The following is a 72,089-nucleotide window of genomic DNA, read 5'->3' as shown; positions in this document are numbered from 1 at the left end:
ACCGTGAGGGAATGCCGTATTTACATCCATTTGCTCGAGATTTAGATCATGAGCAGCAACAAGGATTAAGACAAGCCTAATTGAGTTCATTTTTACAACAGGAGAAAATATTTCATTGAAGTCAATACCTTTCTTTTGAGAAAAACCTTTTACCACAAGCCTAGACTTGTACCTTTTCTTCCCACCTTCTTCTTCCTTTAGCTTGTACACCCATTTGTTTTGAAGTGCCCGCTTACCTTTAGGCAACTCAACCAACTCCCATGTCTGGTTGCGATGTAGTGAGTCCATCTCCACTTGCATGCTCTTCATCCATTCTTCTTTGGATTCATGTTGCATAGCTTCTTCCTATGATTCCGGCTCTCCAGAATCTGAGATCAAGAGATGGTTGAAGGAAGGAACAAACCTTTCTGGAGGTCTACTTGCTCTTGTAGATCTTCGGGGAATAGGTTGAGCCTCCTCATTTGGTTGACGTTGTTGCCCATTATTACCGTTTGCAGTCCTTGAGTCTTCACCGTCCTCAAGCTCCATGTACTCATCACCTGTTTCTTTTGTTTGTTTTCTTTCCAAGTAATCTTTGTACATATTTTGTTCGTTAAAAATTACATCCCTACTCCTTAAGATTTTACCATTTTCAGGATTCCATAGGCAATACCCAAAGTCTCCTTCTCCATAGCCAATGAAGAAACACTTTTTGGACTTTGCATCTAACTTTGATCTTAGGCTTCTATCTATGTGCATGAAAGCCTCACACCCAAACACTTTGAGAAATGCATAATTCCCCGGTTTACCTGTCCATGCCTCTTCTGGAACTCCCGCATCCAACGCCGTTGAGGGTGACGGATTGATTAAGTACACAAACGTACTTACAGCTTCCACGCAAAGCTCAAGCGGTAGGCCTGCATGTAGCCGCATGCTTCGTGCTCGTTCCATGATTGTCCTGTTCATCCTTTCCGAAATCCCATTTTGTTGAGGTGTCCTTGGGGTTGTCCTTTGCCACCGAATGCCATTGCTAGCACAAAAGCTTTCAAAAGCTTGGCTGCAATATTCGCCTCCATTGTCGGATCTGAGGCATTTAACCTTGGTACCTGTTTCATTCTCCACAAAGGCTTTCCACCTTTGAAATATGGAAAATACATCGGATTTATTCTTCATGACATAAACCCATGTTTTTCTAGTCGCATCGTCTATGAATGTTACATAGTACAATGAGCCACTAAGTGATGGTGTACTTGCAGGACCCCAAACATCAGAATGAACCAACTCAAGTTTTTTATTTTTTCTTTCATTTCCTGATTTTTGAAATTTTACCCTCTTTTGTTTACCATAAACACAATCTTCACAGAACTCTAAGTCCACTTCTTTCAAACCTGGTAGAAGCTTCTTTGTTTGAAGGATTTGCATTCCTTTGGCACTCATATGCCCAAGTCGGTAGTGCCACACCGCACTATCAACTTCTGTAGTTGCTGCACAAGCTGAAGGTTGCGTGCTAACAGTACACAAGTAAAGTGTACCGACTTTTTCACCCTTGGCAACCACCAAAGATCCCTTTGAGATCTTCCACCGTTTGTTTCCGAATGCAATGTTGTGACCTTCATCGTCCAATTGTCCTGTAGAGATCAAATTTTTGCGAAGAGAAGGAACATGCCTAACATCTTTAAGCTTCCATTCATTTCCGTTAGCAGTTTTGACAGAAACTGTACCTTTGACGACAATCTCACAAGATTCATCATGTCCCGAGTATACATACCCAAAATTACCTTTGGTGTAGTCTTGGAAATGTTGCTTGTGTGGTGTCGCATGGAATGAAGCCCCGGAATCTAATATCCAAGAATTAGACACATTGTCTAATGAGAGAATTAGAGCATCTTGCTCTACTTTACCTGCCACATTGGCCTCCGATGTTGGCTTGTTGTCTTGAGACTCTGTCTCCTTCTTCTTCTTGGACCAGCAATCCTTCTTGACGTGGCCCTTCTTGCCGCAGTTCCAACATTCAAGAACTGACTTTGTGCGTGACTTGCTCCGCCTTGAGCGATCACGACCCTTTTGGTTTTTGAACCTCTCCTTAAGCCTTCCTCTTGTTTCCACTGATAGTGCAGCACTTGATGATTCTCCTGTGCTTCTCCTTTGTATTTCCTCGCTTAGGAGAACACCCACAACATCATCAAACTTAAGAGTATTTGTGCCAGAGATAGAATTACTTACAGCCATCACAAGGCTGTCCCAACTATCCGGTAGAGATGATAGTATAAGGAGAGCTCGCACTTCGTCATCGAAATTGATTTTCACTGATGGAAGTTGACTTATGTTTGTGTTAAAGTCATTTAGGTGTTCTGCAACTGAACCATTCTCTGCCATCTTTAGATTGAACAAGCGCTTCATAAGAAATACCTTATTGGATGCCGATGGTTTCTCATAGAAGTCGTCAAGTGACTTTATCAAGTCCTCCGTGGTCTTGATCTCCGAAACATTGAAGGCCACCGTTGACGCCAAGCTTAACCGGATTGTTCCCAGTGCCTTTTGATCAAGGACAATCCATGCTTCATGTGCCATTGTTGCGGGCTTCTTCGCAAGACCGCCTAGTGGCAAATTGAGGTCCTTCTGGTAGAGATAGTCTTCAATCTGCATCTTCCAATGTTGGTAGTTTTTTCCGTTGAACTTCTCAATCTTGAGCTTTCCTTCCTCCACCATAACTCCCACTCAATTCAGGGAATCCTTTCCTTGAGATAATTTAGCTACGAGCAAACCTTGCTCTGATACCAGTTGTTAGGAAATAAGACGTAGCTAAATAGATAATTGAGTAGATTACTTAATGGAGAGAGACAGATTTATATACACAAGATTATAGAGTAGAGAGAGAGAGAGAGAGAGAGAGTACACACGATATACGTGGTTCACCCAATGTGGGCTACGTCCATGGGAAAGCAGCCACTCAATGGCTTTAGTACTTCAAAACAAGAAGTAGTTTACAAAGGGATTATACCCTTAATGGAGCTCCCGCCTTGCTTCACTCTGACCACCTCACACTCACCTTGTTGCATCAACTTCACACTATGAAATGTGTGTAGAAATGGCCTCCTTTTATAGGCCAAAAGGGCTGCCCTCTCTTATGAGGGACAGCCATGTGTAGCCGCCGTTGTGCGAATAAGTCCAAATCGGGCCCTCCAATCCGCCCATGTGTGGTCGTCCTTGAGAAGACAAGTCCGCTTTTGAATTCGACCACCGGCCATTGACTTCAGCCATTGACTTCCGACCACCGGCCACCGGCCATTGACTTCCGACCACTGGCCATCGGCCATTGACTATCGGCCACCGGCCAACCGACCGGTTATTTTCCGACCACTTTTCGGCCACTGTCCGGCCATAATATTCCGGCGAAAAAGAATATTCCGGCCAAAAAAAAAGTCTCGGGGGCATTTAAATTTGCCCCTAATTCTTGTGCGTGAAAATTTTGGTTTTTAGTGAGTGATTTTCCTTCACGCACGATGGCTTCTCCTCATAATGGTGGGGGCCTTACAAATGTGCGCTTTTACCATAGAAAATTACAAGGGTAAATCAGGCTCCATACTTAACAAAAAGAAGAGGCCTACATGGATAAATTACCCACGACTACCAGGTCCAGAGCAGGGACCAGCAACGGAAGAATACATGGTGAAAACCCTAATGGGCACCATGACTTTCTTCAAGAGCCTCCCTGACCTCTCATGTGCCTGTTGTATAAGATTTGCAGAATGCTGCTCATCTACATTCAAGCTTTTCACGAGCCTGAGCAAGCAGTGCACCATGGATGTCTTTCCTCGAAGGCAATAAAGGTATCTGTTATGACTTAAGTGGACAGCCTTCACAAGAAGTCCTTTACGGCTTCTACACCCGATGCATGTTTTTGGCCTCTAGCAATGTTGGCATTTGAGGAAGCATTCTATACAGGTTTCTTCACTTGGTGAACGAAGATATTTGGGCTAGTTATACCAGCCATTGAAATTATACCAGAGTCACCATCTAGTTCTTGCACCATGTAGTTCTTACCAGAGTCACCATGTAGTTCTTGCAAGTTCTTGACAAAGAAAGTAGACTCTGATATGAGAAAGTACTACATGCACTTAAAGACTGCCTCGCCAGCCTTCAACCCGAAGACTACTTCAGTCCATGAAGCTGGTGTCAAGGGACAACACAGTCGAGGAGGGGGGGAATGTTAGCAACAAGCTAACTCGGATAACATTTTTCGGAGCTTTTATTGTAAAAACACTTATTATTTTGATGAATTGGTAATGTTGTAACTCCTACTTTCCAGATAAACAGTGTAATTGATGCGCCGGGGCTACAAGCTTCCAGATTGTATCAACCCATCTTTAGTTAGAGCTCCCAGATTATTAGTTTTGACCACAAAAACCTTCACTAAGGTATAGAAGCCAATTTTTGTAAGTATTTTAGACGTTTTTTGGATAATGAAACACAACATGAGCTAAAGGCGCTCACTTCTCTCCTTCTCGCGCTTCCTACACCCTTCCCGGTTGTCACATTGTAATGCCGTATGTTGCGTTGCAACCGCATGTAAGAGCTCTACGCATTGACCTAAGCATTTCATGGTAATCCGTAGCTTTTGGCGTCGTCATAGGTAGGAATTTAAGCTTCAAAATCATAAAATAAGTATAGGTGGGGTATTGGGGCATCATTGCTAAGCATTTAGATGCATTCTGGGTTGACAACGACTAGGTCAAAAACTCATTGGTGAGATTTGAGACCATAATCATGTGCTCTTAGGTCTTATAAACATGTCCTGGAAGTTTTGTAACATTTAGATGTCGTTTGATGATGTAACGGGTGTGATTTGTTTGCCAATTAGCAACTAGCTTTTGGTGATTTCTGTCATTTGAGTGTAGCTTGAGATAGATGCGAGTTGTTTGTTGTTTTCCAAGAGATTGACAACCTCTTATAGCCTGTATGCACTAGTTGAGTCAGCTTCGTCCCATGGATTGACAATTATATTCATGGTTCTCTCTATGTCTGCAATAAGATAGGAGTGAGGTTAGACACCCATCCCACAGGGGGTCGAGCAAAGCAAGTAGGGGGCCTACTTGAGGGGTATACTCTACCCCATACAAACACACACACACACACACACACACACTCATTGTGTGAAGTGCAAAGTACAAGAGCCCCCTCTCCTTCTCCAAGCAAGTAGAGAGGTTGAGAGCCTACACCAACACTCTTGGCTATGGAATGCAAATCCAACCAATAGCCATGCTTCAATGGTTAAGCTTGCCATCTTCTCCATATCATTACTATGCTATTATGTATGCTAGCAAGAAGAGTGATGATAAGTGAGGAAATAATTCTTTCTCCTATGAAATGTTTCTTCTTCCTCTTCCCTACCCTCATTCCCTGCTAGCTCTCTCCACCTTCGAAGGTGTTTGAGGTCTTGAAACTGAGGCTTGGGATAGTTAATGCTTTCCACAAAGTTTATGCTATGCTCATGATGCATGAAGTTTTCCATATTCATTACATCACCTAGGTCACAAGGAGAACAAAAATTGTATTGTAACAAGTCTCTCTTGATGGGAGAAACTACAATACAAATGCCTATTGGAGGGGGGACCCGACTCCACATAAATCTGCTCATCAACTGTTGTCATGTTATCTAAACTCTCTCTCTTGCAAAAGTATTGTTTATGCCAAGTTAACTAAATGCTATGTTTATGTTGCTACCATCAATAGTGTTCACCCGCTATGCTCACAAAGTAATTTCACAAAAGTACTCTCTCTAATTTCCGCTACTCTCAAGTTAATAGGCCAATTCCATTACAATGCATTTTTAATATAGAAAATTACAAGAGGTAAATCAAGCTCCATACTTAACAGCCTATCCATGGGAATATAGGAATATGGACAATAGTCGACAGGTTTAGCAAACAAGCACATTTTACACCTGTCAAAAAGACTATTAAGGCACACCAAATGGCAACCCTCTTCACATCTCAGGTTTTTGAATACCATGGCTTGCCAACATCTGTAATGTCGGATAGAGATCCTAGAATTACCAGTAAATTTTGGAAGGGTCTCTTTGATAACCTAAGCACATGGTTAAATTTCTCTTCCACCTATCACCCACAAACAGATGGCCAACGTGAGATAGCTAACCTTATGATCCTAGATTTACTAAAAACCTATGTCAAGGAAGTAGATCAACGCTCACAATGGGAAAAGTACTTACCCCTTGTAGAGTATGTGTACAATAACATCATATACATTTATGTAGGGAAGGCACCTTTCGAGTTCATAGAGGGAAGATCTAAAAGTCCCTTGCTACTTAAGGTACATGGCAAGATCTTCACTGATGAGTATAGTCAAGATCTACAAGAATATTTTTGAAAGATTAAAGAGGATATATTCATCTCACAGCAAAGCCAAAAGGCTGCTGCTAATAAGCACATAAGAGCCTTTTCTTTTTTTTTTAAATGATTGGGTCTTGCTAAAATTTCACAAGGCTCGTCTAAGGGAAACTACGGGCAAGGATCCAACGGGCCACTAGAAGTATTATGCTAAATTAGCAAAAAGATACTACGGTCCTTTTCAAATTCTTAAGCCAATCAACAAGATGGCTTAACAATTAAAGTTGCCCAATTCTTGGCTCGTACACAATGCTTTTCATGTGAGCCTACTCGAGCCTTACAAAGGAGAGCCACCAACAGAATCAATAAATAAAGACCCTCCAGAGATTGAGGATCAAGAAGAGGTGCTTCAACCCGAATCCATATGTGGGACGGGTGTCTAGCCTCACTATCCTATCTTATTGCAGTTTTAGCAAGAACCACAATTAAATTGTCAATCTATGGGACGAAGCTGACTCGACTAGTGCATAGAGGCTATAGGAGGTTGTCAATCTCTTGGAAAACAACTAACAAATCGCATCTAACTCAATCTACACTCAAGTGACTGAAATCATACCTTCGGGAGGCCAAGATACAAGCCAAATTTCCTGTAATCTGGTCCTAAAACTGTCTTGAGTGCTGTTTCAAGTGCAGATCACTAAAATTGCTCTAACTTTTGATAGACAACTCCAAATTGAGTCAGGTATAGCTAGGTTTTAGAGCTGAGTTTTATAGGTTTCCTAAATCCAAACTTTTAGGGTACCCCAAGACTAGTTTCCAGAGACCAAAAAGTCATAAGTTCTTGACTTTTGAGAGACCTAATCGGGGGCAGCAAGGGATAAGTTGCACTAAGCCAAAGTGAGATTGTCAAGGACTATCTTGAGATATTTGGAGTGAGCCTTAACCATGACAAATCATTCACCACCAGGGTTCTCTACTCCACTCAGAGACATGAAAAACGCTGCAATGCCGACAACAGAAGGATTGGGAGAATACCTAGAGGAAAAGCATCCTCTAATCAACAAACCGAATGTGAGATTCATCAAATCCAATGAATCCATGAGAGTTCTTATGGATTACGCTCATGAGGGCTTATATAGATTCACAAACTAGGATCCGTACATCTTCTACAGATGTGTAGAGCCCAATGCTAGAGAGTTGACCACCCATAAGAATCTCTATGCATTCACGTATACAGATGCCAATGGAGTGCAAGTTTTGATGGTAGATGAGTATGGAAGAGAGTACAAACTTGTCAATCCAATTGACTTAGAATGATACACATACAAGGGTACTCCAATCTCTACTTACTTTCAACCAATAACAATGCAAGAGCACATATCATAGCGAATTCCACCAGGATTTTCTCCAAGACTAGAGGAGAGGACGAGAGATGTCTTTCCAAGAGACCACAAATTGGTTAGATTAGTGACTGAATTCCAATGATTAATACCATATCAAGTGGTTCAATGTGTCAAAACAAAATACAATGGGTCAGGGGATCCATATGCTCATAGCTCACTCTTCAAACAAGTTTGAGGGCTGAACAAATTGCACATTTTCATACTCAGTATGAGGAATTTGGGTTAACATTGGAAGGAACAGCCTTGACCTGGTTCCAACCATTGAATAGAGATGATTTTCCCAACATAGCACAACTCTTACAAGAATTCACGGAGGAGTTCTCAAAAAGGGGAATCAAACACAACACAATATCCCAAATCTACGCTTTCAAACAAAAGGCAAACGAGAGAGTGAAGGAAGCTTTGCTTTGCTTCACACAGTACATAGAGAGATGTCCTCTAAGAGAGCTACCGCAAGATGAGAGATTATCAGTTCTCTTCATAGAGGGCTTGAGGAATGAAACTCTCAAAAAGGACCTACATCTAAAAGGATGCACAACGTTTGAGCAAGTCACTAGAGAAGCTCTATATCTAGTTGACAATTGTAAGGCCTACGAAGAGGTGTCTTAAGATATAGACAATGTGACTAGTAGTGCCTCATCTCCAAAGAGTGAGTCAACAACAAAGAGATACGTTGAAACTCCTTGGGAACCAATCATTGAACAAGTGGTTGAGGGGGTGATTAGAAGAATAAACGAAGGCTACAAACAAAACCCGATTGTACGACAACCTCAATTGAAAAGATGTAATACTTGTGGACGGGATCATCCCACTCCATGGTGTAGCACTCAACCAAAGATGCAACATATGCTAGGGTAGCAATCGCATCTTCTGAATGATGGTAGAGTAGTAGTCAACTATGCTCAACCAGCATATGGGCCACAACACGTAAAAAATCAGTACTCCATGGATACGGATACGCTCATGTTCATAGCCAATCATGACTATGGCTCAAAGAATATTCTTACAAGGAAAGAACAACCATTGGCTGGATCACTAGCTATGAAAAAAGAAGGTCCATGCTATGAATGTGGAGGTGATCATTGGGCACAAAGTTGTCCAAACAAGGGTCCACAAATAGAATTACTTGTATTCTGTGAATGTTGTGGGATAGACCATCTACGCCAACACTGTGCTAAAAATCCAAACTACAAAGGGAAAGCAACAATGAATGTTGTAGGCGTGATGCCTTCTTTAAGCGGACCAGAGGTAGAACCCACCATTCCTTTAAAAGTGATGACTCAAGCTCAAGCTCAAGAAGCTACTAAAAATGCAATCATTGAAGAGGAAGCCACATTACCTGTTCATACAAAAATTGAGAACATATTGGTGAGAACAGGAAGAAAATTATGGAAAACCAAAAGGGATAAAATGAAAGCAAAGAGGCTGCAGGAGAAAGCTGCTTTGGAAACTGAGTTGCACCAAACCAAAGAACAACTTAAACACGAGCAAGAAAGCAAGAAAAATACAAAGGGACCTAAAGAGTCAAAGACTAACTCAGGAGGTTCAGTCTTGGTTGACAAAGTCTTTGAACCTTTGGATGCGATCTTGAAAGCTTATGATGCTAGGTTAAAGACCAACCAAACCCAGGAGGATAGATGGCTAACGTACCCTCACCCAGGGTATGAAAAAGAGAGGTTACAAATGTGCAAGGAGCTCATCCAAAAGGGCCAAGCTCTTATGGAACCGTTTACAGATGCTCCAAAAATGAAGGTGCTAATCCGTGAAAAAATGCTGGAAATGGAAAGTCAAGGTATTGTAAACAAAGAGGAAGATCCGAGAGTTGAGGCACCTTTAGATACAAGGGAAGTAGCCAAATACCACAGATGGGTGGGCTCACAAGTAGTAATGCCTATTCCAGAGGTAGAAGAATCGTGGCCACAATGCTTGTGGAATCAATCAGAAACCAAAAAGATGGTAGTGCTACCTTATAGTCAGCACCTATCCTTGAGATAAACATGTATCACGAATTTTCCCTAGGGGATATAAGATCTTTATATGGGGATGTCGGGTCTGTCGCATCTAAAGAGAGTAGACCATGCTCTCTAAAGGCTTTGCCATCTTTCATAGGAGAATTTGAAACAAAATCGAAGGTTAAAATGGTACCTTCTCAGTGGAAAGCCACACCAAAAACGATGGATACCAAGAGCTTGCATGAGTTGATGTCTTCTCCTATACAATGCACACTTTATCTCTCAGAGCTACTAAAAATTAGACCACATCTATGGGGCCAAATGGGCAGAAACCTGAAAAACATGGGGTTGAAAATCCCTTCACATGAGCAGCTTGTGGACAAAAACATGGATGACACCTTGCCTAAAAGACCACAAACAAAGCCAATACCAGTAGATAAGGTGGGTGACTACTGTGAAGGAGAAGAAGGAAAACCACCTTACCACTTGAGTACAAAGGAGTAAAGACGGTTCTTATATCAGATAGTGGGGCAGGAATTGCCATTGCAACCAAATAAATATAGAAAAAATGGGGAAAGCTTGCTCTCACAAAAACTCGAATAAAACTGCAATTAGCGATGGATACATGGAGAAACCAATAGGAATATTAGAACAAATTATTGTATCCTCATGTGGTATAGAGTATGATCACACCTTTGCCATAATGAATTTTGACAAGAGCAGCAACTTTGATATCATATTGTTAACCCTCACGGCACAAGGACACCCTATGATCTATAAACGTTGTATTATTTAGAGTCAGGTACCGGGCTTGTCAGACCAATAGGAAAAGGGTAGGAGTGATCGCCGATGAGAGGCGCACTTTAACTTGGACATTCAAGGGATTAGTTGGTTAAGCATGGGCTCCCAAGTGTGAATGGGGTGAGCTCCTATAAAAGCCAACTAAACCTAATTTTTACTCATTCTCTCATTTGTGCAATAGAAGAGTGCTCTTGCTCCATCTCCATCTTCTTCTTCTTCACCTCCTTGTGTGTGTGTGTGTGTGAGAGAGAGAGAGAGAGAGAGAGGGAGAGAGTGTGTGTGCGATCGAGCATTACGAAGGCACGACGACGGCGAAGCGGTTGTGCGCGGCACGACTGCAGCTTCTTCTTCATCGCGGCGAGGAATCCACCACGAAGGCGAGCGTAGAGCGGTGAGTGACACACCCTTTGCTCTCTTGAGCTTGCTAGTTTAGGCTTGTTGTGTGCTTGGAGCCTTTTGTGGCTCGCACACGGTGTATTGGCAAGTCCCTTGCTTCGACAGTGCGGCAAGGAGCGCACATTTTTGGCGCCGTTGCCGGGGATATGCCCTACACTAAGCTCGGTTAGCACTTTACGCTTTTTTGTGGTGCAATCTCTATCATAGGAAAGGCAGGGAATGACGGTGTGTAGTTGTGTGGAGATTTCTGTTTTTTGCGTTTTCTACGTTTTCTGGTTTGCACTGCACAGTTAGCATTTCTTGCGTTTTTGCATTTTCTGCAGTTTTTGTCAAGTTTCAATTTCTGCAATTTTTTGCGTTTTTTGTGTTAAATTTTCTGTCAAGTTCCAATTTCTGCAATTTCTGCATTTTCTGTGTTTTTTCAATTTTCTGCATTTCTTGCGTTTTTTCAATTTCTGCAATTTCTGTGCGTTTTCAATTTTCTGCATTTCTTGCATTTCAATTTCTGCAATTTCTGCGTTTTCAATTTTCAATTTCTGCAATTTCTGTGCGTTTTCAATTTTCTGCAATTTCTGCGTTTTCTGCATTTCTGCATTATATATTATTAAAAATATATATATATATATATTTGGAAAAAAAATCTGGAAAAAAAAATAAAAAATAAAAAAAATCGGAAAACAAAAACGCGAGTGAGCGGGCGGTGAAATTTTTCGGAAATAAAAAACGTGACTCTTAAAACGGACGGGCTGGTTTGTATAAAAGATAGATCGTGCCCGTGCCCGTGCACGTGCCCAAGCCCAAGCCCAAGCCCAAGCCTCAGTCCTCAGTCTTATGATATATACTAAACTCACTCTTATATATATACCCTACTCCCTCAAGAGAGAATGAGAGCATGTGGGACAAGTCCTCCACTCTCCTCCTTTCTCTTCCCACTTGCACCCTTAGACCTTCTAGTTTGGGCCTAGTTCCCTACTGGAAATTGACAGTTTTAGGGATTCCGAGGGCATAGAGTGACCAAACGGAGGGCTGTAAAGCACGGCGCGTCCCTCCTAGCGATACGCTCGTTTCGAGCTATCACACGGCCCATTCCACGACACGCTCTAAAAAATCTAGCAAAAAACAAACAAAAAACACGCTAAAAACTAGTCACAAGGCCTCCTAGAGCAGCTTTTTGACACCTTAGGGTATCAAAAGCACATGCACTTACGCTCTGGGCGGGTGCTAGAACACGAGCATATTGAGGGTGCCTCTGTTCATATGGACACCCATTACCCATCCACGATAAGCTCTAGACCCTCAGCGGGGACACAAGGTAGCACCACCCAAGACCCTAAAATAGCCGCTAGTGATTCCTCCTCCGACTCAGAAATCATGGAAGCATACCCTACCCAAAACACTGAGAGAGAAGGCCATGCACCTCCCGAAGCTCCACAGCCTAGTACTAGTATGTTTAGCCGTTTCATGGAAACATTAGGTAGAGCTACTCGCTCGGAACCTGATGCAAATGAAGCACACGAAGGGGGTGGGGAAGTGGACTCTCCTTTCACATCGCACGTGGACCCCACACCCCCAAAGAGTGTCCATGTGGATATCCTACCAACTTCTTACCAAGAAGGCCCTGTTGAGCTGCCTCCTTCAGAAGTTCCCTCTAGAGTACCGTTGGTGACAAGTAAAGCCACGAGGGTTAACATTGCTTCTACCTCACAAGAAACCGTTAACACGTCGACTCTAGAAGGATTGTTCATTAATGATCATTGTACATACGACCTCCACACTGAGGTATTGACAGATCTACACTCTGGCCACGCCTACCATGTAGGATGGATAGAGATTGTACAATCCACCTCTAGTGCCACGAGCATCGAAATCAACAGAAAATGATATGTAATGTTATCCATGGCATTATTCAATCAGAAAGGCAAAACCGAGGGGTAAATATACTCTCAACTGGCCCCATGAGATTTCTGGATACGAGCAAGGCTCAACAGCCTACTCTATCACAAATGGAGACTCCTCTAATGAGCCCCATGGACCCATCTTACATCATTTCACCTGGGGTCTCTATGCAATCTGAGCCTCCGAGCAAAAAATTTAGCTTCCCTAACTTGGCTCAACCCTCTATTAAGGAAAACCCAGTGCTCACTCCAGGGATAAGCCTGACAGAGAATGTACCGATGACATCTACGGTTAGCGCAATGCCACTACCTAGTGTCGTAGTACCTAATATGGGGCCTCGACCGTATGTGCCTCTAGCCCCTTATGCACACATGGCCCCCACACCTCCAATTGTACCACTTGCTTATGCTCCTCGAGTGCCGCTCCCTAGCTCTTATCCGAGTGGACCTATGCCCGGTTATGTTCCATATCCTGCATCATCCACACATATGCCAAGACCGGCACCCGTCCCTCTCCCACATATGATTCCAAGAGTACCTCCACCGGCCCTACCTCCTCACATAGGTGACTTGGCAGCGTTTGCTCAAACCATAGGTCGATCTATCGCGGAAAATATGCGTCATGCATCTGATAGAGAGCCTAGAAGTAAGGCAGTACAAATTGCCAAACTCACGCAAAAATTCAATGGGGATGAAGATGCTAGGAAACACATTGAAGTGTTTGAACAAGTATGTGATTCCTTAGGGGAACGCAACGAACTACATAAGTGCAATGCCTTAAGCTTGACATTAAGTGGGAAGGCTGGAGATTGGTATAGAACCCTAAGGGTGGACGAGAAAACAATCTACCCTACCCTTCGAAGGTTGTTTCTAAAGGAGTACATACGAGAAGGTGTGCTTTGGGGTGTAGCATCTCAGCTACAGAAGGCCGAACGTAAGGAAGGAGAGTCAGTAAGGGACTTCATTAGTCGTCTAAAGCACTTAAACTCTCGCTGCCCTGTAAATGAGCGCTTCAACAATAACCAACTGCTTGATCGATTCATTCGAGGGTTGAGGAATGAAGGAATCTATAATGGACTAGTGATTAGAGGTATCACAACCTGGGAAGATGTCACTGCCAATGCAATCCAATTAGAGGACAACTTGATGATAGCAGGCATGAGGGTGTCTACTGACACGAGATCCACTAGCTCACAAGCCATTGAGTATGAACCCATGACTGCAAAGCCCATTGCCAATGAGCCAAAGGTATTTGAGACCTTCTTGACAGACCTCACCATGGCAATCCAAGAGTCTCTTAAGGATAATCGACCCCCTCAAAATAGTCACATGTATCCAAGAAGGGAGCAACAATGGTGTTCCATTTGCTTAGGTCCACATAGTACTAGTGAGTGCCCTACGTTTAGAGTAAAATTTAATGGAACTTGCAACGCATGTGGTAGGTATGGTCACCAAGCTAAGGATTGTTTAATGATCAAACGTATGATGGCAAATAGACCACCTGTAGCCTGGACGGATGCACCTCGAGCTCCTGTATTGATGCCTGCTCCACCTGTTGAGCAACTACCGCAACACATGGTCCCTAGATCTCAAAATGTTGTACAAGCTACACCACTACCACCTCCTGTGCTAGGACCGCAGCCCCCGCATCCAAGAGTCGCCCCTATGAACCAAGTGGGTTGCGAGCCATCAAATGCTTATCCAGATGGCTGTGAGGAGGAAATAGACACTAGTATTGCCTACGGACTTGATACATTGGAAGAGTGTCCTATATACTACATGGACGATTGTTGGGGACAAGTCAAGCCAGTTTATCAAGCTGATGTTCTCGCATCCAGAGGTCAAAATATCAACACCCAGGCTAGGAGGCCACCTCTTCAATGCTACGAGTGTGGTGGACCACATCGGGCAGCGGAGTGCCCTATTAGGCTGCAAAAGAATGCTGCACAGATGCAAATGAATCAAGGGAGCACGTCTGCAATGCCAATACTCATATGTAATCGTTGTGGCATAGATCACTTGATTGCCCAATGCCCCTATAACCCAAATGCGCCTAAAATCACACCCCTAAATTTGGTCGAAATTGCTAGTGTGACATCGCCAATACCACCCGTCGCACCCGCTTATGCGATTACACGGTCCATGCTTCAAGGGCCAGGCCATATCCTCGAAGAGAGAGATACCATTTCAATTATCCAAGCAAAGAAAAAGAAGACACGAAGGAAGAAGTCGCAGAATACGGGAAATTCAAAGCCAAGTTCCAAAACAAACATAGGAACTGGAGATGACCCCGTGTATATGAATGACCTCGAGGATGATTCAGATTCAGTCGAGACAATGGAGACTAGAACCAATACCACAAAGGGAAAGACCGACAAAGAAAACCGTAACATGGAACCAAATGAAAACCGAATAAGAGAAAACCATAAAGAGCCTCTGAAAACACCACAGGTGTTTCCAAATCCAATCCAAGACCCCCAAGATAAACCGCAGGGGCAAAAAGGGAAAAATCGTAAAAAGAAGATTGGGACGTACCCAAACCCAGTAGACGAGATTGAGCAGGTGAAACATCTAAGAGGTTTAGTGGAGGAGACTCAAAGGAAACTAGAACCAGAACCCATGCATGTCAAAATTCATGACACAGTGTTTCCCACGCAAGTTCATCCACCCACATGAACCATAGACCGTTAGCCATATCTAGTATCATCCAAGAAGGGAGTGAGGACGGGACATCAGAAAGTGAGCATACACCTTTCTTGTTGGAAAGGATGTTTAACGAAGGAATACCTGATCCCATTGAGGAATATGAGATTCCATCCTCACCAGTTCTTAGTCAAGGACCTACACCCTGCAAAATGCCAATGAATGTTGCCAAACTAGTGGACTTCATGTCTTCTGAGGTCCGAACCACGATCATAGCAAAGCTGTATGGAGATCCTGAGTTATTCCTTGCACTTCGAGCATTCCTTAACGGAGAGCTACGAACGGGATTACCGCAGTTTGCGCAACCAAATAGGCCTGACTCGATTATGATTGATGAGGAAAATCATGTGCAATCACTTGACTTAGATGGACACGAGTCTGTGATTGAGGTACCCATTAACGAATTAGGGCAGTATTTTGAAGGCGACGAGTCTAATGCGACCCTACCCATCACTACCAAGGGATTAACTATAAAGGGAATTCTGGATGGTGGTGCAGGAGTTAGCATCGTTACAAAAGATTGTTGGGAATCCATGGGAAAACCCCGCCTCAGTGTTACTAACATTGTGGTAAAGATGGCAAATGGTACCATAGCCAAACCTATGGGGATGCTCAAGGATCTTAAGATCAAAGTTCTAGGACACAAGGTACGACATACGTTCATTGTAATGGATTTCTCTAAACACCTTATGTCATATGAAATGATTTTAGGACGACCATTCATGAGGGAAGCACAAATGGTTCATGATTGGTCTAAAAATCATGTCTATTTGCAATTCCAAGACTCTGTCCTTAGAGTGGATTTGGTGACTGGTAAGGTACACCCCTTAGGGAGTAAAACCATTATTGATCATCGCTCTGACACCACAGTTCACTCGGCCCCACTACAATATTGTTACACTTGTAAGAAGGATACAGACATTGGCCAAGATTCTCCTTATATGGATGTGTTACCGGGTATGACGGAATCAGACAATGTGGATTGGGTCCACCTAGCATCAACCATAGGCACTTGGGGAAATAGGGGGACGACCTGGGTAACACTTGAGGGGGATGAAATGCCTATACCCTTAAATATGCTACAAGAAATGCATATCGCTTCCGACGAGACTCATCCTAATGTAACGAAGAAAACATACAAGTGGGTCCCTAAAGCTTCTTTAGTGACCATAGCTAGTGCTAAAAGACAGAAGCCTTGTAAGAAACGTACCACTCGCTCCAAGAAAAGTAAGAAAATGTTGCGATGGATCCCTAAACGACTATAGGAAGCCCAAGGCTACTATCAAGGAAATGATCAAATCTGGGTGCCAAAACGTAGATTGTGCTCTTACCTATCACCTGACCCAAGTGAGCCCAATCCCGTAGCTCCAAAACGAATCAATGATCGTGGAAAGAAAAAAATCACAGAATGCTACACACCCGCTCCCGAGCTAGTTTGGGTACCAAAGAAAGAACGATTTGTTCCACCAAGCTCAGGAAGGGGGGAGTCCCATGAAGATTCTAGCTCCTCATGTAATACATCCATAGAGGTAAAAGCTTCTACACAGCCTCCATCTATAGTAGTGGACCTCCATGAAGCTACAAAAGAATCCACACCTCCCAGTGTTCAAGAATCACCTGATGAACCACTTCAAGTTCGATCCTGGGAGAGTACCTTACCACCCTTGCAACTTGACGAGGCACCTAGGGTAATAGAAAACTACTGGCAAAAATCCTCACCTATTACCAACTGGAACAATTGGTTTCAAAGGGTGACAAGCTCATTTCAAACGGTATGATCTACCCAAGGAAGGGGGAGTGTTTGCTGACAGTCCTCATTCATTTGCTTCCCTCTCAACATTTCTCCCTGACCTCTATATCTCCCAATCTTAGGGAATGTACATATAAAGCTTTATACTCACAAAAAAAAACAAAAACAAAAACAAAAAATAAAGAGCAAGAGCAATTAGCAAATGAGTAGGCACATTTAAAGTCAAAACATTGACTCAGACCTACACATGTCACATCTGGTACAGTGAAACAGAAACCTATGCCATAAAACACCTTTGATCTTCATCACTTGAGTGATGGAGGGTAGGTAAGATTAGTACGATAGGAGTGTTTCTGTTTTAGAGTTGAGAGATTAGCGAAGTTCTCTTTTCCCACTGATGTTCCTCCTAGAGGTATTGTTTGTGTTTCATAGTGTGTACAGGAGCGTGTTGCTATTGATAGGATTTGGACCTTCATGGAATCTTTCTCTCGTTCACACTTCAAATCAAGCGCGACCATCAACACAAACAGGTGTTTTATGTCCATTAGCACTGCCCTTATCTTTTTGCATCCATGTTTGTCTGCTTTGATTGTGATTGGTAGCATAATATTCAGCGCATTTTCTTAGTATCAAACATTTAATTCAATGTAATGTTTTGTCATAATCACTAGTCTAGGTGTAAAAATCAAGCAGTCCGACTAAGCTAGTTTGACCAAGCTAGGTATTAGAAATCTTCTCTTAATACCATGGGGAATGCCTTCCTAATAAGCAATGGTTACTTAGGTTCTTAATCCGATTTAGGCAGCATTGTATGAAATGTACTAGGGCTTTCTAGTGGGCTTAACCCTAGTGACCTTTAGCTTAAGTATTATAAAGGGAGTTTACTAATGTGATGAGCCTGGGGAGGGTAACAGTGTTATATGACCCCCCAAAGTTACAAAATTAAAATGCTGAAAATGAACAAACAAAAAATCAAAGTGCCACAATGTAAAATCTTACGCTGGAAGAGAAATCTCAGCTTGAATTGGTACTTCACTCACATGTATCGCCTATGGTACTAGAGCCCTAGAGGTTCCCAGTGTGGGCGCTTTTCCTTGAAAAGCAAAAAAACCCAAGGCATACAAAATAAGCACACACATCAAATTGACTCACTGTGAAAAGACTTTGGGGGGTCAAAGAAAAAGTAATCAGTCAGGCGATGATTTCATGAGAAATTCCTTTTATGGTAGCTTAACTACAAAGTCTTCTAGGTATAGCCTCTAGTCAGCCCTCGAACATGAATACTTGGCTCTCGCGATTAAACAACTTAATTGACCACAGATAATTAAGAAGCTTACCCATGGTATTAATATTCGATCTCTAGTGCCTTTCGACCGTCAAATTAGCGACCCCAGACTTGTTTAATTTTCTACCTTTACATCTGTTTATGCATTTGATTACATTGCAATTTAATGTTCATTGCTACCAAATTGTTTGAAATTCTTTGACCAATCAATGTGTCTACCTAAAACTGCATATGCTTTTTAAGAGAATGCAATTACTGTGCCAATGTTGTTTGATTTTGCAGTGACTAAAGAAGGCTAAGGACATTCATCTCAAATGCTCTTCCACCTCGACGAACCAGCTTCAACTCAATAGCTTCCGAGGACGGAATCTACATCAGGAAGGGGGGCATGTTAACCTTCACGGCACAAGGACACCCTATGATCTATAAACGTTGTATTATTTAGAGTCAGGTACCGGGCTTGTCGGACCAATAGGAAAAGGGTCGGAGTGATCGCCGATGAGAGGCGCACTTTAACTTGGACATTCAAGGGATTAGTTGGTTAAGCATGGGCGCCCAAGTGTGAATGGGGTGAGCTCCTATAAAAGCCAACTAAACCTAATTTTTACTCATTCTCTCATTTGTGCAATAGAAGAGTGCTCTTGCTCCATCTCCATCTTCTTCTTCTTCACCTCCTTGTGTGTGTGTGTGTGTGTGTGAGAGAGAGAGAGAGAGGGAGAGTGTGTGTGCGATCGAGCATTACGAAGGCACGATGGCGGCAAAGCGGTTGAGCGCGGCACGACTGCAGCTTCTTCTTCATCGCGGCGAGGAATCCACCACGAAGGCGAGCATAGAGCGGTGAGTGACACACCCTTTGCTCTCTTGAGCTTGCTAGTTTAGGCTTGTTGTGTGCTCGGAGCCTTTTGTGGCTCGCACACGGTGTATTGGCAAGTCCCTTGCTTCGACAGTGCGGCAAGGAGCGCACACATATTGGGCAGACCATTCATGTGCAGCTCAAAATGCTACAAGATTGGGGTTATGACTACATCTACAAGTATGTCACTGCGAAGATCAGTGTCAAAGATCATAGTTATAGAGATGTAGAACGAACCCCGGGGGAAAAATTAAACTCCACAACTGACTTCAAAAGCAAAGTGCATATTTGGATGTACGGAGCTCCTGAGAGTGGAAGTCTTAGAAAGGAAGATTGCATCCTAGAGTGTTCGGTAGAAGATGAGACATATGTACCAGAACCAATTCCAAAGGAGTTATTTGAACCCTTTGGATGGGATCAAATACTGGCCACTCTTGATGTGTGTGTGAATGAGGTGACCCTGACTAAATTTTGCGATGAAGATGGGTATGATATAACTCCTTTATTTACGATAAAGGTGTTGAAGGAAGCTAATGAAGTTTGTGAGTGTGAAAGTAGAAAAGGTGAGACGGATAGCTACATCCTGGAGCATGGTTCCAAGTTGCAAAGAAAGGAAGTAGAGCAACTGCGAGAATATGTCATCATTGACATACCTGAAGAATCGACAAAAGCTGTTTCAAAGAAGTCGACTCCAAAAAAAGTGCAAATGAAAGCAGATCAAGGTAAAAAATTTCCAAGTTCAACGTCAAATATCCAGAAAATGCAAGATCAAGACAAGAACAAGAATAAGGAAGAAGATCGATTGTCTCCTACGATGATCAAATTCAACATATGCGGAGAAACAAGACTCAAAATCACATGTTTAGGTGTGATAGATCTAGAAGCAACAAAGAATCTAATGTCTTATGATACGTGGATCATGATGAGAAAGCCACCAATAAAAGAGCTAGAGGAGATAGTGTACACAAGTTCTAAAACGCCAATTCCTAGCTTTGGGGGTGGCAGAAGCTGTACTCAAATTGAGTACTGGAGAGTACAAGGATACTTTCTACATAATTGACTCCCATCACATCAAAGAGAGTCTGGTCTTGATAGAAATCTGGAGAAATATCTTCTTTCAACAACAATCAAAAGCTTCAACAACAACGACAGTAACAGTCCATGAAGCTTTTCAAATCCATGCGGAGAAGAAATCACCGATCATCACGGAAAACAGTAAAGCTAAAGTAAATGCTGAAGGAGATCAACCTCACAAGACAAATTTACCTTCAACGAACCTCCATCAAACTTACCGCAAAACCTCTAATTCAAGAGCCAAATCATCAACAATGCAATGGAAACCAAAGCACAAAGTCTACAAACCAAAGTTTCCATCACAGAAAAGCATCCAGAAGAAGCCAAAGAATGTCAACCAAGTGTTGGTATCCAAAGAGCACATCCAAGTCAAAGACCCAGTTTGGATACATAAGACACAAGTTGAACCTCAATAACAAAAGGTGACAGGGTGGCTAGTATCAAACGAGTCAATCACTGCTCAAGGCTATTTCCAAGGAAACATTAATGTTTCGGCCAAAAAGCCTAAAGTAACAGCCTGAATCTACTCACCTCAACCAAAGAGTTTTGCAAAGAGCAAGACGAGCTATAAACGCAAGACAGACAACTCAAACTCAATCAGGAAAAAGAACTACCACAAAAGGCAAAAGCAAAAATCAAAGCAGCAAGGAATGCAACAAGTTTGGGTACCAAAGTCAGACCTCGGCCAAGCTACCCAACACAAACGGGTGAAGCAACGAATGATTCCAGTCAAGCTACTCAAAGCACAAGGATTTTATGAAGGTAACACACAAATATGGTTACCAAAAATTGTAGCTCAACCTAGAACAACAAAGATCAATCAAGAAGCACAAGGATCCACCCAAAGACACACAATCAATAGGGAGAGCCAACAACCAGTCACCACTGTTAGTTATAAGAACTCTAGATGGATACCTCATCTTCAGCTACAAAAGCAAGGCTTCTACAATGGAAATCATCAGATATGGCTACCGAAGCCTAGTGTCAATCAAGCCAAAGAAGCAAAGAAAATTCCAAAGACGGTCACACGCGGACCAAAGACAAGGTGGGTTCCAAAATCGCTAGTAGAAACTCAATCACAAAGAACCCACACCTCTCGACAACTGCTTCTCATGGAAAATAACGGAAAGGCTACATCAGTCCCTACCAGAGCTGAAGGACTTGTTTCACAAAGCAGTGTGAACACACGACAAGCAAGTCAACAAAAGCCAAAATATGCCAACCTACTTGACAAAATGGTGGCATCCAAAGACCAACACAATGGAAAAGGCCTAAATTTCCAGAACTTATGGAATTGGGTTTCTAGCCTTGCACAGGTAATTCCAAGTCGCCATTAAAAATACATGGCATAAAAGTCAGATTCGGGCAGCTAAGACACTAAATGAGCAAGGCACTAGTCCCAAACCTTTATGTAATATTCTCTATGGTCTAAGTGTCTTAGCTATTCTAGATAGTGCTCAAGCTAGAAGAGTTGAGCATAATTACGTTATGTTGCTCATGCTGGTATAGGTGAGCATAAGAGTCGAAGTGATTGTAGTATAGTGGTAAGTGAAGGAGGAAGTCCAAAAGACACTCATGCACTCAACACAGTGAGGAATGAACGGAGAAGCTTCTACATTGAAAACCCTTCTTGGAAATGTGGAAGGTATTGAAACATCCTTTGATGTCACATGTGCTACATTTGTTCCTTGAAGCACCCATCAACTCCATCTCTTACACTGCATGCTTTTGTTCGACAAATCTCTTATGAGAATATAGAGTGTCCCATAATTGACACTTGCATTAGGCACTCTTCCTTTGTTTCTCCCAAGCACTCACCATGCATGACAGGTACTTCAAGACCAAATGCTCAAGTCCAATAAGAGCGTATAGAGTGTCCCATAATTGACACTTGCATTAGGCACTCTTCCTTTGTTTCTCCCAAGCACTCACCGTGCATGACAGATACTTCAAGACCAAATGCTCAACTCCAATAAGAGCGTACACCAAAGGCACTTTTTTCCATCGGGTTTTTTCCCTTTGGTCATCCAGGTTCTAGACCCTAATCTAGAAAGCATCATCATCATCTTCTTGTATATATTACTTCTACGTCAACAATAAAGCAATGTCTATCCAAATCAATCGACAATGACTTGGAGCAAAAACTGCAGGTCTCCATATGCTTATAAAGAGAATCTTTTATCTCCTCCAAGGTTGACAACAATGCTCCATCAAACAATGGCAACTCAAGCTACGAGCTGCTCCAAACTTGTAATCATCGCAGCTAATGAATGGGTAATCAAATTTCATTTCCAAAAATTTCATTTCCAAAACTTGCATTGTGTTCCTCTCTCTTTGCTCTTTAATTCAAGTGTAAGCATTGTCAGTTTTTTTGAGGTTTGCAACTACGTGTCTGTGAGCTATAAATGCAGACTTGAGTGCTTAAATCATTGTTTATAGTCGTTTTGACCATAGGAGAGTGTTCCTATACCATAGGGCGACCTTTCTTAATAGTTCTGTTGCAGTTTTCAGGTGCTTTTTCATGATGGATTTTGATTTTGGTACCCTGTCAGATTGCGACCAGACTTGCTAGGATAGTGCCCCTAGGTGTCGTAGACCTGCTCCTAAAGTTTCGTTGCATTTCGAGTCCGTTCAAGTGCCGAAATGACGTGATGACCTAGAGCTGTGAGAAAGGACATATGCAGATTCCCCTGATCATTGAGTGTTTTTTTTATTGTTGAGTTAGTGTGTTTGCTTGTTAAGGTTCACTTCTTGAGATTGATGATATCAAAGAGTCTCCGTGCCCCATAGCAGTCACTTCCCTGAGTATTGATATTATGTTAGTACCAAAAAGCTATGCTGCGGACGTCCGTCGCGGTGACCCACTAACATTGACCAAACTTGCTAGGATAGTGCCCCTAGGTGTCCTAGACCTCCTTTGATCAACAAACCGAACGTAAGATTCATTAGAACCACAATGTTAGTGGGTCGCTGCGACAGACGTCTGCAGCATAGCTTTCTGGCACTAACATAATGTCAATACTGAGGGAAAGTGACTCGGATGGGGCACGAAGACTTTTTAAGATCGTCAATCTCAAGAAGTGAACCTAAACAAGCAAACCCAACAACTCTACAAGCAAACAAACACTCAATGATCAGGGAAATCTGCCTATGTCCTTTCTCACAGCTCTAGGTCATCACGCCATTTCAGCACTCCAACGGACTCGAAATGGAGCGAAACTTTAGGAGGAGGTCTAGGACACCTACGAGCACAATCCTACCAAGTGTGGTCGCAATCCGACAAGGTACCAAAATCACGATCTATCATGAAAAAGGTCTTGAAAACTGCAACAAAACTATTTAAAAAGGTCATCCTATGGTCTAGGAACACTCTCCTGGGTCAAAACAACTATAAACAATGATTTAAGCACTCAAATTTGCAATTACAGCTCACAGACGCGTAGTCACGAACCATAGAAAAACTGACAATGCTTACACTTGAATTAAAGAGCAAATAGAGAGGAACACAATGCAAGTTTCTGAATTGAAAACAGATTACCAAATCGTTAGCTGCGATGATTACAAGTTTGGAGCAGCTTGTAGCTTGAGCGTACGTTTTTAGAGCTCCCTTCTTTCCTAAAGATTAGCCTCCTTTTACATTAAGGTTATTGACATTTATACCTAGGGTATTCTAAATGGCCAGTGGCCAGCTCATACAGACCTTTACAATTATCATGACATCATTACAACTCAGGGAATTGACCTGCTACTCTAGAATTAGGATTTACATAGAGTATCACTACACTAGCTCGGATGATTTATAGAGTACAGATGTGGTGTTTGGCTATGTGTCCAGCCAGGTGGACGCCCGTTTGATTTGTCCTCAGACAAGAACCCTGTGTAGAACGCTTCCTCAAACGCCAGCATATTGTGAGAAGGTAAAAACATACATCTGGTGTAGAAGCCATAGAGGACTTCTTCGGAAGGTTGGCCACTGAGATCATAGCACAACCCTTTTTTACCCTCAAGGAATGACATCGAAGGGGTGCCTGCTTGCTCTGGCTCATGGAATACTTCGATGCAAGTGAGCATCATTTGGCAGATTTTGTAAAACATTGCACATGATAGATCTGGTAGACTTCTGAAGAAGGACATGGCACCCGTTAGGGTTTTCACCAGGTACTCTTCCGTCGGTGGTCCCTTTTTTTTTGGAGCAGGCAATCTGGGGTAATTCAACCAAGTTGGCTGCTTCTTTATTAGTGTCTCATGTGCTTGCCAAGTCCTTACTCTTCGTACAAGACAGAAAGTAGGATCCTTTGTAGGGCTGCAGGTGCTCTTGTGAACAGAATCAAATACCTTGGATTCTTGTTCAACCAGCTCAGCCTCCACTTTGGGTGGTATTGATCTGCACCCTTGACTTGCATGTCTGTGTAAAGCCTTTCTTTCACTTGTAGCAACTCCACTTTAATCAGAGGATAGGGCAGGGATTGTTGGTGCCATTGCGCATTGATTTGATTGGGAGTGAGTTGTGTAACGTTGACGGAGTGAAGAACTCTCAGCTCCCAATCCATTGTTGCCTTCCACTGCTCATCTACCTCTTGTGTAATTTTCTCTTTCAGTGCATCTTTCTCAACCTTTGAGAGCTGGACAATTGGCGTTGTATCTGTTTCAGTAATGTGTACTTGAAACTCCTCCTCGCCACTTAGCTCTTCCGCTAGCTGTGTCTCCATCTCAGCAAATGAAATTGAGGGGATCTCTATCTGTGGATGTTCTGGAGTGGATGCCTCTTCTTGTGTTTTTGGCCGTCCCTCTCTCAATAGTTGGTTGACTATTTTAATTTCAGCTCTTTCTTTCAGCAGCTTGTCTTCTCTTTGGACCCACATTAAAGTCAGGTCTCTGCAGTGAGACTGCTCCACGTTAAGCTCCAGCTCAAGGTCTTTATTCTTTTTCTTTAATGCTTTGTAGACCTTGTCTGTTTCTTTGATCGAGGCCATTGCGGGATTTTCTTTGATTTGCTGCAGGAAAATTGCCTAATCATTTATTCTTTGCTCTGAGTACTGTAGGGAGGCATTTGCTACATCTAATTGAACCTGAAATTTTTGAAATGACAGGGTTGTAGTTAGAAGTTTGTTTGTAGCTTATATCAGCTGTTCATCTTTTGCTTTGCATGCATTTGACAATTTCGTAAGCAAATCACCGAGATCCTCCATCTCTTTCTACTGTCTATCCCTTGCAAGATGATGTTATTCAGCTTCTGCTTTCAACTCCTGCACTTGCCTTTGTAGATTGGTGATGACGTTTAGTCGGTCGTCTAACTCCCCTTGGAGTGCGTCAATCACCATTTCTAATTCTTTGGCCCTTGTGCTACGACTGAGTGCTGTTGAGCGAAGTCGTTCAGTCATGTCCTGCATTTTCTTGGCATACTCGTTAACTTGCAAGATCACTTCGTCATTGGATTGCCAATCTTTGTTCTGTGCTAGTTGCTTTGATGTTTGTGCAAATTCTTGTGTATCTTTTGGCGGCATCATGGCGGCTGGTTGTTGTTTCCCTTGTGGCTGTGGCTGTGGCTGATCCTCTTCCGCTTTATCATCCTCAGGCTTTGTGGATGCCTTGGCCTTCTCTTGCTGTGTTGAGGTAGAGGGTGTTTCCTTGGCCTCTTGTTCTCTTGGTTGCTCCAACTTCGTGTTGTCCTCTACTGGTGCAGGACTTGCTGACCTTTCTAGCTCTTTGTCTTGCTCTTTTTGCTGGTCTTCTATAGATTCAGCTGCCTGTTGTGAAGATTCAACCGCTTCTCTTTGTTCAGGCTCTGTCTCCTTGCTGGGTTCAGGTTCTTTGGCTTTATCTATTGGTGAAGGTGGTGGGCTCGACATGGGGCGATCATGCTGTTCAGAAACAAGTGAAGAAGGGTAGGGAGACACACCACCCTGATCATGTTGTGCTGCTCCTTGTTTAGTTGCTTCCTCTGCTTTCTTTTGCTATTCTGTTGCCTCTTTTGCTTTCCTTGCCGCTTCTTGGGCTTCTCTTAGCTTCAAGGATTCCGCTTCTTGATACATCTTTTCCAGTGATTCCATGGGATCTTTAGCGTGTTTCCTGGTATGATGCTTACTTCTTGGTCCTTTAAGCTCAATGGGTACCCACTTTGCTGGGTCCTTGCCTTGTGCTTGTCAGCTGCGTTTGTAAGAGTGATTCTCTCTTTCAAATCGGGCCTATTTTTGTATAGGTTCCTCCTGGTGTGTTGCCATGGCTTTTCTCTTCATTTCTTCCCGTCGTGCTCTTTTTTCCTCGTTATCAGAGCTTCAATGTTGTGCCATTCTAGCGGGCTCTCAGCAGACTCTTTGTCAGACTTGTATGATGTCTTAGTAGATCTTGTAGCTCAAGGAGAAGCATGTGATGACACTATCCAAGTGTTTTGATCTGGGGCAGGCGGTAAGTTGTCGGCCATGCCAATAGCATGGTAGGCAATTATAGTCAGAACCTCTGGTGCACCCAGATATGTGATTTTTCCTTCTTTCTTTGTCCCTTTCAATGTGGACAAAACATACTGTGCATGGTCAATTGGTTGCCGGGTTGTTGATTTTAGAACTTGTGTAAAGCTTGTGGAGACTGCATGATTTGGTGTTGTATACCTTGGCGGTCTTTTGGCAGTACAACCTTGCGGGCTCTTCCATCTGTTTGTGGATGAGGTCGGTAAATGTAGCAGCGGTGGTTTCCTTGGTGAAAATTTCTGTCGTCTTTCTATCTCTTACCCTCATTGTCATTCCCTCTGTTGGCAGTTTGAGTACCTCTGCCACTATCTCCTTAGTAAATCGCCACTTCAACTTATTCCCTTGTGGGTCAGAGATTTGAGCGGTTCCATCTTTCTTGATCGTGGACAGAAGCTCATAAGCTTTTTGAAAGTCCACTCCACATGGCTCTTGTTCATAGAAATCTTTGAGTTCAAGCCTTCGGTTGGCTTCTTTGATTTTGGGCTTTGTTGCGTCATCATAAACTTCTTTTGGTAGAAGATGCAGCTCTACCTGATGTCCCTCCTCGCTCTTGAATCTTTCGATGAACACTGTGGTCTTATGCTCTTCAAGCTGTTCTCTTGACAAATAGGTCACTTTGGCGGTTTTGACTGAATCAGGGTCCAGTTGGTATGGTGGTAGCTCTTGCAACTTTTCTTTTTTATTGAGCTTCTTCTTGCCCCTCTTTGCTGCTTGCATGGCTCCTGTTGAGTGAATAGAGTGTCAAAGTTAGTAAATTTGGCAGATTCTCTTTGAAATGTCCTTCAGTCTGAAATGCTGACAAATTTGGTCCAATTTGCTTCAAATCAATTTTTGAACATGGATAGATGCATAAAAACATGAAAAGATCAAAATTATAAAGTCCAAACAAAAAATTGCAACAAAAGTAAATAATCGCGATTATTTATAGCTGAGTAATTTTTTCAACTTTTTACAAATTTGGCATTACATGCTTGAAGTATATACCAAATAGATACTCTAAGTGAAATATGGACTCATTTGGATGCCCAGGGTGAAAATGGTGCTAGATTTAGGCTTTAGGTCTCTGAAATAGTAGATGTAAAGAAATTCTGAGATTTTGAGATCCAAATTTGTTCAAACTTGGCTAGTGGTCTTAGGGCATCATGTACTTTGGATGTATGATGGCAAAATAGCAAATTTCTCACATTTTGGCCAAAAAGTAAATAATTGTGATTATTAACTTTTCTACCAAAATGAACATTTAATGGTACAACTTGGTTCTAGGCATTGTATAGACCTTGTGTATGGGATATGGGATGATTTGGATCAAAAAATGTGATTTATAACTCAGAAATTGGCTTGCAAGAACTTCTTTGCGTTTTTTTGACAATTTTCCAAGTTATATTTGATCATTATAGCTCATACTTGAATTTTGGCATGTAATAGTTGTGTACAAGTGATAGGTGAGGTGATGATGCAACTTTCAAGCCAAAATAGTGCAAAAGTAAAAAAAATGCGATTATTTACAGCAGTCACATTTTTCTTGCAAAACTTAAAAATTTTGATCTAAACACATTCTATACACCTAAAACAAGTCATAGATTGAATTTGATAAAGTTTGGTCTTGCTGTCATCACTTTGTGCTTTCTTGACTCTAAAATCGTCAATTTCTATGACTACACTGCCTGTGAGTTGGTTAGTCACTTTCAAGGCTATGAAGTTGTCCGCAACATAGTTGTGAAGCAACTCATCCAATTTTGGCCCATTTGGAGTCAGTTTGACCTCGTATGTCGAATTTGACGCTTTGCAGCCTTTGAGCCGTTTTCTGCTTTTCGAGGGCTTTGTTTGATTGATTTCACAAAACCAATCATATACATTGCGTATAGACCTCGTAGGTAAGCTGTCTGTGGAGTTAGAATACAATTCTGGCATCTGTCAAAAACCTAACTTTTCTACTTGGGACCCCCTGGACCCTTGCCGAATGCTCAATTGGTGATATAGAAGTGTTCTGTTATATTGGGGTATGCTACATTTTAAATCTCATCCGATTTGGTTGAGCTGATAGACCCCTATAGTCAATTTTTGGTCATAGGTCTTCGTGCACTGCTCAAATTCTAGGGTTTTTTTAAGGGGTTTAGACTATCTACCGACTGTACAAAATGGATCATTGATGAGTAAAGAACTTACCCCTCATGTCTCGTGTGAGACGGAGCTGAAAATGGGTGACTGTAGACTCCGGAAAAAAAGACGCACGAAAGAGGTCAAAAAGCTCTCTCTCCAAAGGCAAGTGGAAATGAAGTGGTTTTAGCCTACCTGGGATATCTGTACCCGGATTTCCCGAACCATTTTTCCCCAGATTCCCTCGTTAGTCCTACTAGGCCGTGAAATCTATGTTAGACTCAAAATTTTTCCCAATCGGAGTCCTATAGCTCATTCTGCAAGAATTTTGCAAAAGTAGGTCTTGCAGCCTAATATAGGCTTTCCGCTTCCATCTTCCGATTTGATTGAAATTTTTTATGCTTATCCATCTTGACTTTTTAATCACCACCCTGTTTTCAGTTTTTCCATATGAGCTCCTTTGCTATTTATTATTAATTTTTGACTTGTTTATTGAAAAAATCAAAGAAAATAACAAATTGCGCTAAAAAAGAAAAGTGAAAATCCAATAATTAAGAAAATTCATTGAAAAACACAGCTTTATTGTTTTTTGTTGGATTTTTCCATTTTTAAGTCTAAATATCGAGAAAATTGATGAAAAATAATTAAAAAAGACTATTTTTTGATGATTTTCCAATAGTATATACACTATTTACACTCATCGGGGAGATATTATCACTTAAATTTTCCCTGTTGATGATTTATAAGGGAATTATTAGGTAATTTTGTAAAAAATCACACGTTAACATCAAACTTTTTCCTCCCTCTTCAAACATTGCCCTTAATTACTTAGTACTCTTCCACCCCTCCTAGATGGCGTACTCCGGGACGACTATGTGCATGGGTTGAACAATCATGTCTATGCATAGCCTGGGTTGGCTCTACCATGCTTTAAAGATCAATGCAGTTCAAACCATTATGTTGTGCAAGAGTTGGGTCTTGAGTAATTAACTCAAGGGTTTCTGATATTGAGGCTTTCTGATGTTGTCTTCCAAAGAGCAAATCTTGTAGCCTGTGTGCTCTTTTCTTGATTGTGCCATTAGGATACTTTAGCACGGTGATTTCGTGAGCTTTTGGTATCACTTTTGGCTATTGTCGAGCTTTTACTCGCCATTCATACCTTGGTTTGTCTTGGTCAGAATGGTGTGGTTGAGGTTTCTGAGGCTTAACCCTCCATTGCTTGATTGGTTTTCCCATTTGTGGAGGCACGAAATCCATCTCGTTTTAGGTTCCCTGCTCGGAGATACTCGTCTCTATGTTTTGACCTTTGGAACCGTCTTTGGTATTGTCGATGATGTTTTGGGCACCCAGATTTGAATTGGTTTGTCCTTAAGCTATGCTTTTGGTACCCAAATTTGCCTGACTCCTTGCATGCTACTTGTAGCATTTGCTTGTTGATAGGATGGAGAAGATTGATTACTTCGTGTTTTGGTCTGCTAATTGCTTACGTAGCCAATTGCTCAATTAATCCGATTGTAATAGGAAGTGGTATTTGCGAATCCACTTGAGCTATAGTCATCAATGATACCATATTTTCTGACCATCGAGGTATTATTTCCACGGAGAACAAATATGCATCTGGTAGATCATCATCTACTCCTTTAGGTGATCCCCCTGAAATAATCCTTGACAAATGATTTGGTCTTTAATGAGTAGTTTCCTTTTTTTACAACTACAGGGAAATCAAATTCCAGTATAATAATGAACCATCTCACTATTCTTTCTATGTTGCATGGCTTGTTGATCAAGTACAATAAGGCTTGGTGGTCCACAAAGAACGCAAATTTGTTTGCTAATAGGTAATGTCTATACTTTTTTACGCCATAGATCATCCCTAATCCTTCCCTTTCTGTGGTGGTATAATTCTTTTCTGCCATGTTCAATTGTCGGCTAGCATAAGAAATAGGAAAATCAATTTTCCCGTCTCCATGTATGTGGAATATCTTATTCCAATCTAGTGCTTTCAATATTGGAGTTGATGTGAGAGCTTGTTTAAGCTTCATGAAGGATTCTTCACACTCATCAGTCCATTCAAAGTGTGTAATCAAGCTATACATGGGTTTTGCAATTATAGTGTACATGTAAATGAACCGTCTGTAATATCCACAATGTCCCATGAAGGCTTGAACCCCCTTAACTGTTGTTGGTCTAGGCAAATCAACAATAACATGAATTTTATCCAAGTCAGTAGCTATACCATTTTTAAACACTATATGTCCAAGAATTTTTCCTTGTCTACCCACGAATGTGCACTTTTCATGATTTAAACAAATCCTATGAAGTCTACATTTTTCGAATACGTTTTTGAGATGTTCAAAATGATCAGCTCGGATTGATGAATGTACACATAGATTATCCATATATACTTCCAAGAATTTCCTAAGATATTCTTTAAAAGCATGGCTCATCAATATCTGAAAGGTGACAGAAGCATTAGTTAACCCAAAAGGCATAACCCGATAGGCACCCCATTTCATTGCAAAAGCTTTATGCTGATATTTTGGGTCAACCAAAAGTTGATTATATCCCAAAAAGCCCTCTAAGAAGTTGTAAGCTTATTACTTGCAACTCGTTCTAACACACGCTCAGTGATTGGAAGAGGAAAGTTGTCTCTAATGGTAGCTGCATTCACTTTCTTGAGATTGACGCACACTCATAATTTTCCATTCTTCTTGGGTATTACCACAATTGGAGACACCCAATCTATGTGTTCATTTTCATAACTGAATTCGGCTTCCTTTAGTTTTTCAACCTCTTCTTTAATCTTCTTGGCAAATGTTTCATTATATGTGTATGGCCTTTATCTACTTGGTTTCGCATCATCTCTCGTGGGTATGGTATGTTGACAGATTTCTGGATCAACACCCTTGAAATCCTTGTAAGACCAAGCAAAGATATCTCGGTATTCTTTTAGCAAGCTTAGCAAAAGCTCTTCTTCTTACTCTGTTAGGTCATTTGCAATGTAGGCAGGCCTAGGCTCTTCTCCTGGTTTAGGAGACTCGGCTTATTTTCGTAGTTCTCTAACAGGTTGTTCGACAATGATTTTTTGATCTTGGAGAGTATACTTTTTATAATGGGATGGAACATTCATAACATCTTTACCATCCTCTTCTGTGGTTTCCATTTCAGTCGTATATACTCCTTTAGAGCTTTTTTCAACTCTTGATATTTCTTTTTCCGCTCAACTCGTGTCATGGTTGGCTCCTTGTTTTGTTTGTTTGGCTTTGCTTGAGTATCCTTCCTTGTTTTTCTCAATGTTTTCAACATTTCCGGGTTTTCTTTTGAAGGATATCTGCCAGTGATTTTGTCCTTGACACAATCTTGTGCATCTACCTGCATTAGAAACTATGTTTTGCTAGAGACTAATGGCATAGGTCTAGCTTTCACGTTTCTAGTGTCTCTTTTTTGTCTATACCCGTTTTTTCTTCTCGATTTTTGGTTAGGAAAGTCAAAAAACTATTCCTCCCCTCCTTTCAAGAGTAGCTTAGCTCAACCCCGAATCTTCTGAGGTAGCTGAGTGTTCTTCTAACTCATCTATTGCATCATAGTAGAGGCTTGAAAAGACTTGTTGAGCTTTCATCAAGTCCTTGGGTTCCTCAATTTCATCTTCAATGTTGAGGGTTGAAATCATTTGGATGGGAATTATGTCATAGCCGTCCTCATTGCAAAATTGAGTTGGCATAGATGTATTTACACTTACATCCATTGTCGCTAAAATTTGAGTCCACTCAAATGGCTCAAACAAATGTTCTGGAAAGGGTTCAAGTACATAGGCTTCGTCTCTACAATCCCTTTATAGGATACATTCTTCTCTTTTTAAGCTCCCATTTTCTAAATCTCCGCATATCCAAATAGGAGTGTCTTTGTTTAACCACGATGAAGCTTAGTTTCAGCCGAGGAGACTGAATCAAACTCTTGTATGGGCATTTTCATGACATCTTTATAAGTGTGATCTTTTAAATTAACCCTTGTTATAGATCCCACTTGCTTCAAGTATAGATAGTTGTTTCCCCAATCTTGGATAAGTTGTACATGTCGCATGAAAGGTCTTCCCAATATGATTTCGTAATTGAGTTTTTTCCCAAAGTCTACTATGGCAAAAGTGTGTTGATGTTCAATCCCACAGGAATTGACTATCACTTTTTCAAGCAGCCCTAATGGTCTTTCAATGTGTTCGTCAGCCAATTGCACTTTCATTTGAGTTTGTCTAATGGCTGGTTATCCCCAGGATTCCCATATGGCTTTTGTGGCTATGGCTATGCCTGCCCCACTATCCAATATTGCCATGGTTTCAATGTCATTATATTTCATTGGAAAGGTTGTGTTTCCTTATTTCCCTTCATAATATTCTCCGATTTTGTTCATTGGGACAAATCGAATCTCTTTGTTGTTCATTTTGTTTTTCAAATTTCCCAAAATTTTCACGATGAGGCCCATTATCCGCACCTTCTCTAGGGTTTTTTGTAGATCATTCCATAAATATGGTCTAATTTTTAATAGTTCTCCCAAAGTAAGAGTGCATTGGATGGGTGTAGACATGATTGAATGAATATTGCCTACTTCTAGGGTTTGTTCCGCTCTTTTACTTGAGTGGTCTTACACACTATGGATTCATCTTCGTTGTCTCCCAAGTAAGAGGGTAATGTTTTCGAGGTCAATGGTTTAAAAATTCTTGAAGCTTCAAATCCACAATCCCCATACAAGGATTGTACATCCATGTCCATATCAGGAGGTAGGTTTTCTAACCAAAATTCCTCTATAGGAGCTGACTTTAGAATTAGGCTCCCATCATTGATCTCTCTAACTTTTTCTCATAAATGTCATGGCTAGTCTTCCTCTACGAATGGAATTCCATCTAAGGCATCTTTGCTGTCCGGCACTATAAGTTCTGGCTCTTTTGTTTCAAGGTGGGGTTCTACCACCACTTCGGATTTTTCTTTAGTGTCTCTTACCACAAGCTCCTCAGGTTTTGCCATACTTTCAACCTTGGGTTTTTGTTTTTCCAGCATTTTTTGCGTGATTCTTACCACATTTTGATAAGCTTCAAGCTTGAATGCTTCCATGTCTAGAGAAGGATAGTTTTTTAATTTGTTTTCCATGTTTTGGCCTGCTTTAAGTCCTGCTTTTGGTAGGCTTCCAAGGCTGCATTAATAGGCTCAAAAAATTTATCAACCAAAATTGATCCTTCAGATTTTACAGTTGTTTCTTTGATTTCGCTTCTAGTTTCTTTCACCTTTTCTTGGAATAGCTTCTTTGCTTTCTCTTCGATTTTAGCCTTTTGTTTCTGCCTTCTCATCTCATATCTTTTGCTTCTGCTTCTTTTGGTCTTTTGAGAGGTAATTTTTGTATTCTCCAAATCATCAGAGGAGTTATGTTTCTTTTTCTTAGCATGGGCTCTAGTGATTACCTTGATTGGAACAATTGGTTCACTCTCAGATGAGCTACTAGGTATTACTTGGACTACGTTTACTACTATTTTACCCTCGTTTAAAAGATTTTTAGAACAACCTTCTGGGAAGTGTCCTCCCTTTTTGCAACATTGTATGCAATAAGCTTCAGCTGGCTTGAGGTTCTTGTCCGACTCTGGGCATTCAGTTTTCCATGATCATCTACACCACAATTGTGACAGTTTCCCGTTCTTGGCTTAATCATGGGTCTTACCATAGGAGGTCTAACACCTTGATTAGCTACATAATACATCGGTGAAAGCTCTGGTGGAGCATAAGTCACAGGTTCTTCCATTGATGGTGGATGTGAATTATACCAATATCCTTCTACCATTACTGTAGATGGGCTAGGCTCAGCATAGGGTGTAACAGGCACTAGTGCTTATTCATCTATGACTCCTTCTGAATGCATATACTTTACAGGCACTGCATTATGTCCTAGATAAGGAGATTGTTGACCCAACACGGGTTGAGGTCTTTCCATACCCATCGGTGGTCTTTGAGATGGTGCCATGTTAGGTTGGTATCTATACATGGGTTGTCCTTGTGGCCTCATGGGCACGTACTGAACATTCCCATCATACTTTGGTCGGTAGTAGCACTCATTGGCCTCATGGTTGGTTTATTTTCCCTCAATTGCACACCATTTCTACGGTCTTATTGGTTGTCCCTGTTGAGGTATCCCTTGTCTTGGCCCTCTTGTAGGTGCTTTTTGCATGTTATTGATCACGTCATTCATCCTTTTGTGCATGTATTCTATGATTGAAAGTGGTGCTACAAGAGCTCTTCCCACTTGTGCTGGTTTGGTGGATGTTGTTTTCTCACTTTGGTTATCCTTAGGGACATCTTCTTCGTTGAAAATATCACAATTGTCTCCTCAGTCAATAGCATCTGACACACACTCTTCTAGGGTTGTATGTTTCTTGCTATACAGTATAGCATGAAGTTCTTTGTTTAGCAGTCCCTCTAGAAACAAAGACCCTAGTCGTTCTTCTACAGGTATCTCTAGCCCTGGGCATCTAGCAATGTATTGTTTCATTCGAGTTGCACAATCCCTAACAGACTCACCATGTTTCTATTTAAAGCTGTAGATTTGAGCTACCGAATTGTGTTTGATCCCCGTTTTGGAACAAGCAGCTACAAATCCTTGAGCTAATGTGTTCAAGTCCATGATTGACCTTGGTGGAATGTTTTGGAACCATGTCAATGCTTTTTCTTCTAATATCATTCCAAACCCTTCAAATTGAATTTGGAAAATCAAATATGCGTTCATCTCTTAGCACTTGCTTAAAGCTTGCTAAGTGGTCCTATGGATCCCCAGATCCACTGTAATTTTTAGATTCATTTTTGAAAATCAGCTGGTCTGACGTGTCTATTTGGTTCAACTTCCGATCTCCTGGCAGTTGGTCCTGTTCCGAGTCCTTCAAACCAGTTTGTTGGAAATAGTGACTCATGTAGCCCTGGATTGGCCTTAGTGTCACCCGGTTTTCTTTGTGATGATGAGGCTCTCTTCAGTGGATACTCTATTGGAGGTTTCTCCAAGTATGCCCTAATTTCCTAGTACACGACCAGATCTAAGGTTCATAAAGACTTATGAAACCCTGGATAAAGTACTTACCTTTGGATTGACTTGTTGTCAATTTCTTCCACCTGACTGGATTGTACTCTCTGTCTGATCTACCGATTCCTCTTTTGCAACTCGATTTCTGTACAATTTGATCAAGTTAGCTATTCTTCTATAAAGACATTATAGTTTTTGCTAGCTATTATGATTGGTTTATGTATATCACTGCAAATCGAGCTAATTTAGTCAGCAGTTGAGATTTTCAAACTCGACTTTGGCAAAAACCAAAGGATTAATCTGCAACCTGGAAACTGAATGAACATGTACCAATTTGGATCCGATTGAACCCAAAATTTCCCGGTGGCTTTGTATTATGTTGGTCTAACACTGTACAAGTTCAAAAGTAAAAAATGGTGGCTCTGTGTAGCAGAAGTCAGCTTTTTACACTTTTTGACTTGGTTTGCCAAGTATATAACCTGTTAAGGTCCTTGGACAAGTTTCAACAAGTTTGGACAAAATCTGTTCAAGTTTATCAACTATTTTGTGTCCGCAAACTCTGATTTCAAGAATCTGGCTTAAGTCTCACTTTTGTGATCCAAATTTCACCAAAATTGATTTGTGGGGTCTACTTGATATGCTTGACCTTGTGGTATGCTCAAATATGCAAGACTGTCAATTTTTGGAGCAAATGTAAATAATTGCGATTATTTACTCTAGCTATTTTTTTGCAAGTTTTTGTCCAACCTTGACACAGATCTATTAAGCACCTCTACTTAAGGTCTCTAGCCAAGTTTCATCAAGTTTGGATAATTTTTTGGTCAAATGGTCATCAGTTTTCTGTCCGCAGACTAACTTTGCAAATTTGGTTACAATTTCCAATCGAGAGATCCAAATCTCACCAAATTTGGTTTGTGGGCTTATTACAACATGGTAAAACTAGTGGTATGCTAACTTAGTCAAAAAAGTTGAAAAATGGGACAGATGTAAATAATCGCGATTATTTACATATGATAAATTTTTGCATCTTTTTAGTCAACTGAGCATGTACACATGTCTATCACATCAATACAAACATATGAATCAAATTTCATCAAGTTTGGGCTATTTTTTCTCAATTTACACTCAAGTCTTCAAAAGTCAGTACAAACTTTAGTTTTTACCTAGTTTTTTGCCAGATTGGTGATCCAAATTCAATGTGCCTTTACAGAAGTTGTTTGTACACATGCAATGAGTCACTCTTGGTCAAATCTAAGCTGAATGTAAATAATCGCGATTATTTACTTCAGGCTTGAAATGAACCATTTTTTGCACTTTTTCCATGGACAGTCATTTCATGAGTTATTTTAAGCCTATGAATCAAGTCAAAACTTAATTTGGCTTAAATTGTTAAGAAAAATCAAATAATATGAGTTTTGGCCAACTCTTGAAATTTTACCTCAAAGTGTCCTTGAACTCACCACCTGATGCATACAACTTTTAAGCATACTCTCTAATCGGATTGAGTGGTTTGGAGTCTTTTCGTGCTATTTCTAGCGGTAGACCTAAAATTCTACACTTCAATAACAACTCACAATGATTCTCTCAGAGAGAGCAATGTTCTGAAATCCACCTCGGATCCTACTTACCCTACTCCTAGGTTCTCATGCAATGGGGTTGTGGAAAGTGTTCACAAACACTCGTTTTTTTGTTTTTTATGGTTTCTTGAGCATTGATCTTAAGACTTGTTTCGTCTATCAATCATTCTCAAAATCCTAATCTAATTCTACAATCATACAATCCTAAAGGCACTCGACAAGTACGATTACTTTCAAGCTACCTCTACACAACAAAAGACGACAATCTTAAGCTATGCGATTTCTAAAAGAAAGTTTCTACTCTAGGAGATCCTAGAGGAAGTTAAAGGATAACTTCGCAAGACGCTCGTGTTTTTCCCTAGTTTAGGTCTCTTTGATCCCCGGCAACGGCGCCAAATGTGGGACGGGTGTCTAACCTCACTATTCTATCTTATTGCAGTTTTAGTGAGAACCACGATTAAATTGTCAATCCATGGGACGAAGCTAACTCGACTAGTGTATAGAGGCTACAAGAGGTTGTCAATCTCTCTGAAAACAACTAGAAAATCGCATCTGACTCAAGCTACACTCAAGTGACTGAAATCACCAAAAGCCAATCGCGCATCGGCAAACAAATCACATCCGTTACAGCATCAAATGACATCCAAATGTAATGAAACTTCTAGGACATGTTTATAAAACCTAAGCACACATGCTTATGGTCTCAAACCCCACTTTAGGTCAAGTGCCAAAATCATGATTATTAACAGCAATGGATTTTTGACCTAGTCGTTTTCAACCTAGAATGCACTTAAATGCTTAGCAATGATGCCCCAATATCCCTCCTATGCTTAGTTTTTTATTTTGAAGTGTAAATTTCTACTTATGATGAGATTAGGCCGCGGGTCGGCGATGCCGAAAGCTACGAAATACTGTGATGTGTTTACGTCAATGCGTAGAGCTCTTACCCGCTGTTGCAATGCAACAAATGCGATTGCAATGTGACAAGCGGGGAGGGAGTAGGAAGTGTGAGAAGGAGAGAAGGGAGCACCATTAACTCACGCTGTGTATTTCATTATCCAAAACTTACAAAAATTGGTTTTTATACCTTAGCCAAGGTTTTTGGTGGTCAAAACTAATAATTTGGGAGCTCTAATTAAAGATAGGTAACAACAGGTTGATACAATCTGGAAGCTTGTAGCCCCGGCTCAATTATTACAAGGTTTACTCGAAAAATAGGAGTTACAATATTCTCGATTAAAAAAAAAAAAAAGTGTTTTTACATGGGAGCTCTAAAAAATGGTATCTGTGTTAGCTTGCTGCTAACACCATCCTTCAACATGAAGACGACAAGGTGCTAAGACATGGTAAGATCATCCGAAGGTATCTTATTATGTTCAGAAATTATCCTTTTGAAGGTGCTAGATGGATGCAAGGACCACAACTTAAGGATAATATGAACCTTGTCAATGCCTACAATGCTACACTAGAGTAAGAAACTATAAATGCATTTTAAATGAAAAGTATTTTTGTCTTATAAGACTCTCTCTTTTTCTTTTATTGTGAACAATTTAACAAGTATGCATGCTTAGGATCATGTTTGTGGTGACAACGTCTCCCAAACACCAAGTAGAATTTGTCACTCTACTTTGGGAATGTGATATGGACTAAAGAGTAGACATGCTTGTGGTAGCTAAGTCTGTCAAGCACCAAATGGATTAGTCATCCATGCTGGAATGATATCATAGGGTAAAAAGGGATCCTTTATCCCCGCTAGGAAACCATGGACTAATGGCTAGGCTTTACCTTCTCTACCTCATAGTCGAGGACAACTATGATTTCAAGAGAGAGATAATGTCATAAAATCTAATATCCATTTATCCCATATGATTTTCTCATATTGAATTAATCATTTAATATGGGGAGATAAATGGAAATAAAAGTTAGGATACAGACATATGCTGCTAGACCCATTTTCAATAGGGGACCAAGAGGAGAGATAAGCTCATCTCAATCAGGGTCCAAATGGAGAGAGGTCTACCAAGGAGCAATGTGCATCTAATGGAGCTTTAAAAGACCTTAGGTTAAGCTTCATTAAAGCCTCCAAAGGCTAGTGTTAAAATCCCTTAGACCTAGAACCTTTAGGTAAAATTTTGGCCAACTTTAAGTGGTGGAGGTGTTTGAGCACAAAAGTCAACAAATAGTCCTACAAAGGAGGGGGCGAGCCCTTTTTCTAGGGGGATGAGAGAGAACACACACACACACACACTCTCTCTCTCTCTCTCTCTCTAGACCCACTAAATACAAAGAGTGCATATAGAACACATGTCACACAACTATCAAAGTTGCCCCCTATTCAAACCTAATTCCTATTGGATGGCCTATGGCAAGGTCCAATGAGAATTAAGCTTGAGTAAATTAAACTTAAACAATTTAGAAAAAGCCTTGACAAAGAACCAAAGAAAAGTAAGATCCCTAAATTCCTATTGGACAGTCTACCAAGGGGTCCAATGACAATTAAGCAGCCCATAAGCTAGCTTAATTCCTATTGGCTTGTAGATCTACAGGTCCAATCAAAATTTAGCTTCATTTAAATAATCAGCTAAGCTCTCTCTCAAAAGGGGAAAAGGAGGACAACTGTCACAATGCTACACCCCACGCTTGTTATGTTGCAGACCACAAATTAGCTAGGCCCTGGCATGGACCAATAGGATGCAAGCATGAGTAAGGAGAGAGAGGGGTATATCAAGGCAAGAGGAGGCTCTTATTTTTGGGCATATGCAGCCACACACACTCACACAACTCATGTGTTGAGCAAGAACTCCATCTCCTTCTCCAAGCTTGAGAACTAGAGAGCCTACACCAACACCTCTTGGCTACGGAATGCAAATCCAAGCAAGAGTCAAGCTTCAATTACATGATCATCTTCTCTACTATCTATATTACTATGCTAAGCTAAGCTCTAAGAGTAATCTATGGAAGGGAAAATACTTCTTTCTCATATGTTACATCTTCTTCCTCTTCACTTTTCTCATTCCCTGCCAGCTCTCTTCACCTTTGAAGGTGTTTAAGGTCTTGGGATTGAAGCCGAGGATAAGTTTATGTTATTGCAAGTAAGTTTAATTGTTGTTTTGGGCATAATCTTGGTGCATGAAGCTTTCCATCTTCATGGCATCAACAAGGTCTCAAGGAACACAAAGAATGTATTGTACCAAGTCTCTCTTTATGGGAGAACATATAATACAAAAGCCTTTTGGAGGGGAGACCGGCTCCAAGTAAATCCGGTCCTCAATTGTTGTCAATTTCTCTAATTCTCTCTCTTTTAATAGGTCCCTTATTGGATCCTTGGTGTGATAATAGATCCTCCGAGTGACCCACTAATGTTTTAAACAAAATCTTTCCCCACTTCATTACCAACTTTATTACAAGTGTTTGTTAATATACAATCTTCATTTAAGTGTCCAATTATATGCAATCACAAATATTCATGTCCATAAAAGGTCTTTATTTTGCATTTTACCACAACAAACACAACAAATAGTGGTTCCTTCATCTTTCTCAATTGCTTGACCAGTCCTGGTTTTGGATATTTTTTTAAGAGCCCCGTTATAGATCTTGTACTGGTTGGGTGTTTTCTTGAATGCAACATAGCTATGCGGCTACTGATGACTACGTGTGATAATGGATCCTCCAGGGAAGACAAGCAAGGCGACAATTTCTGGCCGCCTGTGCTCAGAAGAAGGATTTGTTCCAAGTCAGCAGGATACACACTGAGCTTGGCAATAGTGGGTTACTTCAGAAAAACGCTTATTTGGGGAGCACAATAGTGAGTGTATATGCCAAATGTGGTGTCCTTTTGAAAGCACGAGAAGTTCTCAGATGGGCAGGAATGTCATCACTTGCAACGCTTTGATTGCAGGATGCGAAGGGAAGGCTCCTATGCGTGCACCTTGAAAGCCTGCAGCCTTATGCAAGAACTTTACAATGAGATTGCTAGTCAAGGGCTGTTGGAGAAACATTGTGTGCTTGGCAATGCTTTGATCGACATGTATGCCAAATGTGGTGTCCTCATGAAAGCACGAAAAGTTCTTGCTGGGCATCCTCTTGGGGATGTTGTCTCTTGGAGAAACATTTTGTGCTTGGCTATGCTTTGGTCGACATCTATGCCAAATGTGGTGTCCTCATGACAGCACGAAAAGTTCTTACTGGTCATCCTCATCGGGATGTTTGTCTCTTGGAGCGAGCTGATTGTAGGATATGCCAAACATGGTTGTGGCAAGGAAGCTCTGGGCTGTTTTTATCAGATGCGAAGGGAAGGCGTTTCTCCCAATGCAATCACATATGCTTGCACATTGAAGGCATGTGGCATTACGCAAGACCTTCATATGGGTGAGAGGATTCACGATGAGATTGCTAGTCAGGGGCTATTGGAGAAACATGTGCTGCTTGGAAATGCTCTGGTTGATATGTATGCCAAATGTGGTGCCCTCACAAAAGCACGAAATGTTCTTGATGGGCAACCACTCCGGGATGTTGTCTCCTGGAGCGCGTTGATTGCAGGATATGCTCAACATGGCTGTGGCAAAGAAGCTTTGGCCTGTTTTCACCAAATGCGAAGGGAAGGCATTTCTCCAAATGCAATTACCTATGCTTGCACATTGAAGGCCTGTGGCCTTACACAAGACCTTGTCATGGGTGAGAGAATTCACGATGACATTGCTTGTAAGGGGTTGTTGGAGAAACATGTTGTGCTTGGCAATGCTTTGATCAATATGTATGCCAAATGTGGTGCCCTAACAAAAGCACGAGAAGTTCTTGATTGGCATCCCCTCCGAGATGTTGTCTCTTGGAGCGCGTTGATTGCAGGATATGTCCAGCATGGCTATGGCAAGGAAGCATTGGGTTGTTTTCATGAGATGCGAAGGGAAGGCCTTTCTCCGAATGCAATCACCTATGCTTGCACCTTGAAGGCTTGTGGCCTTACGGAAGACCTTTACATGGGTGAGAGAATTCACGAAGAGATTGTTAGTGAGGGGCTATTGGAGAAACATGTTATACTTCGCAATGCTTTGGTCGATATGTATGCTAAATGTGGTGTCCTCGTGAAAGCACGAAATGTTGTTATCGGGCATCCTCTCAGAGATGTTGTCTCTTGGAGCACGTTGATTGCAGGATATGCCCAACATGGCTATGGCAAGGAAGCTCTTGTTTGTCTTAACCAAATGCGACGGGAAGGCCTTTCTCCAAACGCAATCACCTATGCTTGCACCTTGAAGGCCTGTGGCCTTACACAAGACCTTCACATGGGTGAGAGAATTCATAAAGAGATTTCTAGTCAGGGGCTGTTGGAGAAACATGTTGTGCTTGGCAATGCTTTGGTTGATATGTATGCCAAATGTGGTGCCCTCACAAAAGCACGAAAAGTTCTTGATGGGCATCCTCTTCGGGATGTTGTCTCTTGGAGCGCATTGATTGCAGGATATGTCCAACATAGCTGTGGTAAGAAAGCTCTGGGATGTTTCCACCAGATGCGGAGGGAAGGCCTTTCTCCAAATGCAATCATCTATGCTTGCACCTTGAAGGCCTGTAGCCTTATGCAAGACCTTCCCATGGGTGAGAGAATTCACAATGAGATTGCAAGTCAGGGGTTGTTGAAGAAACATGTTGTGCTTGGTGGTGCTTTGGTTGACATGTATGCCAAATGTGGTGCTCTAAGGAAATCACGAGAAGTTCTTGATAGGCATCCATTCCGGGATGTTGTCTCTTGGAATTCGTTAATTGCAGGATATGCCCAACATGGCTGTGGCAAGGAAGCTCTGGGATGTTTTCACCAGATGCGAAGGGAAGGTCTTTTTCCAGATGCAATCACCTATGCTTGCACCTTAAAGGTTTGTGGCCTTACGCAAGACCTTCACATGGGTCAAAGAATTCACGATGAGATTGCTAGTCAGGGGCTGTTGGAGAAAGATGTCTTGCTTGGCAATGCTTTGGTTGATATGTATGCCAAATGTGGTGCCCTCACGAAAGCACGTGAAGTTCTTGATGCGCTTCCCATCCGGAATGTGGTCTCTTGGAATGCGTTGATTGCAGGATATGGCCAACATGGCTGTGGCAAGGAAGCTCTGAGCTGTTTCAACCAGATGCAATGTGAGGGTTTCTCGCCGGACGAATTCTCCTGGAGTGCTCTTATAGGAGGCTATGCACAGCAAGGGCTGGCTGAAGAAGCTCTGAAGTGTTTTTGTTGGATGCAGCATGAGGGCACCTTGCCAACTGCAATTGCTTTTCTTAGTATGCTCAATGCATGCAGTCACTCAGGTCTATTGGATGAGGGCCAAATGCTTTTTGATAGTATGATGGAAAAATATGGCATTATACCAGACGAAGAGCACTACACTTGCATGGTTGGCCTTTTCGGGAGGGCAAGGCATTTTGACAAAGCTATGAGAGTAATCAAGATGATGCCATCATCTTATTATCCTCCAGTTTGGTCGGCTCTTCTAGGTGCTTGTCAACAATGGGGAAATGTGGAGCTTGGAAGATTGGCCTTTGAGCGTGCATAGAATCAGATAAATGTAATGATGCAGCATATGCAACTTCTGGCATGCGGGAGGCTGCACAAAACATTGAATCTGAGTATCAGGAGTAATGCTGGACTCATGCAAGTGGAAAGGCTCATAGATCTTGAACTTCAATTCCCCTAATTGGCATTGGGTCTATTTCCCTTGATTCAGCATTCTGAGAAACTGGCTATTGCTTGTGCAATGATCAGTACACCAAAAATTTGCTGGTATGCAGGGATTGCCGTGCTGCTACCACACTGATATACAAAACAGAGAAACATAAAATAACGGTGAAAGTTGCAAATGGTCTGCATGTTATGGAAGGTGGAAAATCAGTAAGATAAGCTTTGGGAAATGTCAATTTGGGGAACTTGAAGTCTTGTTGTGTTTAACTCCAAAGGAAGCCCATACCCTTGTGACAAAAGGTCCCTACTTTGCACATTACAAGAATATTATTTGTTATTTAAGGTTCTAACTCAGGGCCAGTTGCTATCAGAAAATGATGGGTGTTTATTGAGGTCCTATCTCAGGAGGGTGTCCAGCCAGATAGCCTGAGGGAGCGTCTGTCGATGATGCGATGGTGTACCCTCGCTTGCATGGAATAGCTATGAGGAGTGGCAAGCACATGGGAGAGGAGTACTGACAGCCACTATACCTACTCATACGACTACTGGCAACTGATGGCCGATCACTGTTTAGTGCCATCTGGTGGCCGCTAAGGCTTGTTAGTGGTGTTTTTGGATTGTGAATGGAGATGTCATGATTAAAACTTGCCCTTGTTGAATCGATGAGGATCTTGACTTCATAACTTGGGAATTGGAACTGGATTCCAGAGACATTAGAAGTGGGCAACAAACTGATGATGTCGTCTAATATATTTCATCGTCACTCTTCTCTTGTTTTATGATCGGTTGCTGCTAACAAAAACTCGACTTTGTTGAAATCTTGGATGAAATTTCATCTCTATGACAGTTAACTTGTAATAGCTTTGGACGAGTCTTCCATTTGCCATAGATTTTTGTGCAAAGCTCATCGAATACTGCAGATTTGCTCTGCATTAATCACTTCAAGCCTGTCTATGTCTTTTGAACATATAAATGTTCTTACTTGTTATTTAAATGTAGAAGTAACACAAGATTTTATCTTAGATTTTAGGATTGTGGCTATTGACCCTTGTTTACTAGATTGATCCTTTTCCACGGTCATAATGTTCTCCAACTAACATGTGTAAAAGTGCAATCTTGATATCGTTGTAGGTTAGTTAATCGACTCATTCCTAACACAGACCTAGATTCATGAAGAAAAGCCATCAACTAATGCTGCAAATCTGATCTTAATACACATGCACATTGCAACATGTAAAGTAATGTTTGTAGCCTGTGATGTTTATTCTCCCTTCTTTGTAGACCATTTTTTCTACTTCTACTCCTCCCATTCAAAGAACAAATTACAAAAACTTCCATGATATCAGGACAAAGGTCTTGTGGGAGGCAACCCTTAAGGAGTTGGCAGTTCAAAGGATATCTGTAGGCAAGGATGTATAAATACACAGATTGGGTGGTTATCAACCATGCCTTGTCGATTGGGTTTTGGGTGGAGGTATGGAGATGCCATAGCCGCTGCCCTCTCATTGGTATCAGAGTTATTCCATTTTTTCTTTTGGAGAACATACTGAATTAATAAAAGGAAAGAAATATAAAATGCCCCTTGGGATGGAAAGGGGAATCCAGACTAACTATTCACATACATTGAGGTAGTTATGAATAAGAAACAATCTAGTGGGATCGTAATGGGCAAGAATAACTTTTCACCATCTCTGCCATCTGAGCAGTTTCAGAAAGGTTGAAACCTCGACGTCTGAAGCTTTTGTTACCTGATCGAGAATCTCCTTCACAGTACCTTTGAAACTAAAGGCCAGGGGGGATATCACAGTAGGAGAAGGAATGGCCAAAGCTAGCATTTTTCTGTCTTTCCAAATGTGGTGTAAAAAGACCCCACATTTGTCTTGCTATGTGTAGATATTGACGTCTATATCGATTGTGATATGAACGCTGCGTTATCATATATACTAATGTATATATCGACACTTGCATTGTCACCCAATTCACCATTTAAACTTTCAAAAAGAATAACAAATTGATTAATACCAACTTAGCTTGAAAGTATTGAGATGACACGAAATTTGAAGAGAATTTGTATCCCATTGATATAAATACGTTATATACAAGGGATCGCCAATGCCAAAAGGTTGAAAAAAATATAAATAGTATGAAAACTTGCTACATCACAAAAATAGGCGAATGTCTCAAACTAAAATGACATATAAACAATAAGTAGAATGTTGGTGTTGGAACGAGTTGGTCACTTATGACAACTATTTTAGGTTGAGTTAGTAGAGTTAGCTAAACCAATTTAGGCAAGTAGAATTTAGACCACACATTACTAACACAGACCTAGATTACATAAGATTATGAAGAAAAATCATCAACACTTTTACTAATGCTGCAAATTTGATCTTAATACACATGGAACATGTAAGGTAATGTTTGTAGCCTGTGATGTGGTATAAAGGGGCATGCAATGTAGGCTATCTCTATCAATTTTTGCAGCAATCTCTTGTCATAGAGGCCAAAGGAAACTTGGCAAGGGGTGTTTTTTTTTTTCTCTTAGAGCGCAGGGCTTGTTTATTCTCTCTTCTTTGTAGACTGTTTTTTCTACTCCTCTCATTCAAAGAACAAATAACAAAAATTCCCATGATATCAGGACAAATGTCATGTAGGAGACAACCCTAAAGGAGTTGGTAGTTCAAAGGATATCTCTAGGCAAGGGTGTATAAATACGCGGCTTGAGTGGTTATCAACCATGCTCTTGTTGATTGGGTTTTAGGTGGAGGTATGGAGATGCCATAGCCACTGCCCTCTCATTAGTATCATAGTTATTCCATTTTTGTTGGCATCAAACCTTGATGCATTCCAACACTGCTACAGTTATATGTTTCTTGAATTGCTACTAAGGATTTTCATTTGGTTGGCCTAAGGCCTTTTTGTAGAATGAGCCCCCACATTGGTCCATGTAGCATAAAGGTCTTCCCTTGATTCAAAGTTCAAGAGATCAATGCACACTGCTCTAAGATCGTGAACGCACTGCTCCAAAATCCTAAAGGCCATGCTCTAGTGTTAAATTGCATATCATCGATTTCTCCCATCTTGCTCTTTGAATAGGGCACACTACAAGGGGTTCTCCACACTTGTGACACCCCTATCGATACAAATAAACTTGGTTTTTTCCCTCGAGATGTTGATATCACCGTCGTGAACAATACGTTGATATACACGTCAATATTGCGTCGCTATGTGTAGATATCGACGTCTATATCGAATGTGATATCAAGATTGCATTATCATATATAGTAGTGTCTATATCAACGCTTGCAGGTACAAAAATTTTGAGGTGGGAAGACCAAGGACCAAGGTCCTTGCCACCCAATTCATCATTTGAACTTTCAAAAATAATAACAAATTGACCAATACCAACTTAACTTGAAAATATTGAGATGACATGAAATTTGAAGAGAATTTATATTTCAGTGATATAACTGCGTTATATACAAGGAATTGCCAATGCCAAAGGTTAAAAAAATTGTATATAGTACAAAAAGCTACATTACAAAAATGGGCAAATGCCTCAAATTGAAATGACATATAAAAAATAAGTAGAATGTTGGGATACAAAATGGAAAAATTGTATAATCCCCAATAGATACATGTATATAAACTAAAGGATTTGGTAGTGCATGAGTGCACTACTTTGGTGATGACATTTTCTCATGTTGCAAAGACATTTGAATCAAATTCTACAAAACGAAGAAAAGTTTAGGTAACAAACTTATATAGGCAAACACGTGGTTTAACATAAATAAAATTAGTGATAAGAATTTATATGTTTTACTCCTCTTCGTTGAGATCACAAAATCTTCATGAGATTAGCAAGACCGTGGATTATGCCATAACTGCACTCCAATGGTGTAGGCTCACAATTCATCATCGCCCACAACACTTAAAGCAACACAAAAAATAAATTAAGCAATAGCTTATAGAAATTAAATCGAAACTACTTATAGAAATTAAATTCAATTGTACTTACAAAATCATCCTCAAGATGGTCCATTCGTTGTTGTTCAAGTGGTACAAATTCCCCAATTCTACTCGAGTCTTCGCTGTCTCTTTTTGCTGCTTGTGCTTGATTTTCTCATGTTGCAAAGACATTTGAATCAAATTCTACAAAACGAAGAAAAGTTTAGGTAACAAACTTATATAGGCAAACACGTGGTTTAACATAAATAAAATTAGTGATAAGAATTTATATGTTTTACTCCTCTTCGTTGAGATCACAAAATCTTCATGAGATTAGCAAGACCGTGGATTATGCCATAACTGCACTCAAATGGTGTAGGCTCACAATTCATCATCGCCCACAACACTTAAAGCAACACAAAAAATAAATTAAGCAATAGCTTATAGAAATTAAATCGAAACTACTTATAGAAATTAAATTCAATTGTACTTACAAAATCATCCTCAAAGATGGTCCATTCGTTGTTGTTCAAGTGGTACAAATTCCCCAATTCTACTCGAGTCTTCGCTATCTCTTTTTGCTGCTTGTACTTGACAGGATTTTTGCATAATTCCTTCTTTTCTTTCTTTCAATTTTTCTTGTCAATCCCGAACGGATTAGGCGTATCAGTCTTCAATGCTTTGTCTACTTCCAATCGCTTGTGCTTCAAGTAGTGGCACATTCGTGTGTACATCCATTTGGTGGAGAAACGGTGCTCCACACTCGCCAGATAAAATGCTATGTGAAGCATGCTTTGAGTTTGGTTGGTATTTCCTTTCATTTCTTTATGAGGTGGTGACAAAATACCTGTAAGCAGAAGTTGTGCATGGTAGTAGTAACCTTCCCACCATTATCATCTGCCTAAATCTTGTCGATGGTATAAGGAAGGTCCATCACTATGGTGCTAAGGTGAAGGTGATGGTCCGTGTGAAGTACACACACCATGTGATGGTGTTGGGGATGGTAACTATGATGGGCCAACTTCCTAAGGTAGGGACTGAGTGAATGTCCCCAAACCATTTCCTTTGTGTGGATGGCAAAGATGCTAAAAACTCCTCCATGACCCTTTGACCATAGCTACCCATGAGTGAATATATATAGATAGTGAAAAACATCAAAAAAAGGAAGAAATAAATTAAAAGTGCAAGAATGATGTAAGGCCTACATAATAAACATGTAAGCTTAATTTGGTTAGAAACCATTTTACTTTAAACTTTGAATAACTAACATAACTTTGAACTACATCAATATTTTTAACTTATTATTGAAACAAAAACTTGAAAAACTTAAACGTAAACATATTTAGCTAGTTAGTGTTACAATGTATTTGTACTTTAAGTAGCCTCTCTCTCATCTTAAAGCACAACTCATTATAAATCCTTAATCTAAAAAGAGCTCTCCCTCTAAAGATACATCCTCTAGTTTGTTTATTGCTATCTTTGCATCCTGTAGATCATTTAGCACTATCTGTGCATTTTTACTTGTGTTTTCTATACCATTTTGGTTTATGTTTGTCTCTATGTTTTTTGAAGCATTTTTATTTGCGTCTTTTGCTGTGTTTCTAGTGTTGGGAGATTGTAGCCCTCATAGGCTCATGCACTTTGCGGGGCTATTTCAATGACATACCACTAACTCGTTTGCAAATCCTTGAGATATAAAATCACTTAAAAAAGAAGAAACATGCCGCATGAGAAAAAGACGCTACAAAAACATGACTTGCTTGTTCACAATGTTTGGGGAGTATGAATGTATCTTGAAGATTGGTGCATCTTTTCATTGAGTCTACCTCAAGAAAACCCAACTCTCCTCTTTGCATGGTAGCAACATGGTCCTCCATGTTAAACTTGATTCATTGCACATCCAACAATTCCACTTTGCATTCTTTGTAATCTACTCTCTAAGTTTCTTGCACGGTTTCGAAATACATGAGTTCTACTACAACTAGTACATTGGAGGATCGTCGTTGGCTAGATTGCTCAAATTTTGCGATGATCCCAATCGTGAGTGTATCACTTTTTGTTGATACACTCTACCCTAAAGTGGCAACCTTTACACCATGATGACATATACAACATGTATAGTGGCAAAAGAGAGAAATGAGCATCAACATCATAAAACACCACACCACACGACAGAGGTTAGATATTTACCTTGGGACTACAACCCCATGAATAATCCTACTCATGTTCTATCACATACTCTTGTTGTGTGGCCCTTTCCATGACATTGTGCAACCATCTTAGACTCGTGAATGGTGGTAAGATCTCAAAATCTGTAGGGTAAAACATCAATGGATGCTTTCCCAATCTAAAGGCATATCGTGTAGCAAGTCACTGTCATTTTTCATCATTGCATTGGGCAAGGCACTTTAAATTTCTAGATTGTGAAGCATGTAAAATTGACTGATCTTTGCTTCCAAGTCCATGGTCATTTTCTTCTCCATGCTCGGTCCCACCATCATAATACTAGTCAAGCGCTCATCCTCAATTGTGTGCCAAATCATGTTATCTGCACGATCCATCCCAAAGAGCCACTCAGCAATGTATACTAATGACTATAAAATGAGCCACCTCTCTACCATGCTTCCCTCTAGGTGCTCCCTTTGATGCACATTTTCCTTGATTGTTTTCATAAAGCACTCTAGGAAGAACATCCATTTGGAATGCATGATGCCTACTATTTTCATCTCTTTAGTTGTGTGCACAAGGAGATGTACTTGAATAGTAAGCATGGTGGTGGAAAAATGTGTTTCAATCATGCAAACACACTCCACAACATTATGGTTTGTAGAAGGTATGGAGACAATGTTGATTTCCTTTTGGGAAGTTCAATGAATCAATGTAGCAAGTTTATAAATTGTTGCACCAATGGGGAAGGACAAAGAATCCTCAATGACCACGAGTAAGATAAATTGTAAAACACGTTACAAGATTTATTAGGTGAAGCATACACTTTACTATGGTTTAGGGTCATCAATTTAAAGCATACATAACGCAATTTATGCCACTCATGTGACTTCAGGCCAATGAGTTTTCCTTCCTTCATTAATGCCATCTTGAGTGAATACATTACACCTATGGGAATTCATATAGTTTGCATGATCTCTTTCACCCCGTGTTCTTGGTTCGTCATCAAAATTCAAGGCATTTTTGACAAATTTATTGACTTGTCGTTCATAGTTTGTGGCTAATACTACTCCATACAACCTATTTCTCTCAAGTCAACCTGTATAATAAGCTTATTTTCTTTTTGATGAGATGGTCCCACGATAAACATCCCACATTCTTGAATATGTGCATCGGATTAAGCAAGTGATTCTCAATTTTCCCACTAGGGAAACACATACCATATTGTTGCAACGGTCAAAAGGGTGGTGTCCCTTCAAAATACAAAAAAATACCATGCTATGATTGATAAAATTAATAGGTCTTTATACTTAGTGTACCACATATACACATAAACAAAGTTTCCATGATCTAAGAGAGACAAAGAGCCAGAGAGAGTAGGATAGCATGTGCAAATGTACCTCCTAGAGCAGAGTGCTCCACCGGCACAACGAGAGAGAAGAGGTGCGAGAAGAGAAGATGAACATATAGCACTGGGTGCAATCTCCCCCCGTGCAAGAGTGAGCATTTCCCTCTTGTACATATTAATTTACAAATTGGTCAATGCTCAAAAATAATTACAGACTATCCACCAGAACATAACGTGATTGTAGCTCATAGAGAGAACTTTAATTACAAGATACACATAGGTTTGCTATTTTTGGGCATAGTCCATTTCTTTTTCCGCCTCTCAACCGCAATAAATAACTAATTATCAATTTTAACTAGATACCTTCCTGCTGGGAAGCAACTATTCTCAGTTGTTGCTAAGATAAGAATCCGCAACCCATACTTGTCAAAAAACAATCGTTAACACTAGGTGTCAAAATGAAAATAATAATTCATAAACTTAGAGAAACACATTTGCTTATGCTTGTCATCATCTACATATTGCATATTCTAGTGTCCCATACCATGAGAATATACAATATATATCATAGGTTTGGACATAGCAAGCCAAAGGAAAGTTCTCCAATAGCTTATGCTTCAACCTTGTATCGCTAGGCTACAACATATATCAAGTCAAATTGGGTCCATATTATTTGCAAATGTGAGGCTCACTTTAACTCAGATTAAGCAGCCTCATTTAGCAGATGAGATGTTTGTCAACAGTTTTGCAGTTCTGATGTTGATGAACTCAAGGGATGGAGACCCCGAGGATATAAACTTCTCTCAAGTAGCAAGAGAACTTGGTGTTGATAGACGAACTTTGTCGCAAGCTAAGCTATGTTTGTCTAGAGAGAATTAAGACATGTTTCCTATCTTCATGTGTCAGAGAGGCTAGACTACGTGCCATTTAACAAGAGATATGAAGGATGTTGTTCTCTCCTTTTGGATTGCAGAGATATGGGTTTCCCCCAACAAGGACATATGCAACATGAGGATTGGGAAAACCACATATGTGTAGCATCCAATCCATTTTCTGGATGAGTCTCAAATATATTCTCATTGCATCCAGCCGTGTGTTCTAGTGTACATAGGTCAAAGCTTAGATTTGTTAATCAATTATATAAAGCAATGGTTGCTCCATACTGCTTGATTATTTAAGGTTATGTGAGTGGTGCTTTTACTTATTACTTGAGTGCTTTGAAGGTTTTGTGAACCTAATGAGAAATGGATCTTGTTAATGTACTTAGCTCTCCATATTGCCGTAAATGGATCTTGTTAATGTACTTAGCTCTCCATATTGCCGTAAACCTTATTGGCACTAGAAACAATCAACCCAACAAGTGGCATGTGCTTAAAAGTAGTACATGCTTGGTCTACTACATTATATTTCTACACTGCTTTAAAGCATACTAATGAGCCCTTTGATTAAAATTAGTATGCAAAAAATCAAACTATTGAGCTCTGTGTAAAAAAGGTAGCCTGATTTAAAGCATACTATTGCTTCAAAGTACAGCCCTAAATTACCAAAGTAGCAACAGGGAGTAGATTTCAAGCAAATCTTTAGATCTTCTAATGCTTTAAAGGTATTTAGACCGATGCTTAAAAGTAGTAGATTCTTAAAAGCCCCGTGCTTTAAAAACTTACTCTAAAATACATTAGCTTTTTTCTTTGCTTTAAAGCACACTATTAGGAATAACTAGAATACTGCTTCAATGTGGTTGTAAGATGATAGCTCAAAACCTTTGAAGGTTTAAATCCCTTGTTCATACGCAAGCTAAAAGATCAATATACATGTTGTTGTGCATTGTGCAACACATATCTAGATGATGTTTATGAAAGATGCATTAAACCTTGTACGACATCCTCAATTTGGGCTTCACAATGGATCATGCGGGTGTTCTTGCACCGTTTGTCATATTGCATCATAGCCAAGTATGTGTGGCAGTGTGCAACACACATACACAAGTGTCACTACTATTTGGGAGTCTATACTTTACCCCAAAAAGTAGGGTGAAGAGTATCACTGATACCCTTGTCTTATTGCATCACAACCAGGTGTGTGTGGAAGTATGAAACACACATACTCAAGTGTCACTAATATTGGGGAGTCTATACTTTGCCCCAAGAAGTAGGGACCAGAGTATCACTCTACCCTTGTCTTATGGGTGAATGAAAGAAGTGTGGTGTGCATAAATTGCAGGTGTGCCCAAGAGAAATTTCAAAAGACAATATTTTGCAAGTTAATGTTAAGGCATTTCAGGAGGTAGAGTTAGGGATCAATGAAGATGGCAAGAAGAAGACTAGAAAGGATGTGGTGCATAAGAAGATGCATTGCACGGAACTTCTAAGTTGGTTCAAGGATCACATCAAGTAGTTCATAAAACTCAACTTTGTTTACAGATGGCAAGCAGAGCAGTTCAAATTTGTAACATTCCCATATGATTTTGTTGTGCCAGTCATAGACTTAGTAGAGAATTAATCCTTCAAGGGGAAGCATGAAATACAGTCCATGCATTGGTACTCCAGTCAAGTTACTATATTGGTGCACATTATTTAATGTCGCTCATCGGGAAGGGAGGTCTTGAAGGAAACCCATTTCTATATCTCACATGACAAGGTTTATGACACCTTGTTTCTCTGGCACTAACTGCTTTTGAATGATGCATGGTTGAAGGAAAATGGCTGGAGACCAAAGTGGCATTGGGTGTGGTCGGACGGTTGGGACACCCAATTCAAGGCAAAGAGGCCGTTCTATTTTGTTACTAGGTACTTCCAACTAACATGCAAAGATATGTGCTAGATTTTTTTGGTTCCGACCATGGAAGGGAGAACATGATGACACCATTGCTGTGATTAAAAGGACACTCTGTGCAACTGAAGGTATATAGGACCCTCTAAAATGTGCATTCGATGTGGTCTATTTCTTGAGGGAAAAGTTTAAGCACTCAAGAAAGTCAAGAGTTTTCAGGGACATTCAGTTTGGCAAAGCTAACAAGACACGCCAATGGAGCTGCAAGCCAATTCATAAGAAAATGTCTATGCAGAGTGTGAATGGATACTCATATATTGATAGAAAGCATTGCGGTACAGAATGCTATTATGATTTTGTGATTTTTGTATGTAGAACCAACGGAGGTGCTGCATCAATAAGAAGTATGTTGGGCATGTGCATGAAGATTTTTTTAGGATTGCATATAGACTGCAATGAGTGTACTTTGCTTTTCTCTTGCAACATTACATTCTATGGGCACATCATATCAATATTTGTTTAAGTTATAATAAGTGTAGTTACTAGCTCGCTTATCGAATGCAATAAATTTTGGCAATTGTCACACAAGAAATCACATCAAAAACATAATTTATATTGCTGATGGAATTTTTCACATGAAAAATTGTTTCAACGTAGTACTCAGATCCCATTTAGACTTTACAAACATGCATAGTAGTTGTGTTGTTACTACAAAAAATAACGGTCAAAAGATGCAAACAAGTTACAAGTATGTGATTGTGAACTATGCTAAATGTACAAGGCTTTGGAAGTCAGTGTCTAGTTAGAAGAAAAGAGAGAGAGAGATAATGGCTTCACAACCAGCTAGGTAGGGTAGAATGTAAGGCCTCTCTCTCTTTTTCTCACTCTTGTGCCTCCTTTTCCTCCATCCTCTTTTTCCATATCTCTTCTTCCTCTATAGGCCTTTCCTCTTCATGACTAAGATATTTTCATCCTAATTGGATCCTGTCAGCCACATGGTTTCTTTCACATGAGAGTATACTGCCCAAAAAAAACGTCTTTGGCGAGCATCCATTATCAATCATTGGTCATGCACCAATGATACTAAAAACCTATCACCCTCATATGGAAAAACCAACATGAACATGATGGCATGATCTTATTGAACTATGGAAATATAGTGTAGGTCCCACATATGTTCATCCATAATTTGTAGCATCTATCATCTAGCAATACTATAGTGACTTACCAAACTATGGATACTTTTCCAAGAAAACATCAAGTTCATTGAGGGTAGGTGTATCCTAGTGAGGGGATGGTGTTCCTTAAGTCACGATTTTGGTATGATTTGATGGGTTTCCTTCCGTTTGTGTGTATGTGGGCTAGGTGGTGTGAGAGCACTGAGATTCTAGGTTGCGGTTTAGTTGGCCTTCCAGAGTGTTGTATGTGTAGGATGGTCTCAGCCTGACAAGCTAAAGAGATTTCCTCCATGTGCCTATCGTGTCATCTGTGTCCTCGATTGACATTATGTTGATCTAGGTTGTGTTGCATGTACTTTATGGGTGGTGTGATTTTCTCCCACAATACTAATGTTCCTAAACCCCAATCCTTGGCAGAGAATATGAAAGAAAAACCTACTTTTGGTCAATGAAATGCGATCCAATGTGCTATAGAAATGCTCCTTGCAAATTGGTAGACCAATTGTGCCTTTCTAGTAAGCTTCATGAATGTATCCACAAACATCACATGGGTGCAAACTATACCACGTAATTATCATTACCAAATGATTGTTGATTATTAAGTAGCATCTTCAACTCACTCCATGCCATTGTGTTGATTGAAGGCTCAAGTACCCATTACAAAAAAGAAGATCATTTTAATATAACGTGCGTGGTTGACCAAAACAAAAGTGCAGGCCCATATCTTTCACTATGTTAGACACCTTCAAGTTGCTGACATTTGAAATCACCCTTTTCTTTGCTGATTTAGGAATTATTTGAGTACATCTATCTTTGACACTTTCACGGTATGTTGAGCAGATATGCACAAATCACATTGGATGGTATGCGTGTGAGCATGGCAACCAAAACAAACCATAAAATTCTTCCTCCATCAAGGTTCCACCACAATTGGTACAGACTAACATAAGAACTTGGAATGGCCCTGTGGTTGACTTTCCTGGTAGAGAGTTGGCACTATTGCATAACTTGCCTTATTTAAATTTGTACATGTAACAAAGATGTGAAGTTTAGTTGAAGCCTTGCTTCACGCACTTGCTTCACATAGTCATTGTGTCTCTCTTGCAAAAACAAGAAAACTAGAAAAAAATCAATAGCCATTATAGGGGTTAAGCACACATACCCACACAACTTTAAATAAACACTCTTAATTATCACATCTTCAAACCCAATGCTATTACCACCACACAGCTTTAAAGTGATATCTACCTCAACCCATATACCCACACAGCTTTAAAGAAACACTCTTAATATCAAAACTTTAAAGTGATGTCTACCTCAAACCATATACCCACACAACTTTAAAGCAACACTCTTAATCATCACAACTTCATCCAATGCTATTACCACCACAAAACTTTAAAGTGATGTCTACCTCAACCCATATACCCACATAGCTTTAAAGCAACACTCTTAGTTGTCACAGCTTCAAAGCCAATTCTATTAACACCACACAACTTTAAGTGATATCTATCTCAACCCATATACCCATAAAAATTTAAAGTAATACTCATAATTATCACAGATTCGAAGACAATGCTATTACCACCACATAACTTTAAATTGATGTTTTCCTCAAACCATATATCCACACCGCTTTAAAGTAGCACTCTTAATTATCATAGCTTCAAAGCCAATGCCATTACAACCACACAACTTTAAAGTGATGTCTGCCTCAACCTATATACCCACATATCTTTAAAGAAACACTCTTAATTACGACAACACAACTTTAAAGTGATGTTTTCCTCAACCCATATACCCACATAGCTTTCAAGCAACACTCTTAATTATCACAGCTTCAAAGCCAATGCTATAATCACCACAAGGCTTTGAAGTGATTTCTACCTCAACCCATATACCCACATAGCTTGCACATGTCAAGAAGACAATTATGTCTAGGGTGGTAACTATCATTGCCCAATCAGGAACCTCCACCTTGTAGCCTAGCCTTTGAAGCGTACGCTCTGAGAAGGCTATTTCCCCTTCAAGCAAATGGATTTTTTTCCATATTAGACTCAACCGACTTTCTAAACTCCTCCATCTACTCTATGAATTGTCAAATGTCCTCCCTAAGGCCGACAACTGCAACATTGACACCATCTACGTGGATCATATTCTCCCTTGCCACCTGCAACTCTAAAAATGCACCCTTCTATGGTGTAAAGCAACCCCATGTCCATGCTGGCACCTCCCTGTGACATAAAAGCATCCGAAGAAGTCAAATTAAGGGGATCATTTGTTATCTATCACCTCTTCATTTTCTTCTCCCAAGAATCCTTGTTCTTCTGTATCCTAGCCATAACTAGCTCTGCATAAATTGCCCATGCTACCTGCTTCTCTGGATCATCTTCTTTGCTATGGAATTTCTCATACACAAAGCCCATTGCAAAGGAGACCCCGACCTCATAATTTGGTGGAGTCTCTTGATATCATGTACATGGAGAAGCATAACTGTAATGGAATATGGCTATAACATTGACTGTAGCGGAAATGAAATAACAATAGTGAGCATTTACTTTAAGAGGATTCTTCTAGAGCATAAGAAGAGTAATTGATTGAAGGTAGCAAAATGAACATTAAACCTAATTAGCTTGGAACTAATAATACTTCTAAAAGATAGAGATAAAGAATTAAAGAAATTGACAATAGTTGATGACCGGATTTATGTGGATCCGGTCCCTCCTCCAAAAGGCTTTTGTATTATAGATTCCCCCATAAAGAGAGACTTGGTACAATAAAAGCTTGTGTTCCTTGAGGCCTTGTTGGTGTAATGAAGATGGTAGACGGGTACTATGAGCCTTCTGCCCCACGCGTCTGCCCGCAGGTTAGATGCGTGGTTCACCGGTTTTACCGAATACTCTCACTTGTTGAAGCATAGTGCGCTTTAGGCCTAAGCCGCAGGGCTTCCTGAAGGGCTTGAGCCCTCCTTGTCTGGGTACATGCGCCAGCGATCAGCGCATGTACAGAGAAGGCGTGGTGTTGCTTTTCTTTTTGAAAAGCTAGGCTTGGTATCCCTCCCGCACCTCGCGTTCGTGGTATTTACACTCAACTGTGCTTCAGAGACACGGTCGAAGCCTAAGGATTGGTTAGGCTTAGTGTGCTCTTTTTACGACATGCTTTGGTTTTCTCTTTTTGTTTCCTGAGGTGCGTGCTTTCCGCTGTTGCTTGCGGTTTCCTAGCGTTAGAATAAGTTGTGTCTGTTTTGTTGTGGACATCTGCAATGCCTCGACCGACATGCAGCAGGCAGTTCATTCGGTGACTCCGCGGTCGCCCTCACTAAACCGACTTGAATCTGAATGGTAGTTTGGATTAAGTCTGACTGAAATCGGATTTACCTTTTATGCCGTATCCTATTATCGTACCTTCTATCTTGGCTTGATCTTAGTTGTTCTCGAGGCCTTTCATATAGAAGCAAACTCTCCAAATTTATGACCAACCTTTTCGTTTATAACCCTCAAACGAATAAAAGATCGCCCGTTATGAATTTCTGCATAGCAACCCTTAAATAACGGCGAAATGGAAAATCTACATAACCAGATTCTCCCCCTGATCTTTTTCGTCTTTTCTAACAGGCAAGCATCAACAAAAGGGCCTTTCCATACGAATCATGCCATAAACTAATTTCTGTGTTTCCTCACTATTGCTCAAAATCCACATTTAGTGGGCCTTCCCCAGGGTGACACTGAAGGTCTACCTCCTTTCATGCGCCCTTCGCCTCCTCCATAGGGATAATCAACCAGATTCATAGCAACACCTCAAACAATGGGGCGTCTGCCTAACCACCGACTTTACCCTGCTTTGCTAAGCCTACGTATGCCATGGTTGGGATTAGACACCATACCAATAGTAGCTCAGCATTATAAATCTATAGGTTTGTGAACACCTAAGGGTGACCGCGCAATACATTATGTATTCTCTTTCTCAATTATTTTAGCTTTGACTCCTGCAGCTCAAGTTAACCCTACGCCTTAACCTGGCTTCCATTCGATATTATGTATCCATGCGCCCCTAGCTATATGGGCTAATGGTATACAATTTCCCACCATTTAAAAATATGAATCGAGTACGTATTTTCTATCGCTATAAGGGTCAGCGTAGTCTCCTCCAGGGCGTAGCCAGGAACCACTTTAACGGCTCCCCCATAGAAGCTTCTCTTCTAACCACTTTCAACCTTCATTTGCTATGTTAAATGAGGTTGAAGGTTTAGACTAATCATAATTCATCACCATCCTGCCTGCTTCCAATTAATAACTAGCTAATACATAAGTGTTAGCCTAAACCGCACCATTACTGTTAGGGCTCGGTTTCTGAACTGTGCATGAGCTATAGGCCTCACACGGCTCTTCTTAAGAACTTAAATCCTCCACTTTGCTTGCAATCCCTGCTCGATTGGAGGGCCTGAACATTTGGTCGAGGCCTTGGGTTGGACGCTATAATTTCTGTTTTGTCTGCACGCATCTCTGGCTATTCGTGGCTAAGGTCCTAAGTCCTCAAGTCAGCCTATTCTTTTTGAAGAATCCCGCTGCACTCACGGGCATATGGCTTGGCAGGCCTTCCGTTTCCGGAGCTCCATGGGCATTGCCCCGTTCCTCAATCAGATGTTTGGATGTGAGCTATACTTCGCGAGAAGCTCCACGAGCGTATGGCCTCGCCGATTAACCCCTCTTCTCGTACGACTGGGAACGCTGCTCAGTGACAACCTTTCAATCGTCACCGCTTTGACTTCTCTTGCTACTATAATAACAGGCCTTCGGTATGCGTGGTTAGCACTGATCGTGTTTAGGCTACGAAGCTTACACTCATTTATATTGGTTCATCCTGTTACGGCCCGGGCCTTTTGCTTTTGCAACTTTAAAGGTGGCCATTCTTTTATCAAGGCAGTCGTGCATTTCAGCTACTGGCGGGACTGGGTACCCGCATCCAGTCAAAGTTATCGTTGCCTACGTGGGTCGCTTTGCAAAAGACATTGCTTAGGACCAACGCAACGGGTCACACGGAAGGTGTACGATCTACTTTACACGCCCTATCTTTCGGCCTTTCATCTGCCTTTAGCCGTCCTTTAAAGCTATGCTTAGGTTTAAGAATTTTCTTTTTGTTTTACCGAAAACTCTCCTGCGCTTTACGTTTGATTCTCTGCGCCCAGAGAACGCTATGCGTTCTCCATCTTCACGGCGCCCTCGCTTTAGTTTTAGAAAGCGCTTTGCCCTAATTTGGTTTTTCTTTTTACTTCCTGTTTTTTTTGATAAGACTAAGCGTCTGGCTGATTTCTTTTAGCTTTTAAACTAAAACTTGAAGAATCATAGATACCTAATCTTGTGTTGTGTAAAATAGATACCGCTTAGGTGTAGATCTTTTTTAATAAAAAACCAAAAGAAAAAGCGTAGTTTCATTTACCTGCCCTTGAATCTGCTTAGGTTACGGCTAGACAAATAGAAGCGGGGAAAAGGACAATAACGCTTCAGCCGCTTTTACCCATATAGTACGTTGTTTACCTTTTAATCTTAATCCAGGCCTTGCGAACGAGGAACGTCGCTTGCCGCTAGCTTTTCTTTATATAGTACGTCGTTTACATTTTAATTTTCATTTAGGCCTTGCAAACGGTCTTCACTTAACGACGGGTTGTTTGCAGTTGGTCGGTCTACACTCGGAGGTGTAGTCTGCCGGGGATTTTATTACTGTTTATTACTTATTTGGTGCTTGCAGTAGTGTGCTTTTGATTCTTGGTAGATTTTTTTTAACTAAAGAACGCAACGCGAGGGTGAACAAACAAACAAATGTCGTGTATTCTTTAGCTACTGGTGACAATTGAAAAATCTAACACATGCTATTGCTGAAGGGAAAAGCAAAGAAAAAACAATAAAAGCTAGGAAGAAATAACTCGACTTAGTCTCATGCTTCTGCAATAGTACCTATTATGATCAGTTACATTATTGCCGTCTATAACAGAATAGAATGGGCAGGAGCATTTGTCTATTTATGTAACCGATCGTATGGAGAGGGAGATGGGTAGGTACCGGCCGGTGTGACGCATTTAAGCCTTATGGTTCACTGTGTTACCTGTAAGGCGGTCAAAAGACAGATAACGCCGAAGAATCCCCGCATAACCAAGAAGCAAGACCCAAGAGGCGCCACCCCCTCTTTCGAAAGGGGGGACGGATTATAAGAATGGATCTCATCCTTGGCCTTAAGAAAAACTTAAGATTAGACCATAATACAATGTTTGACATGTAAAATGATCTCAGGTGCCGATCCTGGCGTAGGTTGAAAGCCCTTCCACTGTAACCAAATCTATTTTTAATTGGTTACAGTGGCTGGTGTATGCAAAAAAGAGCAAGCGTTGTTTGCAACGCACATGGCTAGGCATGTGTATGCCCTTTATTGTGCTAAAGGGCCTTTGTACACAGCGACATACCTTAAAATATGCCATGCTGCTTACAATTGTACCAGGCCTTAGCATACATAAAGCTGATTAGCTATAAACTTTAACATGCCATGTGTCTCTCTTTCTTGCTTGCGTGCTAGGGGATTTCTTAGATTAGTTTTTCTCTGTTATCGTTTTGCGATGATGGGCAAGGTTCCTGTCAATTCTTGGTTCGGATATACGGGCTTTCTCTACAAAATTCTGTCCGTCTTTGACGTATCATCGATTACCGACGAGGCACCTGGGGTTACGATTCTAGTTACTCTGTTTGGGCTTTGGCTAGGCTGGCTGAACCCCCTAATCGCTCAAGACTTCGATCAATGAACAGATTGTCTTGCCGTTTACTGGGGAAATGGTGGCTGGCTAGGGTTAGGGGGAAAAAGAACCTGAACCACAAGGAACCAGCCCTTACTCATCATGGGGGCTACGGGACGGTCCCGTGGACCTCTTGCCTAACCCTCTAACGAGGAGGCCCGCCCTTTGCCAGCCTCTCCAAGAAGGTTATCCCTTACGGGAATCGAACCCGTTTCTTCGACATGAAAAGACGATGTCCTAACCACTAGACGAAAGGGACTTGGCAGGAATGAAATTGCTTGACTTGGCTTTATCATTTTATAACCGAAACCAGACGTGCTTAAACTAACTCTACACCCAGCCAAATGCTTATGGCAAAAGGTTGAAGACCTACGGTCTGTAGTATCTCCTCTCAATCCCTTTGGGTTAACCATTTTCGTATATGAGAGACATAGCCTTTACAATACAACTCCATATACGAAATTTCCGGTTTCAAAATGCCTAGATGACTCGACTCAAAGGGCCATGTCTTCAATTTAAAGTTACAATGCTTGTTTGATTCGTGGACAGAGTTATGCCATAAGAAGCCGCCTTAGCGCAAAGAAAGATCGTGAAAAAAAGACAAAATGCCCAGTTAGGCAATAATCGAGGTGACAGGATTCGAACCTATGGCCCTCTGTACCCAAAACAGATGCGCTACCAGACTGCGCTACACCTCGTGGGCCATCCCCAGTAATGGTTGAGAGTTGGCTATAGCAATCAATTAGCGCTTGGTACTTCATACACCAAGATTATGCCCTTAATTAACTTACAAAAGCATTAACATATCCCCGGCCTCAATCCCAAGATCTCAAACACCTTCAAAGGTGGAGAGAGCTAGGAGGGAGTGAGAGAAGGGAAGAGGAAGAGGAAGAGGAAGAAGAAGTAGCATACAAGAAAGAAGTAGTATCCTCTCATACCATTACTCATAGAGCTTAGCATAGCATAGTAGCATAGTAATGGATATGAAGAAGATTGATAGCATAGCATTGAAGCATAGATCTTGGTTGGATTTTCATTCCATAGCCAAGAGTTTTTGGTGTAGGCTTCTCAAGCTACCCCTCTCTTTTCTTGGGTTGACCCCCTCTTCTAGCTCTAGCTTGCAAATGATTGGACCTCCACAAGCCTGGCCAATAACAAGCTTTGTGCATAAAAATCAACAAGGGTAGCATTAGGGCAAAGTGTCCTCCTTACCCTTCTGAGAGAGATGACTTGAATAATGCTTGAAAAATTAATTAAACAAAATAAATTTTCATTGGATCCCTTTAGAGGTCAACCAATAGGCTTTAGGCACCTTATGAGGGCAACATGGGGAGGATCTTGACATGTGTACTTGTTGCCTCTTTGGACTTGGCTTGCCTTGAGGGAGTGTGTGTGTGTTCTTGTAGAGATTGCCCCCCCTTGTGTAGGGATCCATGTTGACTTTAGAACACCTCACTCCTTAAGCACATTAGTCAAGAAGCCCCTTAAGCACTTTAGTCATAAAGCATGTGTTAGCGGCTTGCCGTGATGGATGTCTGTAGCATAGCTATCTAGCACTAACATAATGTCAATACTCAGGGAAGTGACTCGGATGGAGCACGGAGACTCTTTGAGGTTTTCAATCTCAAGAAGTAAACCTTAACAAGAAAATACACCAACTCAACAAGAAAACCAACACTTAATGATCAGGCAAATCTGCCTATGTCCTTTCTCACAGCTCTAGGTCATCACGTCATTTCGGCACTTGAGTGAACTTGAAAGGCAATGAAACTTTAGGAGGAGGTCTAGGACACCTAGGGGCACTATCATACCAAATCTGATCGCAATCCAACAAGGTACCAAAATAAAGATCCATCATGAAAAGGTTCTTGAAAATTGCAACAGATCAGTCCAAAAAGGTCTTCTATGGTCTAAGAACACTCTTGTATGGTCAAAACAATTAAAAATAGTGATTTAAGCACTCAAACTTGCAATTACGGCTCACAAAAACATAGTCGTGATCCACAACAAAACTGACAATGCTTACACTTTAATGATAGAGCAAGGAGAGAGGAACAGAATGCAAGTTTTGGAATTGAAAACGGATTACCCAATTGTTAGAAAAGTTGATTACAAGTTTGAGCATCTTTGTAGGTTGAGTGTACGTACAATAGAGCTCTTTCTTTTCCTCAAAGATAAGCCTCCTTTCGCATTAAGGTTATTGACATTTATACCTAGGGTTTTCTAAATGGCAAGTGGCCGGCTCACATGGACCTTTACAATTATCATGATAGAATTACAACTCAGGGAATTGACGTACTACTCTGGAATTAAGATTTACATAGAGTATCACTACACTAGCTCGGAAAAATAATAGACTACAACTGTGGTGTTCTCTGGCTAAGTGGATGTCTGTTCGGTCAATTCGCTAAACATTCCCCCTTCCTAGCTTGTGTCGTCCCTTGACACGACCATGTGCAGTCTTGTCATAGGGTTGTCTTCAGCTTTGTCTTCAAGGTGGGTCTTTATCTTCGGAAGTGCTTTGTTTTTATGACGCTCCCCCCTTCCTTGAGTGATTCATGTCTATTATGTTGTTGATACGTGAGTTGAGCTTTGATTGTCAAGGCAACTTTTCTTCCCCTCGCACATTCTTCTCATTGTTCTCAATCTTGAAAGGATTCGAGATGTCCTCATCTCAAGGAAAAGTGAGGATACTCCTACTTTAATTACTAGCGACCATCATTATGTCAAAAAGGGTGATGTCTTTAGTCTGCTTCACTTGCTATTGCTGCTCCATTAGTCAGACGTGGACAAGTGTTCCGATAATGTCTCAACTCTCCACATTCAAAGCATCGAACATTCAAGCGTCAAGAATCTTGCGCAGTAGAGACATAAACCCTTTGTGGTTGTCTATCATTGAATCTTTGATTTCTGTTCGATTCTTCTTGTAATCCCTTGTTCCTTCATCAAAGGTTTAGTTCGCAGTAAAGCATCTTGTACAGTGGTAGGCTTCAAGGCTTCCAATCACGAGCTAATTGGTTCTCTTAAACCTTGGAAAAAGTGAGCTACCTGCTACTCTATGGTCATTGATGGTGCGTAACGTCTTAATCTTACAAAATTTGAGTAGTAATCTTCCAAGGATAAACTGTATTGTTTCAAGATAAAGAACTCATTCATCTTTATCGCTTCATGGATAGGAGGTAAGTATCTTTCCTTCACCGCTTGTTTGATTTCCCACCAACTCTAAGAGTTCTCCAGCACTCCCATGTCACGACACTGTTGTTTCCACCATAATTTCACTTCCTCTGAGAGACGAAACATCCCTAACATCGCTTGATTTGTAGGTGTAGTCCTTGCAGCAGAAAAGTAATCATCCATAGCTTCAATCCATACTTCTTCATCTTTCTCAATGTCATCACCCACTCCTTTAAAAGAAGGTGGTTGCATTTGTTTAAGCAACAACTTCTTCTCCTGAATCTCCGTATAAATAGCATCATTATGAGGGTTTTCCAATGTAGAAGTGATTTGAGGATTCCCCTGAGTGTAGATCAATGTTTATAATAACTCAAATCAATAGGGTACTTTCCAAACTTAGACTTATCCAGTCCACTAAAAGCTCAATCGTATGACTTAACAAATCATTACTTATCGGATTCTTTAAAACTCAATCACATGACCTAACCAATCTTGACTTAACCACTCCATCAAAACTTAGTCACATGACTTAACCAGTCATATCTATCTCAATCACACTTGACTTAACCAGTCCATCAAACTTAGTCACATGACTTAACCAATCTTGACTTAACTAGTCTGACAAAACTTAGTCACATGACTTAACCAGTCATGACTTATCCAGTTCGTCAAAACTCAATCATATGACTTAACCAGTCATGATTATCTCAAGCACATGACTTAGCCAGTCATGGGTAATCTCATCACATGACTTAACCAGTCATGAGTCATCCAATCACATGACTTAACCAGTCATGGCTCATTCAATCCACACAAAAAACTCATTTATATGACTTAACCAGTCAAACAATTTCTTTGTAGAAAAACAATTCAATCTTCTAATCATAAAGTCATCAAAATTTCATATAGGGGTCTACAAAATATCTCTCCATGAGCAAACATAATAGAGGTTTCAACCATAACTACGGTATACGTCAATCGGCATAACATAATATCTCTGCGAGTCCGGTAATGGGTATATAAAACCATACACATGAGGAAGCTTGAAGTAGTCAATTTAATCTCTTTAACTTAGGCTCTGATACCAATTGTGAGGTCCCCAACCCCGAGATGATTGGGGCGACTTGATAGATGGCCTTCCTTTATTCTCCTTTTCCATTGACGACACCCTACTCTGTTTCCACAAAGTAGAGATACGAGAAACAAAAGACAGGAAGTCCTCTATCCATCGTTTACGTGGTTATAAGGGTCATACGTCACAAGCCAGGGTGATAACTCTAGGATTCTAATGAAGCTGTTTCCTAACATAAAGATGAAATCCCATTGACATATTTAGAATCCATAAACAACGCCTTTTTCCCCACGTTTAAGAGGCACACGTGTCATCCATAAACCATAAATATGATATGAGACTTAGTTTAAACTAAATAGTAATCTTGTGTCGCATAGATTTGGGCCATCTCGACCCTTGGCACAATAAGTCTCTAATTTCACTTCTCTTAATAAGAGGGAGTGGAGAGTTTCTTGACTAATCGAGACCACCCATCCTTGACTGGAAACCTGAGCCAGACTCCACTTTCCACCCCACACTCACACTTTTTACCTTGTTTTCTAATTACTACCACACTATTTTACATATACAAACAGTGTTCCTTAATTAATTCCAAACACAGATTCTTTTATACATCCCTTCAAACAATACCAAAAGTGTTTTACACACTGTTTTACATATACAAACAGTGTTCCTTAATTAATTCCACACACAGATTCTTTTATACATCCCTTCAAACAATACCAAAACAATTCAAACAAGGCCTAATGAAGACATCCCTATAATTCAACAAAAATAGCTTTTCCAATTTCTCATGAGTTGCCGCTAACTGCGGACTTTCTCTGCCTAACCAACAGAGCCTTTGCAAAGGATTTATTCGCTAACCGCAAATTACACAACCTTTCCATCTCGCTAACCGCGAGGCATTCTGCTACCCTTGAGGCATCTTGCTTATCGCGAGGCATCCCGCTACCCGTGAGACATCTTGCTAACCGCCAGGCATCCCGCTATCCGCGAGGCATCCCGCTAATCACGAGGTATCTTGGTAACCACCATGTATCCCGCTACCCGTGAGGCATCTTGCTAACTGCGAGGCACAAAGAGAGCCGATAACTTCAGCTTAATCTCTGCTAACCGCGGAATCATCTCGCTACCTGTGAGGAACAAAATATATTCTTTCAACAATTCTTCTCTCTAAATAATTCTTCAAACATGATCAACCAATTCTTCATATCAATCAGTAACCACTTATCAAATAATAATAATTTTATTAAGCAATAACAATTCAACAAACAATGACAATTTATCAAACAGTCCTTTCATTAATCTATGAAAACATATGCTTGTTTCTTGTGATAGAATCATGTTTCTCGAACAATTTAAGGGGTTCCCTATGCTTAGCTTCCCAAGTCAACATGAATAACAATGCAGAATTGTAAATTTGTCTTATCGGATTAGCAACATGTTCAATTAACTCTCGTGTTTGAGGCTGGACAACTTCGACTTCTTCCGCAACCAATACCTCCGCTTGAGCAACATTTGGAGTAGTTGATGCCTTCCTCTACACCTTCCTTGGAGGTGGAGCAACATGAGCGTCCTTTGAGTTTTGAGTCACTCGCTTCGGGGCCATTGTGTCGATGTAGAAAAGAGGGAAAGAGAACTCAAGAATCCGAAGGGCAACATGACGATGATGGAGATGGAGATGGCTTGAGGGTAAGAGCTTGAGGGAGAGAGCTTGAGTGAGATAAGGTAACTCTGACGTCGAGGCAAGAGAGCTTCCACCTCTGCGAGTGTGTCTATCTCTTGAAAGTGAGGGGAGAGAGGTCTTTATATAAGCTCTCAAGGCCAGCCAAGAATAGAGGGATAAGTTCACGTACGTTTGCGGCTCCTTTTTTTTTGTGGACACGGAATCCGATGCACGATTTAGGTTCTCCAATTTTAGAAGAAGCTTGGGCTCCAAAACAAGAACTCTAAACTAAGCTCTTCCTCTGTTTCTGTCCTAAAAGTACTCCTCCTACTCCTCTTCTAAAATTACTCACCCTTTCCTAAAATTACTCTCTCTTTCCTAAAGGGTCAACTATTATCTTTAGATGCAATCTTGAGGCTCAAGTTTCTCATTAGCCTATTGTTTTCAAGTGAATAAGGGTCATAACTAATAGTTCTAAAACCCAATTTTTGATCCGATCGTCCCATTAGAATGCTCTTTGACTTAATAAAATGCAAACGTCAAATATTTACAGAGTAAATGACATACTTTTGTTGAAAAATGTTGGGTACATTACAGCTGCCATGAAGATGGATTTTGATGTGTCTGAGTTTCTTGAATCGATACTCTATGATGGGTTTTCTTTCAAGGTCCACTGCAATTTGAGTTTTCTACAATGGGTAGCCAATGTTGAAGCACTGTGTGAGCTACATATGGTTGTTGTGGATAGCTCGCTTATTGAACTTGTCATTGCTTATTGTTTGGGTTTGTAAGACATTCTTCATCTTGCCCTTGTTTGATGAAGCTTTGTTGTTGTCTCACTTTTTATCGAGCTTTTTTGTTACCATGAAGATAAGAGATATTCTCAATAATATGTTGGGATCTACACCTTTTGCTCCAAGTCATTGATGATTGATTTGGGTAGCCATTTTCTTATTGTTGATGTAAAAGGAATATATACAAGAAGATGATGATGAGGGTTTCTAGATAAGGGTCTAGAACCTAGATGACCAAAGGGAAAAAGCCTAGTGGGAAAAAAGTACCTTTGGTATACGCTCTTATTGAAGTTGAGAAATTCCACTTGAAGTACCTACCATGCAAGGTGAGTGCTTGGGAGAAAAAAATAAGGAAAAGTGCCTAATGCAAGTGCCAATTATGGGACACTCTTTATGCATATGAGAAATTAATCAAACAAAAGAATGCAGTGCAAAAAAGGGATTTGATGGGTGCTTCAAGGAACAAATGTAGCACACGTGACATCAAAGGACGTCTCAATAGCTTCCACGTTTTGAAGAAGGGTTTTCAATGTAGAAGCTTCTCTACTCATACCTTATTGTGCTTAGTGCATGAGTGCCTTTTGGACTTCCTCCTTCACTTCACCACACATTATGTACATAGACCTCGACTCTTATTCTCACTTAGGATGAAAAACACAAGGTGATTATGCTCAACTCTTCTAGCTTGAGAAGTACCTAGACTAGCTAAGATGCTTAGACCATGGAGAATATTACTTGATACTTTGGGACTAATGCCTCGCTCATTTAGTGGCTTATTTGCCCACTCTGACTATTATTCCATGTATTTTTAATGGCAACTTGGACGTACCTGTTCAAGGCCAGAAACCCAATTCCATAAGTTCTAGAAATTTAGGCCTCTTTCCTTGTGTTGGTCTTTGGATGCCACCATTTTGTCGAGTAGGTTGTCATATTTTGGATCCTCTTGACTCTCTTGTCGTATGTTGACAGTGCTTTGTGAAACAAGTCCTTTTGCTCTTGTAGGGACTGATGAAGCCTTTGCTTTATTTCCCATGAGAAGCGATTGTGGATAGGTGTGGGTTTTTTGTGATTGAGTTTCCAATAGTAATTTTGAAACCCACCTTGTCTTCGGTCCTTGTATGACCGTCATTTGCATTTTATTCTTTTTCTTAATGACTTGATGGACACTAGGCTTTGGTAGCCAGATCTGATGATTTCTATTATAGAAGCCTTGATTCTGGAGAAGATGACAAGGTATCCATCTAGAGATTGTAGAAGCCTTGGTTGTAATTGGATTCTGATGGATCTTGGTTGTTATTGCTTGACTTTGGGGTAGAAGCTTGTGCTCCATGATTTTTCTTGGTTGTTCTAGATCGAGCTATAACTTTTGGTAGCCATATTAAAGTGTCACCTTCATAAAATTCTTGTGCTTCGAGTTGCTTGACTGGAATCATTCTGCTTTACGTGTTTGTGTTGGGTAGCTTGGCTGAGGTATGAATTCATCACCCATACTTGTGGCATCGCTTGTTTCTTTGATCTATTCTTTTGCCTATTGTGCAGGTTGTTCTTTCTTCTACTTGAGTTGTTTGTCCTCTGGTGATAGCTTGGCTTGCTCCTTGTATAACTTCTTTCTTGAGGTGAGTAGATCTAGGCTATTAATTTAGGCTTTTTGGACCCAACATTAGCGTTTCCTTGGAAGTAGCCCTGAGCAATGACTGACTCATTTTTTATGCTACCCACCCTATCACTTTTTGTTGTTGATGTTGAACTTGAGCTTTATGTATATAAATTGGGTCTTTGACTTTGATGTGCTCTTTGGATACCAACACTTGGTTAACAATCTTCGGCTTCTTCTGGATGCTTGTTCTGTGATGGACACTTTGGTTGATAGACTTTTTTCTTTGGTCTCCATTGCATTGTTGATGGTGTGGCTCTTGATGTAGAAGCTTTGTTGAAAGTTTGATATAAGCTCGTTGAAGGTAAAATCATATTGCAAGGTTGGTCAACTTTAGTGGTTGCTTTAGCTTTACCTTTCTCCACAATGGTTGCCTATTTCTTGTTTGCATGTACTTGAGGTTCTTTTGGGGCTTCTGATGGTGTGTTGTTGAAGCTTAATTTTCTTGTGGCTGAAAGAAGATGTCTATCCAACTTTTTGTCAGGATAAGTCTCTCTTTGATATGATGGGAGTCAATTATATAGAAAGTGTCCTTGTACTCCCCAGTACTCAGCTTGAGTACAACTTCTGCCATTCCAAAGCTAGGAATCCGCATTTTTGAACTTTTGTATAATATCTCCTCTAGCTCAGTGACTGGCTGCTTTCTCATCATTATCCACGTGCCATAAGAGATTATATTCTTTGTTGCATCTGGATCTATCACAACTGAATATGTGATTTTGAGTCATGTTTCTCTGCATACGCTGAATTTGATTGTCGTAGGAGACAGTCGATCTTCTTTCTTATCTCTGTTCTTCTCTTGATCTTGACATGTTTGTTGAACATTTGACATTGATCTTGGAAAATCTTCTCTTTCACGTGCTTTCATTTGTGCTCTTTCTAGAGTTGGTTGCCTTGAAACAACTTTTGTCAATTCTTTTAGGTATGTCAATGATGACATATTCTCTTGGTTTCTCTACCTCCTTCAATTGCATTCTGGCGTCATGCTCCATGACATAGCCATATGTCTTAAATCTTTTGCTTTCACACTCACAAACCTCGTTAGCTTACTTTAACACCTTTATAGTAAATAAAGAATTATATCATAGCCAGCTTCATCGCAAAATTTGGTAATTGTTACCTCATTAACGCAGACATCTAGAGTCAATAGTATTTGATCCCATCCAAAGGGTTCAAATAAATCCTCTAGAAATGGTTCCTTAATGTAAGCTTCATCTTCTACTTAGCACTCTAGGATGCAATCTTCCTTTCTAAG

At 40.7% G+C, this 72,089-nt stretch overlaps 1 non-coding gene and 2 pseudogenes across 1 annotated transcript; 2 read left to right on the top strand and 1 right to left on the bottom strand.

Moving 5' to 3' along the window:
• The first annotated feature begins 41,290 nt into the window (after positions 1-41,290).
• On the top strand, positions 41,291-41,789 carry LOC147460294 (pentatricopeptide repeat-containing protein At4g18520, chloroplastic-like; annotated as a pseudogene).
• A 36-nt stretch (positions 41,790-41,825) lies between these two features.
• On the top strand, positions 41,826-45,226 carry LOC147460293 (pentatricopeptide repeat-containing protein At4g18520, chloroplastic-like; annotated as a pseudogene).
• A 17,872-nt stretch (positions 45,227-63,098) lies between these two features.
• Positions 63,099-63,172, bottom strand: TRNAP-UGG (transfer RNA proline (anticodon UGG)). The gene has a single exon. It is a non-coding gene; the product is annotated as a tRNA-Pro (tRNA).
• Between the last annotated feature and the right edge of the window lie 8,917 nt (positions 63,173-72,089).

The sequence above is a fragment of the Adiantum capillus-veneris genome, chromosome 4 (assembly GCF_014529385.1).
Source record: "Adiantum capillus-veneris isolate H3 chromosome 4, ASM1452938v2, whole genome shotgun sequence".
In the NCBI taxonomy this organism is placed as follows: Eukaryota; Viridiplantae; Streptophyta; class Polypodiopsida; order Polypodiales; family Pteridaceae; genus Adiantum; species Adiantum capillus-veneris.
The sequence above is the reverse complement of the archived record's forward strand: the minus strand, read 5'-3'. Positions and strand labels throughout refer to the sequence as shown.